The sequence below is a fragment of the Nomascus leucogenys genome, chromosome 21 (assembly GCF_006542625.1).
Source record: "Nomascus leucogenys isolate Asia chromosome 21, Asia_NLE_v1, whole genome shotgun sequence".
NCBI lineage: Eukaryota > Metazoa > Chordata > Mammalia > Primates > Hylobatidae > Nomascus > Nomascus leucogenys.
The window spans coordinates 68,218,709-68,281,758 of NC_044401.1; the positions used below are offsets into that span (position 1 = coordinate 68,218,709).

General features: G+C 46.2%; 1 long non-coding RNA gene across 1 annotated transcript; it reads right to left on the bottom strand.

The window, feature by feature from the left end:
• Positions 1–19,824: 19,824 nt before the first annotated feature.
• LOC101176396 lies at positions 19,825–43,943 on the bottom strand. The gene is made up of 3 exons (XR_180053.2): positions 43,782–43,943; positions 35,691–35,797; positions 19,825–22,243 (listed from the first exon to the last, which is right to left on the bottom strand). It is a non-coding gene; the product is annotated as an uncharacterized LOC101176396 (long non-coding RNA).
• Between the last annotated feature and the right edge of the window lie 19,107 nt (positions 43,944–63,050).

Here is a 63,050-nt window from a genome sequence, read left to right on the forward strand (position 1 = left end):
GGCTTGCGCATGTTGGAGAGAGGGGAAAGCCACAATGTGTTCCGCGCCCCATATCTTTGTATTCCTTAAGACAGCCTCACTGCTAGAACAAAACAACCCCTCATCTCAGGGGCTTACTGTAATCATGGCTTATTTCTCACTAAGGTCACAGCCCAATGCTGGTCAGCATGGTGGGGATCGAAATGGAGATCTGCTCCACTTAGTTACTCAGGGACCAAGGCTCCTTCCGTGTTAGGGTTCTACCATCTTTTAGGGCCACAGATTCCTTCCCGGGACTGTGTTCCAGATGAGGGAAGAAAAAGTGAAGTGTCACACAGGAGTTTTTTCAGGGACCAGGCCCTGAAGGGGTGTCCATCACTGCTGCCCACATTCCACTGGCCACACCTCAGTCACATGGTCCCATCTAACTGTAGGAAATATGGTCTAGCTGTGTCCCCAGGTGGAAAAAGAGTTAAGTTTGGGGAACTTATAGCATTTCTCTGTTTCAACCTCCACCTTAAATGGCCAAGTCCCTATGCTGAGAAAATAAACAAGTCAATGACAATAATAACAACAACAAAAGAGATAGCACCAGCCCAGACATCCATGCTCATCTATTCTTAAGTGTGGCAATTTTCCAACTCTAGAATCTAGGTCCTTGCTTCTTGAAATGAGTACAAAGCTGAAGGATACATAGAACCACCAGGTAAACATAAGACACCATGTAGTTCTGTCAATTTTATCTGAAATTTTAAGGAATTTTAAAATATTGAATTTTAGCTTTCTTGAAAGATTTAGGCACATGTGTATCCAATGAACCCAAGGGAAGTCAGGGGATTCCTGAAAGTCCTAGGCTCATTGTCTTACGTGTTTGTGGCTTCCCTTATGGACATTTAGGAAAATGTCAAGGAGACTGAAACATTTGACTAAAGTTGTCTTTACCATCCTTTCCTCAGATTTAAGTCATGGCCATTCCAAACTAAATGAGGGAAGGTAAGTTGTGAGTCTACGCAAGACCTAATGATATTAACAATTAATTTCCAAACAAACTATGAGTCAGATATTTTGCTAAGGGCTTGCATGTGTTCTGGTTATCTATTGCTAAATAGCAAACTATCCTAAAAGTTAGTGGCTAAAACAACCATTTTATTCTATCTTATGATTTTGTGAGCCAGGAATTCAGGCAGGGCTCAGCAGGGTGATTCTTGTGCTCTACAAGGAATCAACCGAGGTTGTTTGGTGGTGTTAAACTGACAGGCTAGTTTGATGGCTTCACGACGGCTCTACTCAAATATCTGGCACTTTGGCACAGAAGGCCAGAAGACTGGAGTCAGCTGGATCCCCCTCTCCCTTGTGTGGCAGTTCATGGCTCCCAGAACAAGTGTTCTAAGAGGTTCTAAGATGGCTAGACTAAAGCTGCAAGGCTTCTATGACCTAGCCTCAGAAGCCCCAATGCATTACTTCTGCCACATTCTGTTGGTCAAGTGGGTCACTAAAGCCAGCTCAGATTCCAGGTGAGGAGAATTAGACTCACATTCAATGAGAAAAGTGACAAAGAATTGGCAGGCATCTCATTTAATCTTCACAGCATCTTCATATGGCAGACATTACTTTTATTCCCATTTTACAGTCGAGTAAACCTTATTTACTTGGTTACTTATTCACAGAACCTCATAATCCACATGCTATCTACAGTTAGTACTTTCAAAAGCTTAATCTAAATGACTACTGACTAGAACCTACTTATAAAAACTTTCTTATCCCAATTAGTAACTTAGAACTTAAAATGATGGTACTAATATTCATAATAGCTAACTTTTTGAAAACTTACTGTCTTTCCTTTACCTTCAATTCTCATAACAATCCTGTATGCTTGTGTGGTAGATTGTATTATTGTTCAAAACACTGGCATCTTCTCCATGTGAGAGAATTATACTTTCTATCCCATGGCTTTAGTCTTGCTGTGTGACAAGTTTTGGGCTATAAAGCATGGGTAGAGTTGATGTGTGCCACTTCCAAGCAGAAGCTTTAACAATCGTTGTGTGGTTCTGCCAGGATCTCTTTTTCTCTGCCATGAGATTGACAGTATCCCAAATACAGGCTTCTATGTCAATCTGCATTATGGGATGAAGATCACATGGAATTGAGCCACAGCCAACAGTGGACATGTGTCTCTAATAAGCAATGAACTTTTGTTGTTGCCAGCCACTGAGGTTTTAAGGTTGTTTGTTACTGCAGCATAACTTAGTCCAAGCTGACTGGTACTATTAGTTTTTCCATTATATAGATGATGTTGAAACAAGTACAGAATAGTTAAATAATTTGTCCACAGTCTAGCCCTTAACTCTAGACTGTTTGATTCCAGAGCCCTTGATCTTAACTTCCGATCTTCTATATAACTGATGAAAATAAAGACTCAGGCAAAAATGGCCACATGCTTGAATTGTGTATTTAGGTACCTAATGCACAGATTGTCTGATCTTTAGCTCGCTGACAGCGGCTTGTGTGCCAAAGGCACCCCTGACTGTTGAGACAGGGCTACTGAGACATCACAAGGCCTGAGGATGCAGCTCAATAACTTACTTCATCACAAGAGGGGGCAAAACTGTATAAATATTTTTTGAGCATCTTACAGTATTTCATAATATTTATGAGGTTGACATTGCTTGGGATGATTTAGCCTTTCCTGGCCTGACATGTTTCTCTGCTATTTTCTTTCTAAGTAACAAGAAAAGAAGGAGAAAGTGAAATAGAGGCATGGCTGTTCCATGAATTACAAGGTGTCAAAATATTGTCTAGGGATTTCTTCTTTCCCAGGGTTGTGCAAAGAATTGCACACTTCTTACCCTCTGGCTTTACTGGACAACAGTAGTATAAAAAGGAGAGGGAATGTCACAGTGATTAGGATGAGAGGACTGCATCTGGACAAGTGTCACAGTGGTTAGGATGAGGGGACTGTAGCTGGGCATGGTGGCGGGCGCCTGTAATCCCAGCTACTCAGGAGGCTGAGGCAGAAAAATGGCGTGAATCCAGGAGGTGGAGCTTGCAGTGAGCCGAGATTGTGCCACTGCATTCCAGCCTGGGCAACAGAGTGAGACTGCATCTCAAAAAAAAAAAAAAAAAGGATGAGGGGACTGCATCTGGACTTGGAGTACTCTGGCAAGTCATCTAAGTGCTGGATTTTGGGATCTATGCTGTTCTGGGCACCTCCTTGGCTTGAAGTATTTCCCTTTGCCTCCTACTGATATGTAGTATATAATTTAAAACGATTTGGGTTGCAAGCAACGTAAGATTCAACTTAAAAAGGTTTTATGACAAAGAACATCTATTAGCTGGCATAACCATAATCCTAGAAGTAGGGCAGTTCTAGAGTTGGTTAATTTAGTGGCTCAATGACATAATTGAAGACCCAGGTTCTTTCTATCTTTTTGTTCTGTTGTCCTCAGAGCATGGACTTATCTTCTTAGGCTGGTTCCCCTCATGGTCCCAAGATGTCCACTGTAGTTCCATGTGTGGAAAGCAACATCTGCTTGTGAACAAGGGAACTTGCTCCTCATATGTTGTCTTAACAGCAGTTCCTTGAAATGGAAATGTGTGTGCAGGAAGGTTGTTGGAGAATGTTCTCAGGAACAACAACTGTTATGGAGTGAGAGAGGCAAGGCTGGCCAAAAGGAGGAGTTGAGCTATGATGCGGCTGCAGCAGAGGCCTCAGCTGAACTCACAGGGCCCTCTGGAGCTGGAATGGAGCTTCAGAGTTTCCAGAACTGTGGCAAGAGGCTGGACTTTTGTACCTCTGCATCAACTAGTCATTGGATGTGTGCTAACGCTGAGTAGGTGCTGGTGGGGTGACCTCAGATGAAGCACTCCTGGCAGGTATGGGGAAAGTGCTCTTCTTGAAAGAGGATCTGGGTGGTACAGCTAGCATCCACTACTCGTGCCTCTTAGGAGCTCAAGGGTCACAATAAAGAAGCCTCTTTTTAGGTGTTTCCCATATGGCCTCTCATGTCCCCCTGGCCAGCAGTGCATCTCATATCCATTTCTAAACCATGTATTGGCAGAGGCAATGGCATTATCACGGTTGATTTGCACTGAAAAAGAGTCACTCTCTGTGGATAGCTCAGGCTTCTCCTGAAGAATGCAGCTGCTCTGAAGGAGGTGAACAAAATCAAGGTATGTTAAGAAAGAAGATGGTGGGTGGGATGGGTATTCAGTGGCAGCAGGATCTGATCCATGCAGGGACTATGTCATCCTGAGTATTTGTCTGATCTATCGATGCTGAACGCAGTGGAGGAAATCCCAGATAAGAAGTGCCTAGAAATATCTATGTCTTTCAATGCTTATCGGAAGAGCATATAATGAGAAGTATGCCCACAGTAAGCCTCCAGCTGTAGTAGTAGTGGCAATATGAGAAGAAAGCCTTCTCTCTTTCATATACGCTGAATTCAAAATGGTTCTTGTAGAGGTTGGCTGCTGGCCCCATTGTCCTGGCTCCAGTGGGGTCCAGATGGCCCTTAAGCATCAGTAAAATCTCTTTGTGTGCGGGCATGTTTGGCTCCTTATGTCACCCTACATCTTAGTTTGAGCTCCTCCTAGCACAGACTTTGAGACAAGGATTCAAATATAAGCAGTGTAGTTGGAGTCGGAGGTAGGGAAGTGAGGCTATGACCTAGGAAAGGACTGGCTGTAGGGTTGCCAGGTAAAATACGGAAAGCCTGTTAAATTAGAATGTCACACAATGAATAATTTTTTAACATAAGTGTGTCCTATGCAATATTTTTCAGACAAAGAATAAATTTTTTAGTATGTGACCCAAATATTGCCTGGAGCATACTTACACTACAAAAAATATCAATTTTTTCTGAAATTCAAAGTTAACTGGGGATCTTATAATTTTTATTTGTGAAATCTGACAATCCAAGATAACAGCCAATAATGAGTACGTGATCGAGTCAGCTGCTACTGAAGGTGACTAAAGTTTTATCTTACTGTGGCCTCTGGGAACCAGTGTAGAGTACATGCAGAGTTATTGGGCCCAGGAGGCAAGGGAGCTGGGATGTTTCACACTTACTCCGCCAATCTTTGGTTGAAAGTTTGGGTGGGGAGGGGGGTGGTTCTCTGGTGGCAATCTCTCAGCTTTTCTGAATTTCCCTGAGCACAGAGATCACTTCCTTGAGTGACTTCTGAGAAAGCCCTCAAGCAAAGAGACAGAAGTCCTAACAGCCGACAGTCAGCTGATGCGCTCTGCAGTGGTAAGACTCAAGGATATGGGCAAGGCACCTACAGTGCCCTAGGGACTCAGTTACGGGACAGATGTCCCAGTGCTAGAAACTGTTAGAAGCACAGTCTTCGGTGTCAATAGATCTGGGTTGGAATCTTGATTCTACCATTGAATATCTGAGTTTGGACACATTAATTAACTTCTTGGCCCCATTTCCTCATCAGTAAAATGGGTCTAATGATACATACCCCAACAGATTGTTGTGAAGATTAAAAGTAAAAAAGTAAAGGCCGGTTGCAGTGGCTCACGTCTGTAATCCTAGCACTTTGGGAGGCCGCGGCAGGCGGATCATTTGAGGTCACGAGTTTGAGACCAGCCTGGCCAACATGACAAAACCTCATCTCTACTAATAATACAAAAAATAAGCAGCGCCTGGTGGTTCACGCCTGTAATCTCAGCTAATTGGGAGGTTGAGGCATGAGAATTGCTTGAACCTGGGAGGTGGAGGTTGCAGTCAGCAGAGATGGTGTCACTGCCCTCCAGCCTGGGTGACAGAGTGAAACTGTGTCTCAAAAAAAAAAAAAAAAATGATGATGTTAAAACGTACAAGCTTTGAGATCAGACAGACCTGAACTTGAATCCTAACTCTACCATCTACCAGCTGGTGGCCTTGGACAAGCTACATCACCTCTTGGTCTCGGGTTTTCTTATTTGTTAAAGGCAGATGACATTCACCTCCTAGAACTGTTGTGAGATTGGAAAGAAATGAAATATATTAAGTGCTCAGTGCCTGGCACAGTCCAGACAATCGCATCAATGTATGCTTGCACTGTTATTCCTTATAGCGGCATGAGGAAGAGATGCATTTTCCGCTAAGTGGTCCATGCCTAATCTGAGATGCAACTCTGCTCAAGTCTATCCAGATAGTTAATGGAATTCATAGACAGGATGAATTAAGCCTATGGTAGGTTTGGGATTTCTGAGGAGAGGAGATCCAGGTAGTCATTAGGCATTGCCATCCTTCTGGGAATATGTCCCCACCCTCTTGAATTTAGGCACAGCCACATGACTTGCTTTGGCCAATAAAATGTGAGAGAGGTGGGTGGTATTTCCAGGTAGAAGCTCCAGGAGCAAACGCATGCTTGGTCTGTGCACTGCATGTGCTGTGCCTGCTATGTATTTTCCCTCCCTGATGATCAGTGAAGGTTGTGATGGTGGAAGCTGGGACCCTGGGTTCCTGACCAGGGCTGGCATGGTGCAGGGCCCTCAGACAACTCATGATGGACATGCAGTGTGCATGAGAAATAATCTTCACTATTTGGGGGATCGTTTGTTTCCACAAAAGGACTTTGTCCAGGGGTCAGCAAAGTGATGCTGGCCAAATGATGACAGCACAGCCATGTGCATTTGTTTACTTACCATGCAGGGCTGCTGTCACACTACAAAGGCATAGTTGAGTAGTTGCAACAGAGATCATCTGGCCCTCAAGGCCTAAAGTACCTACTATCGCCCTCTACAGGAAGGGTTTACTGACTAGCCTATCCTGATCGACATGGGGGTTATTCATCTTCTGCTCTATCTCAACTTGGGGTTTGGGTGGGGCCTGGGATTCTGCATTTCCAACAAGCTCCCAGGAAATGCCGATGCTGCCGGTCCATGGACTCTTTTTGGAGTAGTGAGGCTCTAGGGCAAGGTTTCTCAGTCTCAGCACTATTGACATTTTGGGCCAGATAATTCTGTGTTGTGGGGGCTTCCCCATGCATTGGAGGTTGCTTATAGCAGCATCCCTGGTTTCCACCCACAAGATACCAAGAGTTCCTCCTAAGATGTGACAACCAAAAGTGTCTCCAGACATTGCCAAGTGTCCCCTGGGGTGCAAATTCCCCTTAGATGGGAACTACTGCTCTAGGGACTCTCCAGTAAGCTCACAGTTCTCTGGGGTGTTGATAAGAAACCCTTGGGCAACAGGCTTGGTGTATCTCCTGTCTGATTCCAAGAAAGATGGAAACAGTGTCAATGATGCAGAACTCCTGAGTCAGGCAGGAAGAGCCAGGGTCGAGGGACATGCAGATGATGCCAGGAAGGAAAACAATGAAGTCAGTTACATTCTTCTGCTCTGCTTGGAGTAATGTGTACATTTTAAACATTTCACTGAAAAACTTGGATAAGATAGGTGGACAAATATCACTGCTTAGAAAGTTTAGAGTCTGGAAAAACAATTCTAATTTGTAGGCTTCTTCACGGATGGCTAAGAGCCTTCCCAGGTGTGTCTGCCAGCCAGACATTTGCAGTGGGGGCAGTCCCAGCCTCTTCTGCCTCACTCTTTCCCATCACAGTGCTGCCCTGCGGGAAGGGGCAGCTGATTGTCGCCTTCACCCTCACTTTAGAGGAGAGAAAGGGAAACGTTATCACACACCACCCTTGCCGTGTCTTCCCAAGGGCATGCCGACTTCCATCTGCTGCATGAACAGACGTCAAACTAGATGAATCAGAGGTGGCGGCTGCCGTGCGGACTGAGGGTGCTTTGAAATCAGGGGAAAAAGAATTGTCAACATGTCTCAGTTTTCACAATTTGCATCTGACCACAGAAAAAATCCTAACAGTCTGTGTATATATTTTTTGTAGACCCTTTGACATGTTATATGGTTTATTATTCTATTTATTTTTCTGGCTTGTCTAAAATTATAACAGCCATAAATAATTGTTATTTTGTAATTTAAAACAGTACAAGAGTGGGTACAGTTAAGAGGGAAGCCCTTCTCTCTTCCCTCCAGTGCCACATCTCAGAATGAAACCCTATGAACAGGTTGGATGTGATCCCTTCAGAGATTTCTATATATTTAATACACATGTGTAGTGTTTACATATGAGATCATACTACACATGTGTAAGATGGTTCTGCTTTACTGTTTTCTTTTCATATCAGGGCCAGGCCAAGGGTGCAGAATTTAAGGAGGCACCCACCCTCAGGCTCATGTTAGCACAGGGACATGGTTTGCACAACCCTGACAGTGAGCACGCCCTTAAATTTTGTGTCCCAGGTGGCTTACTCTTATGGAAGTAATACTTTTCTGTATGTCCTGGTCCTCCCTGCTTAATATATCTTAGATATCTATGTCAGTACAAACAGCCCTACTTCATTTTTTTTTCATAATATGGTTTAAGTTTAAAGGTAACTACTGCCGGGGTGGTGGCTCATGCCTGTAATCCCAGCACTTTGGGAGGCCAAGACAGGAGGGTCGCTTGAGCCCAGGAGTTTGAGACCAACCTGGGCAACATGGTGAAACCCCGTTTCTACTAAAAAATACAAAAAAATTAGCCGGGCTTGGTGGCGGGCACCTGTAGTCCCAGCTACTCGGGAGGCTGAGGCAGGAGAATCACTTGAACCTGGGAGGCGGAGCTTGCAGTGAGCAGAGATGGCGCCACTGCACTCCAGCCTGGGTGACAGAGGGAGACTCTGTCTAAAAAAAAAAATAAAAATTTAGCTGGGCATGGTGGTGCGTGCCTGTGGTCCCAGCTACTTGGACGGCTGGGGTGGGAGGATCGCTTGAGCCTGGGAGGTTGAGGCTGCCATAAGCTGTGATCACATCACTGCACTCCAGCCTGGGTGGCAGACCAAGACTCTATCTCAAAAAAAAAAAAAAAAAAAAAAAAAAACATAAAAATAAAATAAAGGGTAACTTTTCCCTTGGTTTCATTTTTGTCTACACAGTGTGATACCAACAAAGCGAATTGGACATAGCTTTTGGGGCTGTTGCTCCTCCGCTACCTTCTGGACTTCTAGGTCTGTGTTGCTTGGCTCCGTAGCTCCTTCCTTGAGCTGCCCAGGTTAATGGGTGGAGGGGACAGTGGTAAGAAGCTGAGAGAGGCAAAGTAGACTTGAGTTAGGAAAGGCTCAAGCTACCTGGAAAAAAAGAGGTGCACTAGGTGAGAGGAAGGGGCAAGGGGGGGCTCTAGGAAGAGGCAGAGAAAGGAGATTTGGGGGAAGTAGCTGCTTCCACGAGTGAGAATTTGAGAAAAGAAATGTGTGAAGAGGAAATGTAGCCTACATTCCGGGGTGTGATTCGAATGTTCTTGGAGGAGGAGATTTGCATCACTCCTCAAGGTCTTCTGGAGTTTGGTTTATTTAATGGGGTGCATCATGGCCTAGGGCCCAGCGCCAAGGCTAATTGGCCATAATTGGGTTACCTGTGTCTATTTGGTGAAGTTGAAGTGGGATCACAGGAGCCTAGGAGGGTTACTCAGTTTTCAAATAATCAGCTCTCTTACCAATAGGGAGTTACTTTTTTTTTAACTTTTATTTTAGGTTCAGGGGTACATGTGCAGGTTTTGTTATATAGGTAAACTGTGCATGGTAGAGGTTTTGTGTACAGATTATTTCATCACCCAGGTACTAAGCATAGTACCCGATAGATATTTTTTCTGATTCTCTCCTTCTCCTACCCTCCACCTTCTGATAGGCCCCAGTGTGTGTTATTCCCCCCTATGTGACCATGTGTTCTCATGATTTAGCTCCCACTTATAAGTGAGAAGATGTGATATTTGGTTTTTTGTTCCTGCATTAGTTTACTGAGGATAATGGCTTCCAGCTTCATCCATGTAGCTGCAAAGGACATGATCCTGTTCTTTTTTTATAGCTGCATAGTATTCCATGGTGTATATGTACCACATTTTCTTTATCCAGTCCACTGGATCTACAATGATGGGCATTTAGGTTGATTCCATGTCTTTGCTATTGTGCTGCAATGAACATACGTATGCATGTGTCTTCACGGTAGAATGATTTATATTTCTTTGGGTATATACCCAACAATGGGATTGCTGAGTCACATGGTTATTTTGTTTTACTGCTTTCCACAATATCTGAATTAATTTACATTCCCATCAGCAGTGTATAAGGTTCTCCACAATCTCACCAGCATCTATTATTTTTTGACTTTTTAATAATAACCATTCTGACTGATGTGAGGTGGTATCTCATTGTGGTTTTGGTTTGTATTTCTCTAATGATTAGTGATATTGAACATTTTTTCAAATGCTTGTTGGCGGCATGTATGTCTTCTTTTGAAAAGTGTCTGTTCATGTCCTTTGCTCACTTTTTAATGTTTGTTTTTTGCTTGTGAATTTGTGTGAGTTCCTTACAGATTCTAGATATTAGACATTTGTCAGATGCACAGTTTGCAAATAATATGGGGTCCTAGGCCACTTTGAGGAGTTTTGGAAATCTACAAAACTATTCCTCAGAACAATGCAGGTGAGCAAATATACACAACATTTTGCCAACAGTTTTTAGGAGATTTTGAACCCAGAGGCCCAACCTCGGCCCCCCCCCGCCCGTGTCAAGGATTCTGGGGAGGGCTCTGCCTGATGCTGCAGTCCCAGCCACCTGTGAATCAACTCATACTGAAAGTGTGCCCAATCAGTGAGCACATTACAGTCTCCAAGAGTGCCTTGTGGAGGCAGACATAAACTTGAAAACTGCATATTCTAGAGTCTTGGCCTTTCCTGCTTGACAGCAAGAGGAATACGCAGGAGTTTGGTGGAAGTTTCTGACACAGAAATCTTACAATGGGAGTTTGCCTCTGACATCCCAGCGGAGTCCGTTAGTGGAGCGATTTGCAGCTCCTTGCTTTGCTAGGTGTGCCAAGAGCAGTTCTGTTTTTAGAAGGCAGTCATCCAGGACCAGGAAGGGGCAGGCTGGAAGAATCTAAGCCCCAGTGAAGGGTCCCAAGTGGAAGATGAAGAATGATGAGGATGTAAATTCTTGGTGTCTGGGAGAAGCCTGAAAGACTGGAGGCTAAGACCAGCCTTGAAAATGTATAACAGGAGACTAAGTGGCGTTTTCTCCCATCGTCTCAGACTGGCTGATGGTGGCACAGAGCTAGGGAGATTTCCGCACCACCGCTGGGGTGGGGGAGAACAAGGAGGCAGCACATTGTCCTCAGGCCCAATGAGGTTGGCAGAATGGGCCCGATTACTACTAATCATTATTAGCTTTCCACAAGCTGTCAGTTTAAAAGAAAAACATGAGAGGGGAGAATCCTATAGCCATGGAGGGAGTATAATTCTCCTTCTCCTTCATCTCTTTCGTCTTCCTTCAGCTCTTTCTTTTCCTTCTCCTTCTTCCTTTCCTTCTCCTTTTATTCCTGTTTCTCTTCCTCCTCATCCTGCTCCTCCCTCTTTTTTTTTTTTTTTTTTTTTTTAAGCTATTCTAACCTCACTGGGGAAAGGAAGGAGACTGTGCTTTCTGAGGCCAAGCAAAAGGAATTGGAAGACAATCATGGGTTGTCTTAGTTACAGTTCCCTTAGATGCAGGCTCTGAGACAAGGCATTCACTGCCATTAGTTTGTTTAGGAGGGGATTCCAGGAAACATTGATAGGAGAAATGGGGAAGTGAGTCAGGGAAGGGAAGAAGCCACACTCTTCAGAGTGTGTCACAGAGCAAAGTATCGCTGCAGGCAATAGGAGCTTAGTCCTACTGGGGACCTCTGACAGTCAATAGAGACCATGCCTTCTGAGATATTCCTCATAGGGGCTGGGATACTGATTCACCAACTCTGGAGAGCCACTGATTGCCTCCTGGTCTTGAAAGATGGTAATTCCCTGGTTAATTTCAGCCTGCTGCTTGCTCTGGCAGAGTGGGCTCCAATCTTCAGAGGAAGCCCCTAGGCAAAGAGGCAAAGAGACAAAGGTGCTGGCCAATGAAGTTAGGTTGACACATTATTTGATTTCATTCATAGCAAGTTCAGAGAGAAGCAAAACAAATCTGTGGTGTTAGAAGTCAAGACAGCAGGTAGCTTGTGAGGGGATGATTAGAGGAAGGTTTCTAAGATTGTGATCTTGTCTAATTTATCGATCTGAGTTTGCACAGGTATGTTCATTTCATGCAAATTCATTGACCTGTATACTTGTAATCTGTGTACTTTTCTACATGTCTTTTATACTTAAATATATTTACAAAAACACTAAGTCTCATTTCTTGGAATGGGCTTTTTCTAGTAACTCAAAGTGTCTGAAAATTTCCAGAATTGAACCAAGATGTCACCAAGGGAGACATTACCCAAAGGAAAGTGGGAATTCAGCTGAGCAGAGATGAAGGCAGCAACATCCAGACATGACAAATGACCTGTCGCTCCAACAGAAACCGCTAGAATCCAACACAAAGAAAGGAAATGGATGGGAAGAAGGCAATTTTGAGATTACTTCCCAGCCCCAATAAACTGCGATTTCTTGAAAAACCAGTTGCATATGTTTGGCAGCAGCTTTGCCAAGAAGGTCCTCTGAGAAAGGATTCCAGATGGATAGGATGTTTCCCCAATAAGTCTCTTGTCTCCAGGCTCCAGGGAGACCTGGCAGGGGCCAGTGTTGCAGCCCAACACACATAAGGGACCCATTGGCTTCTTCAAACTTCCCACTAAATGTTGTGATTAACCACGCTGTGGCTCCAATTAGATCAAATAAAAGCTACATGTTAAAAGAATAGCAGCAGGAGGTAATGTGCATATCATTAAAGAACAAGTTACAAATATGAGTCCTTTGGTGAGCCTAATAGAGACGTGTCGCGCGAAGCTGAGACAAATGCTGAGTCTGCTGGCTTGAGGTTGCACCCTGAGTTTGCCATGGGTTGGGAGCTGGGTAGATATTAGTAAGAATGTTATTAAGGAATAATAGCTATTTTTTAGGGCTTCCTATGTCCCGGACACTGTGTGAAGTGCTTTGCATGCAATACTAATGAAGTAGGTTTTATTTATTCCATTTTATGCTGAAGAAACTGAGGACCTAAGCAGATGGGAGAACTGATAAAGGTTTAACAGTTAAATAGTGGCTGGGTCTGCCTGAATCCAAAGTCCACCTGATTTTAATTTTTTACTGAAATTGAGGTATAACTTACATATAGGAAGACATGGACATCTTAAGGTGAAAGGAATTGTTACCTATGTGTACACCTATGCAACCACCACCCAGGTCAAGCTATGGAACATCCCTTGCCTTCCAGAAGGTTCTCTTATGCCCCTTTTCCAGTCACTATCACTCCCAAAGAAAGTGCTGCTCAGAGTAGTTTTGCCTGTCCTTGAACTTCACACTGTAGGCAGCCTACAGTGTGTGCTGTTTTGTATCTAGCCTCTTTCACTCAGCTTGTTTTTGAGATTTACCCATGTGTATAGTGCTTGAATTAGTAGCTCATTCATTTTTCATTGCTGGGTAGTATTCCACTGTAGAAATATACTGCACTTGCAGTGAAACCCCGTCTCTACTAAAAATAAAAAAATTAGCCGGGTGTGGTGGCAGGCACCTGTAGTCCCAGCTACTCGGAGAGGCTGAGGCAGGAGGATGGCGTGAACCCGGGAGGTGGAGCTTGCAGTGAGCCGAGATTGCGCCACTGTACTCCAGCCTGGGTGACAGAGTGAGACTCTGTCTCAAAAAAAAAAAAAAAAAAAAAAAAAAAAGAAATATACTGCACTTGATTGATTTGTTCTGCTGATAGAAATTCAGGTTGTTTCCAGTTTTTAAGGTCAAGTGCTTTTAACCACACATATTTCACTGTAGATTGATGAAGGCAGCTGGGTTACTTGTTGTTGTTGTTGTTGTTTGTTTGTTTTTTTGAGACAGAGTCTCAGCCTGTCACCCAGGCTGGAGTGCGTTGGCGTGATCTTGGCTCATTGCAACCTCCGCCTCCTGGGTTCAAGCGATTCTCCTGCCTCAGCCTCCCGAGTAGCTGGGATTACGGGTGCACACCACCATGCCTGGCTCATGTTTGTATTTTTATTAGAGACGGGGTTTCACCATGTTAGTCTGGTCTCGAACTCCTGCCTGCCTCGGTCTCCCAAAGTGCTGGGATTACAGGCGTGAGCCACCACACCCGGCCAGCTGAGTTACTTGTAATAGTCGGGAAGGGGAACTTACATGAAAAAAGAAGGAGGTTTCAGAGGTCACAACTATGAGCAGTAAAGCTAAGAAAAAATGAAAGCTGAAGGGGACCCTCTTACTCTCAGATTTCTGCATGGCTCCTGCCCTTGTGTCTTTCATTCCGGTCTCTGTTCAGATGTCACATTCTGCAGACAATGGCACCTCCTAACAGATGAAATGATGGCACAGGCATGCAATCTGCAAAATCCATACCACAGGATATTCTAGGGGACAAATGACCTGGCCATTTCAATAAAAACCTGTAAGAAACAAAAACGAAGAAAGGAAATGGATAAGAACCTAAAGACTGAAAGAGATTTGTTTGAACCTGAATTTAAGTAAGGTTCATAGCATGCAAAAATATTTGTGACAATGAGGAGGTGTGAACACCGATGGGACATGATCGCATATTAAGGAGTCCTGGTTATTTTTCAAGTGTGATAACAGCATTGAGGTTATGTTTTGTAAAAGTCTCTATCTTTTAGAGTTAAAATAAATGACACCTCTCCACCTTCACACTCTATCTTGCTTACCTTTTGCAGGGGAGGAAAGATTTCTTTTCACAAGAGAAAAGCATAGAAATTTATTTAATATAGTTTTATATGACATGGGACCCTTTAGAAGTGAAAGACCGCAAAAAACAACAATGGGGAAACCTGTGTATTTTTACGCTAAGTTTGATGAAGATGTGGATAGTCCTGGAGCAGTGTGATTGGACAAAGGGGGTGTGATCTACTGATAATAACTTGGGGGCCTGTTTGTTCAGATTCTTTGCTGAGTTCCTGCTTCATGTACTCTCCTTTCCTCTGCTTATGACGTAGGCACTGCCCACATGAGTAGTATTCCACTATATTCCACATGAGGCTCTTATGACTGACTTCAGCAGAAGGTCAGAGGATTCTATGATGTTTGATGGTATGCTTCAGAGGAGAAGGGTGGGGGTCAGAGAGACCTTCCCGCTTCTGCAGGTTTTCACAGATGCCAAGATGCTCTATTTTGGGGTAACATGTCCTAAACCCTATCACCTGCCTAATGTTACTTACTAGCTCTCATTTCCCCCTGACACTTTCCCTTTTTGCTTTCTTGAGTAGAAGCTTCATAAAGGCAAGACCTTCATCTTATTCACAGCAGTTGATTCTATCACCTTGTATGGCCCCTGACACATAGAAGGTGCTCAATAAATATTTGTTGAATGGATGCATGAAGTGTTTGAGAAAGGTCCCCTGCGAGTAAAATGTCAAAGAATTGAAAAACAGAAGGGAACAATGAAGCCTGGGGACATGGTTTCTGAAATCAGGTTTTTATTTTAGTATTATTACTTTTTACAGTGCAAAGAGCTGGCTGTGAAAGGCAGCTTTGTTAGAACTATTTATGAAACTCTCACTTGTGCCTGATTGGGGGGAGATAAAAATCTACCTCCCCAAAGGCCCCCCAGCTTGAGTTGTGGCTGCTGCACTATGGGTTTGTTTATGTTTAGCAGCTGGGGTCCACAGGGAGCCTGTGACCAGGGCAGGGGCTGCAGCAGTTGAAGATGTGCCTGTCATTATTTAATTAAATCATCTTGGGCATGTCCCTTAACTTCTCCGAGCCTCAGTTTCATCTACGGTAAAAGGAGGTTGATTATTCATCTACTCACAGGGGTTCTGAGAGAAGCAAAGGACAGGCTGGTCCCAAGGAACTGCATTTGATAAGCCCCCTCCTCCCCCCACCTCCCCCCACCCTACCGCTTCCCCAGGTGATTCTCAAGCTGGTGTCCCTGCGACCACCCTTGGAGAAACCACACCGATGGAAGTCACTTGAAACACAGGAGAAAAGATTCTAAAGTTGTGTCTAAACCAAAAATTGCTAACAATCAAACTGCCTTTGAAAATTCTCTGGGAAGGGACCTCCCTGGAGAGGACAGCCACCTCTCCATGAGGTCAACACAGACAGCGTTTCCTCCAGTGCTGGAACAGACCACCGTGCTTGAACGGGGTGATGTGAGGCTCACCCCCGTTATGGGAAGACACTCTCACTGAGCGGGGCTCGGAGAAACTGGGACCCAGTGGTTGAGACAGCCAGGTTCTGAACGCGGACCATCTGGCCCCAGAGGCAAGGTCCTAACCCCTGTGCAGTGAGGGTGTCCAAGGGGACCTCCACAGACTGGCAGTGCTTGGGTTAAAGCAGCCTTAGGGCCGTCGGTCTGGACGCGGCACACACGGAGAAGTGAAGAGGGAAGGAGGGGAGGTGTGCAGTGCAGCGGAGTTAACCACAGAAACCACGGTGAGGGGAGGCGTGGGCCTTCGCCCGGCTTCGGTGGTCACCGGTCCCACGGGCGGGACTAGGCAGGTGAGCTGTGATTAAAAATTGGCTCAACCACCAGGGTCCTTGACCCAAGCTGCTCACCCGTCAGAGAGGCTGGCTGCTTTGAGTTTCCTCCGTTTCTTTTCTTTTTCTTCTTGGTTATAGGCATTGCACAGTGTTGGGATAGCTCAGAAGGAGACAAAAAGGCCTGCACGATCCCCAGCCTGACCATCAACAGGGACCTGCCAGGGGTCAGAAGGGACCTGCCCACACACGTCCGCATGTCCTCCGCCGCTGGGGAGGAGGAGGCAGGATTCCTGGCTTCCCTCCAGGCTCTGCAACCACTTGCCCTCCTCCCTCTCTCCTGCTATTAAATTTAGGTCTCTTTCCGGAATGTTCTAAGCCTTTTTAAAGGCAGCAACACACTGTTCCTGTGTTGGCTGTTACCTCTGAGAAACCGGGAATAAGTTGCCGATGGCTTTGAGCCTGGACTCTGGGCTCGGGATCCTCCTAGGCCCACCCCTGGGATGAGTCATCGTTCGTCGGAAGGACCCCTCCCTCCTAAGACCCCTGAGCTGCTCCAGGCGCGGCTGTAAAAGCTGGCCTCGGCATGGCCCCTGTCTCTCCCCATTCCTGACCGCCCTGCTCCTCACCCCACCGTCCTCTCCCTGATGTCAGCTCATTCATTCCAGCCGTCTCTGTCACAGATCCCAACAGGCTCTGCCTGTGGCGGCTGCCCCTCACTCCTGGGCAGGCTGATCCCACCCTAACGGTTTCCAACAACTGCTGGTTTTGCCTGAGGGTCCTCTCTGGCTGCCCCAGCCAGCCCAGCCCCTGGTACAAGCCAGGCCAGAAGTTCCAGGGTGTTACCCCTTCAGTCCCCAGCTGCCCTCAGCCATGCCTGGTGGACACACACCCCAGCTCTTGTGCCCCTCCATGGGGAAAGTTAAGCTGTGTTCCACTCCCCATGCTGCGGACCCCAGCTCCCCAGAGACACACCCTGTAGGGCTTTTTCTCCCTTCCTTGTCTCACTTCCCCTCTCTTACTGGGTCACCTAACCACTTGCACAGACATCTGTGGCAGTGGGAACTCAACCTTGAGAGCGCCTTTCAGAGGCTTAACACATATTCATGGTGAGCCAGGTAACTAACCGCTTGGGCCTGTCTTAGGCAAAAGAGGTGTGACCACAGACAGACAGATCTGACCCCAGACATTGCAGAGGTCAGCCTCAGAGACACAAGGGCTACTGAAGCACTACTACCAAATTTGCAATTCGCTTTTAAAAGATTTGAGTTCCTACCATGGGCCAAGCAGTGTGCCAGGCTCTGGTGATACAGGGTTGGGCAAATTAGACAAGAACTTTCTTTACTGGGGTATACCTGCTGTTGGAACTATCCAGTGACTAAGACAAAAAAAGTCAATTGTTTAAGTGTTTTGCAGAGTGTAATGTGTTACTTTAGGTGCTCAGGGAAAGTCATGTTTAGGCTGAGCTATGAATTATACAAAGGAGGCAAATGGATAAAGGTAAGACAGATGGGCTGGGCGCAGTAGCTCATGCCTGTAATCCCAGCACTTTGGGAGGCTGAGGTGGGTGAATTGCTTGAGCCCAGAAGTTCGAGAGCAGCCTGGACAATATGGTGAGACACCGTCTCTACAAAAAATGTAAAAATGAGCCAGGAATGATGATATGTACCTGTAGTCACTGATACCCAGGAGGCTGAGGTGGGAGGATCATAAGCCCGGGAGGTTGAGGCTACAGTAAGCCATGATTGCGCCACTGCACTCCAGCCTGGGCAACAGAACAAGATACTGTCTCAACAACAACAACAACAACAACGACAAGACAGGAGATCACAGATAGAGGGAGCAAAAGCATGAAAATGGGAAGCTTTCTCAGAGTGCTATGAATGGAGTGGCTTCCTGGAAGCTGGGCAGTGACTAAGGGCAGTGCCTGGTACAGAGTGTAGGTTCAACCTGGTCTTGGGATTAGGGCAGAATTCTCTGCAGAAGTAAGGAGACATAAATCTGAAGAATCTGAAGGAGTAATTGAGGACTAGGAAGAGAAAGAGACTTCCAGGCAGAGAGAACAGCATATGCAAATGTCCTGAGGCTAGAGACTGCCCAGTACATTTTGACTGGCTAAATAGGAATTAAGGGGTAGAGGGCTCAAGATGAGGCTAGAGGGGTAGTGTGATTGATAATCTTACTGTTCAGCAAATGTTCACTCTTCTCCCTGCCCATTTAGGGAAGAGGATACTTCCCCTGCCCCACCAACTTGAGGCTTGTCCTTGTGACTTGCTTGAGTCAATGAATATGAGCAACTACAACATAAGCAGAGGCTTGAAGTGTGCAATTCAACTTGGTCTCTGGCATTCCCACTATTCACCATAAAGAGTATACTCTGGTTAGCAAGTGAAGCAGATTGAGGTCGATCCTCAGCCTGGAGCTAACTGAACCGTACAGTCAGTGGAGAGAATCAATAGTTATTTTAAGCCACCAAATGTTGAGGATGATTGTTACACAGCATTATTTTGGTAATAGCTGACTAATACAAGTGGGTAGGGAACAAATCCTGCAAGGAGGCCACCAAGAAGTTATGTAGGAAGTGCTTGCTACCTGCTCAGTTTGGTCAGCTGGGTTGGGAGGTTACTTCTATGCAGTTGTCCTGCAAAGATGATGTAATGCAGATAAATGAATGATTTATGGGAAGCTGAAAAGTTGCCTTTTGGGCGAGATCAAGGAGCCAGGCTGCTGAGAATAAGCCTTCATATGACACAATTCCTAAGCTTGGCTTTCCTCATCAGTCCGAGGTAAAAGGACTGTCTGTGTGCATGGTCTAGGATGTTTAGAGTGAAGTCAGGTCACACTGTCATTTCCAAGGTGAACTCTTTATGGGCAAAGATTTAACTGTGGACAGAAGTATAGGTAAATATGCTGACAGCAATGAAGAGAAGATGAGTCAAAATGGAGGCATACAAACTCAGGGAATAAAATGTTATACCTTTCAAAGTGACAGTGGAAGGCTGACTACCATTTCGGCTCCTCCCAAAGGGGCTGCTGTCTCTTGACATGCAAACTCTCAGCAGTATCGGTGGTTCTGGAATGGGAGCATCTGTTCTCCAAGGGAATTACAGGACAGAGCAGGAATCTTCAGTGTGGGGAGGAGACAGGGGAAAAGAGGTGGGGTAGTTCAGACATGAGCAGATGGGTCACTGTCTGGGACAAGCCATTTACAAAGACTACATGAGCAAAGTCAACCTTGACCTGGGTTGGCAGCTGGGTGGTGGTGGGGGAGAGAGTGTTATGTACTCAAAAGCCAGGGCTCCTACGAGGACATTTCAGGAAAAGTTACAGTCTTCCCTTGTCAGCTCTTGGAGTAACTAGATTTCCTTCCTCATCTTAGAAAAATGCTTCTAGAGTCAACTGATAGCAATTGAAACAGTAGAAGTATCCAGTTTTTGTTAAAATCCTGCTTTCATTACAGCTGCAAGGGATGGATCTAGAACTGATTTATGGAGCTTAGGGATTCTGTGAAGTCATACTTGGCCTTCACAGCAGGAGAGAGAGAAAGACAGAGAGAGGGGGAAGCAGTCAGAGGATGTAACCTCTGTACTCACTTGGGATGAAAAAGCTCCTTCTCTCTCCAACATACACAGGCACAGACGTCCTCCCAGGGGAGGTATTGTGGCCTGACTCTCACTTTGGGAAGATTCTTCTCCTGCTGCCATTTAGGACCAGAGCATGCTTTATCTCCAAAGGCTGGGCCCCTGTTTTATGCCTCCAGGGCAACGCTCCCTGACTCACCTTGTTAACCTGAGTATCACACCATTCTCTGTCTTGATGGTAGAACTAGAGAGTTCTGAGGCACAGATGCTCAATTGCTCAGGTAAATCAAATGATCTCATATACTCAGCTTGGCAGAGGCTCAGAGAATGAACCAATTACTCCTCCCTTTATTCATGCAACACATATTTATCCATTATCTACTACGTGTTACTCATTGGAGCTGCAGAGGTGAAGGCACAGTCTGACCAGTAAGAACAATGCTTCTCAACATTTTTGATGCCACAGCACATAGTGAAAAGGCTCATTTTATAGGACATAACTCTGAGATGCATGGTAGCATTTCACAGTCTCTGTCTCTTTTCTCTACTTTACCTTCTTCTATTACCCTTGGTTTGCATGGACCACATCCCCAAAGGAGGGGGTGGGGGCTATTAATATGCCAAAATCCATATGTGTGGTAAACATGTTAACGTTGAAAAATTCAAAATAATCGGAGTGCCCATCTTAACAGAAGCAGATCCTGAGACCAAGATTCAAGTGCAGTTGTTACTGGGTTGGGGGTGTAGACAGCCCCAGGAGGGAAAGGAAAAGTGATGTGGAGAAGGACAGGCAGCCAATCAAGGCAGGTTATTAAGCCAAGTACTGCTGTGGGCAACTGGAGCTTGTACCCATGGGGAAAGCTCTGGGATATAGTGTACAGCACACACCTGAGTTGTCCCACCCAATGGGCAAGGGAGCTGGGGTATTTACACACCAATTCCCTCTTAGTCATTGGTCAAGAGCTATTCCTGGCAAGTATTAATTCTATGGCAGTTTCCCCTGCTGAAGTGATAGGCAGCATGGGATCTGAAACAAGACTTTCCACTCAGAAATGCAGAGCTGGCAGTGGAGTTTGGCTGGAGCACACAGAAATGTTAGAGATATGGGCAGGGCATGGACAGATCCTGCTAGATGCATCAATGGGGGCTTAGTAAAATATTTGATAACACATTCTTCAAACCCAGGATAATGTGGAACTATATTCATTGACATAGAAAAGTGCTCAACTACACATTATTGAGTGAATGAAAGCAGCATAGAGAATATCCAGTAGAGTTAGACCATTTTGATTGCTTATTTTTCTCTGTGTGTAAATGTGTCCCACACATTGGAAGGCAAGGCCAGGACCAGGGTGAAACAAGCAAGGCTCTTGCTTTGGGGTAAAGTCTAAGGAAATGTCAAAAAGCTCAGTGATCAAGATAAATATTTCAACCCAACATTTACAAAATATCAACATTAATGCAAAAATTCCATGATGAACAAGGTCAGAATCTGACCTCGTATTTGCACAACTCAGCCTCATTCACTTCATCCTAATCCCAGCCCTGTTGGATTCTGTCTCCTTAAAATTTTGACCATCTGAGGCAGAGAAAGAGAGAGAAGTTGGAGAGAAACTCTGGTTTCTCGCCTCTTCCAGCCCTCCAACCTCTTGCTAGTGCCCCCCTTGGTCAATTCCAACCACAGCTAACATTAGAGCCTTAAAATATCCACCTACAAGGGACGGCCTCCCCTCTCCTCCTTCTCCCCATTCTGTCTCCCCTCTCAACCTCCACGCCCGGCACAGAGCAGAGCAGCTAAAGGGCAAGGACTGGCACAGTTCCCTCAGGAACCTATAATAATTTGCAGGCAAAGGAATCAGTTCCCGAGCAGGCCAACAAAAGCCTTAACAACTGAGACGTTGTCTTCCAGGCGCAGATCAGCAGTGGCCAGTTAACTGCACATGTTATTTCACAGTCCTCTGGGGTGACAACCTTGGGTCAGGCTGACCTGGCCAGAGAGCACAGAGCCAAACGCCAAGTAATCAAAGCCAGTTTGTTGAAACTAAGCCATCTTGACTCCCCTCTGCCAGACAATCGGGCCACAGCCAAGAGCTTTCCTACCCCTGCCTCCTCTGGGAGTCTGCGTTCTGTGGGCTTGTGCAGCCGTCCCCTTCCCAAGCCGGCTGATTCTCAATTAATCAGGGATCAGGACCTGGTTTATGCTTCCTCCCTCTGGTAGCTTCCACTTTCCTCCCTCTGGTAGCTCTTACACCTGTGGAAAGATGGAGAAAAGTGAGTTCTGTCTGGTCTTTGCAAGGCAGCAGTCAGAGAGACCAAAGTAGCTTGGTTGGGAGCAGCAGAAACTGAAAGGCCTGGCCTTCGAAGATTCCACTGATTCCAAGCAGCATTTTTTTTTTTTTTTTTTTTTTGAGATGTTGGCTCACACCAGTGCGAACAAAATCATGTTTCTATCTCGACTGAATCATTTGGCCAAAGCATTAATTTCACAGCCAGCATTCACACTGACACACACGACCTTTAGTTTTCTTCCATGAAGAATTAACACACAATGACTTGTTTTCAGGTCCCAGGCCACCGGCAATGCTGGGCTTTCTTTGTCTTGTTTGTCACAGTGGCTTTCATTCTCTTCCAACTGATGTGCCTGTGACGAACACGTGAGGCTATTGCAGAGGCAGAGAGGTCGAGAAAGGAGGGGGAGTTTTGCAGTATTCCACAATGAACATCACCACCTTGTTAAAAACGAACCAATCAGAGAAATGCATCATTCCCTGGATCTGGTAGTCCAGTGGGGTAGAGGAAGAGGGAGGCTTTGATCTATACACCTTAATCACACTTTGGGCCTGGCACACTGGTGACCATGGGATTCCTGGCTGCACCACCTACCTGTCTGGACATCTTTAGGCAGATGACTTAATCTCTCTGAGACTCAGTTTTTTCAACCACAAAATGAAACATAGTAGGACCTGCCACATAGCATTGTTGTGGCGACTGAATAAGATCATGCCCTTGGTCACAGTATCTGACAAAAAGTAAGAGCCCCATAAATGCTGTCTTTTATTATTATTCATGGAAAGGGCCAGTCCAGAAACTTTGTTTTAAAGGTCTGCTCCAGGGCTTCTTCAGCAAACCCATAATTCTGGGTCTTGGTAAAACACAGTAAATGTTTATAAGGTTGACATACACATTGCATGTCAAAACCCAAGAAGGATGGAAGGCCAGCTGAAGATGAACAATCCTTCATCTGAAATCCCAGCCCACACCTGTAATCCCAGCACTTTGAGAGGCCGAGGCAGACGGATCACTTGAGGTCAGGAGTTTGAGACCAGCCTGGCCAACATGGTGAAACCCCGTCTCTACTAAAAACACAAAAATTAGCTGGGCATGGTGATGCACGCCCATAGTCCCAGCTACTCAGGATGCTGAGGCATGAGAATCGCTTGAACCCAGGAGGTGGAGGTTGCAGTGAGCCAGAAGATCATGCTACTGCACTCTAGCCTGGGCAACAGAGTGAGACTCTGTCTCAAAAAAAAAAAAAAAAAGAAAAGAAAAGAAAAGAAATCCCAGCCTGCTTTGTCACTCTTAGCTTGGCTCATTCTTCTTTCTCTGCACTGACCCTGAGCCACCCCCTTTATGACCTTTCCACAGAGGAAAGCACATAGTAGGTGTTGAATAATTGGCATCTATTGTCTTTAGATGCAGACTCTGAAACCAAGCTGTGAGGGCCCGTACTTTATTTGGGAAGTGAACCAGGAGGTACTAGTAGGGGAGTGGGGAAGTGAGGAAGGGAAGGGAAGGCAGTCCATCAGGGTGTGTCATGAGCAGGTCACTCTTGTGGACAACTGGACTCATCCCACTACTAGGGACCTCTGGGAGACATTGTAGAGCACACCCTTGAGTTGTCTTACCCAAGTTGTGAGGAAGCTGGGGATTTAGCCACCAACTCCCATCAATCATGGGCTGCCAGCTACTCCTGGGGACATGTATCCTGTGCAGAGTTGACGGTGGCCAGAGTGGAAGGCAGCAGTGGCAGAAAGGAAGCCAGCAGGTGTGAGCTGGTCCCCAGGAGACAGGGGCAGGGCACTGGCGGCTTTGGCTACACCGTCCTCAGGTTGCTCAAGTTTAGCTAATCAATTGCATTTGACTCAGGAAATGTATTGGTTCATTGGTGCCAAGTCTGATGGGATTGTGTCACTGTAGTGCTCCAGGACCGTGGGTCTCGGTCTCGGAGGCAGTGTGATTTCCAGGCATCTGGGCACAGCTCCTGCTAACAAATCTGCCTCCAGTGGATTGTCTTTTCTAGAAGGCAGACACAGAGACAGAGTTCCAGTGCTCATTCCTTCTTTGAGAGATCTGTAGAATGAGCCAACATCTGGTGCCTTGGGTTTCTTTTTTTTTTTTTTTTTTTTATTATTATGCTTTAGGTTTTAGGGTACATGTGCACAATGTGCAGGTTTGTTACATATGTATCCATGTGCCATGTTGATTTCCTGCACCCATTAACTCGTCATTTAGCATTAGGTATGTCTCCTAATGCTGTCCCTCCCCCCTCCCCCAACCCCACAACAGTCCCCGGAGTGTGATGTTCCCCTTCCTGTGTCCATGAGTTCTCATTGTTCAATTCCCACCTATGAGTGAGAACATGCGGTGTTTGGTTTTTTGTCCTTGCGATAGTTTACTGAGAATGATGGTTTCCAGTTTCATCCATGTCCCTACAAAGGACATGAACTCATCATTTTTTATGGCTGCATAGTATTCCATGGTGTATATGTGCCACATTTTCTTAATCCAGTCTATCGTTGTTGGACATTTGGGTTGGTTCCAAGTCTTTGCTATTGTGAATAGTGCCGCAATAAACATACGTGTGCATGTGTCTTTATAGCAGCATGATTTATAGTCCTTTGGGTATATACCCAGTAATGGGATGGCTGGGTCAAATGGTATTTCTAGTTCTAGATCCCTGAGGAATCGCCACACTGACTTCCACAATGGTTGAACTAGTTTACAGTCCCACCAACAGTGTAAAAGTGTTCCTATTTCTCCACATCCTCTCCAGCACCTGTTGTTTCCTGACTTTTTAATGATGGCCATTCTAACTGGTGTGAGATGGTATCTCACTGTGGTTTTGATTTGCATTTCTCTGATGGCCAGTGATAATGAGCATTTTTTCATGAGTTTTTTGGCTGCATAAATGTCTTCTTTTGCGAAGTGTCTGTTCATGTCCTTTGCCCACTTTTTGATGGGGTTGTTTGTTTTTTTCTTGTAAATTTGTTTGAGTTCATTGTAGATTCTCGTTATTAGCCCTTTGTCAGATGAGTAGCTTGCAAAAATTTTCTCCCATTCTGTAGGTTGTCTGTTCACTCTGATGGTAGTTTCTTTTGCTGTGCAGAAGCTCTTTAGGTGCCTTGGGTTTCTATGTGATAAGCATTCAGCTGAAACCAGCAATTTCTCCTCTTAACAGGTCACCAGACCACACCTTTTGGTCAAGGTGACCTGACAGGGCTGGGCTGACAACTAAAGAATAAAGCAGTGAGGTGAAGTCTGCTGAGCTGGGGGCACCATGACAGCAGTCTCCAAGACCATATTCCAGACCTTTCTATATGTCTCTTGGTTCTAACATAATAATAGCCAGCATTCATGGAGCTGCTTCTAGACATGAGGCATTAGGACCATATGTATTATGTCAAGAGATGAGTGGTGTTAGCCCTGCTTTATAGATGAAGAAAATATAGGCACAGAGAAATCAAGTGTCTTGCCAAAGTCATAGAATCAATAAATGACAATACAGTTGAACCCAGTTCTCTCTGGCTACAGAACCCATAGTTTTAGCCAATATGCTATATTTTATTTATCGTACAGGTTTTCCTTGTTAAACCTGAAGGGTTATGTCCAGTGGTGTGGAGTAAACTGGCGCCCTGAAGGTAGAGGAGGGATGGGAATAGCTGTGATTTGGAGCATCTGCCAATTTCTGTGGCGTAAATACTCCTACCATGGCCAATTTCAAGCTCCTTAGCATTTAACAAGTGGCTTACGAAATTCCAGAATGTGAAACAATTGGTTCCCACCAGCCAGAAGGAACCAGCTCCAGCCTTCCACTGGTGATACCGCTCTCCCGGAGGTCTTCATTATCAAGGTTTCTGGAGAATATTGTTGGAACAATTTCTTTCTTAGCCATTCCACTCATTAAATCTTGCCCAAGAGTGCTAGGATTATAAATGAGATCCTGGTATCATTCATTCAACAAACATGAAGTGTCTATAAGGCATGAGGGGTGATGCCTCGTAGGGAGACACAGTTCCAAACTGTCTTAAGTCTAGTTTCCCGGAAGCAGACCAGAGGCAAAGATATGCGTGCTGTATGAGGAAGTGTTGCAGGAAAAAACACAGGGTGGTGAAGAAGTCAGATGGGAAGGGGAAGGGAGCAAGCAGGTGTATAGTGGCAAGCGAAGTCCCATGAAGCAACAGTCCCCAACCATTTTCACACCAAGGACCAGTTTCATGGAAGGCAATTTTTTCCACGGACCAGGAGGGTGGGGAGATGGTTTTGGGACAATTCAAGCACATCACATTTATTGTGCACTTTATTTCTATTATTATTACACTGTAATATATAAAGAAATAATTATACAACTCACCATAATATAGAATCAGTGGGAGTCCTGAGCTTGTTTTCTTGCAATTAGACAGTCCCATCTTGGGATGATGAGAGATAGTGACAGATCATCAGGCATTACATTAGATTGTCATAAGGAGCCGGCAACCTGGATTCCTTGCATGTGTAGTTCACAATAGGGTTTGTGCTCCTATGAGGATCTAATGCTGCTGCTGATCCGACAGGAGGCGGAGCTCAGGTGGTAATGCAAGTGTTGGGGAGTGGCTGTAAATACAGGTGAAAATTAACTCTCTCACATGCCTCACCTCCCGCTGTGCGGCCTGGTTCCTAACAAGCCATGGACAGGTACTGGTCCATGGCCGGGGGTTGGAGACCCCTGCCATGAAGAGTACTTTAGATTCCATCTTGCAGGGGAGCTTCGGAAACATGGGGTGCATCTCGGGTGTCCTGATGAGGGGTGATATGACGAAGTATTTCTACTTGCAATTCACACCACCTGTCATTGGTTAAGGGCTGTCCCCAGAGGGGCATACATTTTCAGGCACTGCCAGCACTTGACTGGTGCAGCAAGGCTCTAGCTGCCTGAGGGCAGCCCCTAATGAAGAAGCACAGGGACAGACTGGTAGGAAACAGAGTCCCTCAGGAGCTGGTGTGCACAGAAACAGTGAAGGGGTTAGGTACAGAGCTCTGAAAGTGTCTACTTCACAGTCATTCACTCAACCAGCATTTATGAGAGCTACAGTGTACTGGGCACTGTCCTAGGTTCAGAGGACACAAGGATGAATGCAAACAGCCAGGTTCTCTGTTCTCAAGGAGCAACTAGACCCGACATGATCTAGTCGGGGAGCAGGGGTCTGAGCAATCCAGATGACAAACAGATCATTATCAGTTGGGATACATGGCTACAGGAAAACTATGGGGTCATGAAACAGCAGATAAGAAGACAGAAGGTGGATTGAAGTGGGTTAGAGAAGGCATTCTTCACAGTTTGGCAGGGAAACCCTTGGTATTCACTGAGAGTCTCAAAAGAGTGTGCAGGTGAACAGCTAATCTTCTCTGGTCTTTGAGTTTTTTGGGGGGTGCTAGAAGGCCTGTGCAAAAACACAACAGTATACCAAGACCACAGATTACTTACAGTGAGAAAGATTCATGGCTACATAAATCACCTACCCAAATTTATGTTGCAATGTTTCCTAAGCAAAGCCCTATATACCACTCTAGTCCTTAAAACCTACCCGAGGTGTATTTATTCACAGAGATCTTGGGACTTCCATACTTTTGGTTGCTACTAAACCTGCAGGCTCTAGAGTCAGAGTGTCTGAGTTCAAAACTGGCTGGATCACCTAAGTAGCTGTGTATCCTTGGGCAAGCAGTTTAACCTCTCTGTGCCTTCATCTGCAGATTGGGGTACATGTACCTCCCTCACACAGGTTCTTTTGTAAAGAGTAAATGGAAATGAGTTGATGCTTGCAAACTGCTTAGCACAATCTCTGGGCATACTCTAAGTACTAAAAAGGTAGCACTATTTATATTATTAGATATTATATTTGAACAGATATCCTTGATATGGTTTTAAGTGAAAAAGGGAGATTTTTCCAAGAAATAGTTTGAGTGGATATTCTCAAACTTTGGCCTCAGAACCCTATACCTTTAAAACTACCGGAGCCCAAAGAACGCTCTTAAAAATATGTATTTAAAATATTTATTAACTCATTAGAATAACAATAATAAACCCCTTATATGTTAACATGTATATCATATTTTTATGAAAAATAACTATATTTTCTTAAAAATTAGTAAAATAAAGTTATATTGTTTTTACATTTTTGCCAATCTAATCTTTTCTCTTTTCTTTTCTTTTCTTTTTTCTTCTTTTTGAGACAAGGTCTTGCTCTGTCACCCAGGCTGGAGTACAATGGCATGATCACAGTTTACTGCAGCCTCGATCTCCTGGGCTCAAGCGATCATCCTCCTGCCTCAGCCTCCCAAGTATTTGGGACTACAGGTGCACACCACACTATTTTTTTTTTTTTTTTTTAGCAGAGACAAGGACTCACTATGTTGCCCAGGCTGTTCTTGAACTCCTGAGCTCAAGTAATCCTCCCACCTCAGCCTCCCAAGGTGGTGTTGGGATTACAGGCTTCAGCCACCGTGCCTGGCCTCAGTTTCTGTCTTAATTGAAGACAGCCAGATTCCCATATATGTTCTTCATTCAATCTATTGTGATGCATTGTTTTGGTTGAAGTATATTTAAAAATCAAGCTTCACACAGTTGGAAACGAAAGGACGATTTTAATACCCTCTTCAGATAACTGTGGCTATTCTTTTTTGATACTATACCAAAACTCAACAAGTGGCAGGTTTTGTAATGGTTAGGTGCAACATAAAATCTGAAACCCTATCAGTGAACTTTTCTATTTTATCATATTAAAATCAATCTGTCTATGTTGTGTTTTAAATGGACCTTTTACCCATGTGTGATTCTATAACATTATATCAACTATTTGGAAAATATTGGTTCATAGAGTTCTGCAGATCTACCAAATGTTGACACATTTGGTTATATAATATCAAAAGGTCACATGTGTTAATACCCACACTGATCTTATCAGAAGAGTCTTCAAACGTGGGGAAGCTGTCAAGCGCATAGTGGAGGATATAAGTTTTCCAGAAATTCTATTTTTTGATGGCAAGCTAAAATTTTTCCATTGGCAGCAATGAGAAGGCATGAGATTACTACCTAGCCTTAGTCTCACATAAACTCAAAGCTTCCCTTCCCAACTTCTCTCTTCTTCAGTCTTTGCCATGCACCAGAGGTCCTGTCTTTCAGCAACGCTCTTCTGCAAGTGAGGTAATATTGTATTAGCTTTTGTGTGTCACTGATTTTTTTTTTCTTTTACCATTTTCTATATAGTCTGGATAAGCCTATTGTTTCTGCATCTAACCCCACTAGCTTCAAATTACTTTCTCCTCATCCCTATGGAATGGTGGATTGGTTCCCATGAGCAGTCAAAGACAAGACAGGGAACAGCATGAGGCCACCTACTGAATAGTTCTTGAATCAGTCACCTTCCCCCACTCCTAGCCACCACAACTTAGCCAGACGCCACCATTTTCTTTGGCTGGGATTTTGGCAACAGGCTCATAACAGGTCTGCAGGCCTTCAGTCTGGAGGCCTGGCCTAGTCCATTCCCTTCTGGCCAGCCAGAGAGCAAATCTGCAACCGTCCTGCCCCGACACCTACTGCAACCTGGGAGAAAAGCACAAAGGAGGAGGCAAGGTCCATCTCCAGCCCCACATGTGTGGACCCCACAGAGTGCAAGTCCAAGAGCTGCCCACCCTTCCTGTACACACACAGCTGCCTCGCAGATTGGCCTGCTGGACAAAAGCTGTAGCAGCCTCCCTGGAGAAGGAAGAGGGACAAGAGAAAGAGGTGTGCCCAGACCCTAAAAGTAGGCTCAGGATGTTTGGAGCAGGAGTTCCAGGTATGTAAAGCATGATGCATAAAGAAGTGGGTGTAGGTTCCAGGCGGCGAATCCTTTGGTATCACTGACTCCTCAACCAGGTTGTCAGGGAGGCAGTGGGGTCCAGGGTAGAGCCTTGTAAATCACACCCTAAGCAAGAACCTCGGGTGCCCGTGTCTAAAGGTGTAACAGTGTGCAAATCTAACCTACGCGACCCTGCATCATTCACAGGATCAAGTGCCCACGCCTTGGTCTACCAGGCCTCTCCCAGTCTGGCTCCTGCCTACCTGTCTTTCTTGCCCTGACTGTGTCTGGCTTTGGTCCCTAGGTGCCCCATGCTCTCTCACTGCAGGGATTTTACAGCACGTGACCTCCTCTGCTTAGGGATCATTCTTCCCTGGCACCCCAGTCCCCCAGCTCTAGACTTAAGTCTGGGTTGGCTTCTAGTCTTTGGCCTTCACAGCTTTCATATCCTCTCTGTCCTGCACCAACAATAAAGCATGACAGCTATCATTAGGCAGTGCTCACTATTTACAGCTAAGGGCACTGAGTGCTTCCAGTAACTCTGTGACATGCATGCTGTGTTTATGCCCATTTTACAGGTGAGGGAACTGAGATGAAGCATGATAACTAATTTGGCCACAGGGCCAGCTAATAAGAGAGTCAGGCTCTGAGTTTAGACACCAAGCTTTTAACCACCGTGCTAGTGATTTTCGGTCCTTAAACTTTTGAGTACAACAGAATCACTGGTGTGCACACGATTGATGTGCAGCAGAGAGGAGAGAGTAAATTTATTAAAGTACAGACTCCTGGGCCCCACCAATCCAGAGATTCTGATTCTATAGGTCAAAGTTGGGGCCCAGAATCTGCATTTTTATAAGCTCCCCAGGGGATTCAGATGCAGGCATTAGGGGGAACCACACTTGGAGAATCACACGCTTTCCTGCCTAACCGCAAGTCCTAAACTGCAACCCGCTAAATATAATTAGGTCTTCTGGGCTCAGCAGGGCCCCTGAGAAGGAGGAAGAAGACACTGCGTGCATCTAGCAAGTTCTCCACACCACCTGTGGTGGTGGTTGGAGAGGGGAGGGCCTTTCCCTGGGGGGAAGATAGACACCCTGGTTGCATCATATGGATTCAACACCAGAGCCATAATCTGGGGTGTCCAGAAGCCAGCACACCCTCTGCATTCTGTGCTGAGTTCCGGCTTGGCCACAACTACCTGGAACCTGGTCTGTCTGCCCCCGCCCCACCCCCCTGGCTGCTGCTAGTTAACTGGAAGCTGTGGCCAGAGGGAGTATGGGCTGAGAACATAATTAGGGAGCCCATTCCCAGCCAAACAGCAGGAGGACTTTTGTACCTTGTCCATCTCTTCCCTGAGACTTGTCAAGACACTCAGTGGTTGGTCAGCAGCCCTGACTTGGGCACCATAAAGCAGGGAGGTTGGGGGGCAGCTAAGAGGACTGTGTGGTGACCTCATTGGGTGGTCTCCTTCAAGCCTTTCCAGCTCTGCCAGCAAGAACAAAGTGACAAGGCCTCTCCTTAGGAGGAGGAAAGAGATGTGTCCTCAACTCAGGGGACGCCTGGGGCGATCTGAGACACTGGGCCTTCCTTTCACCTCATTGTTTCCTCTGCCATAATTTTCAATTTTCCCCTGCCTTTCTTTCTTTCTTTTCTTTTTCCTTTTTTTTTCCTTTTTTTTTTTTTTTTTTGTTTGAGATGGAGTGTCGCTCCGTCGCCCAGGCTGGAGTGCAGTAGCGTGATCTTGACTCACTGCAACCTCAGCCTCTCAGGTTCAAACTATTCTCCTGAGTCAGTCTCCCCACTAGCTGGGATTACAGGCATGCACCACCACACCCAGCTAATTTTTGTATTTTTAGTAGAGACGGGGTTTCACCATGCTGGCCAGGCTGGTCTCGAACTTCTGACCTCAAGTGATCTGCCCATCTCACCTCCCAAAGTGCTGGGATTACAGGTGTGAGCCACCGTGCCTGGCCTCCCCTGGATTTCTATTCCTTTCTTACTAATCTTCTCTGTCCCAGTCCACTTTACCTTTTGAGAGAGATTATTCCCAGAGTCCCCAGTGAGTCATCTGTAGCCAGGTTGTGACCCCCTGACCAAGCAGGGCCAATGGGATTTTCCTCGCAGTGACCTGGCCTTAGGGCTCAGACTTACAAATCAAGTCGCTTCATGGACTAAAGCTTTAAGGTGCATAGACTTGGGCTGGAGCTGCCTGTGCTGGGGTGGTTGGGGTGGCCGTGCTGGGGAGGCATTCGGGAGTCACATGTTCTAGTGCACAAGCAGAGAGAGCTGGGGGCTGGTCTACAGCAAAAAGCAGGCAAATGAAGCAAAGAAAGAGAAAAGTGCTCCTTAAGAACCCAAAGAGAGAGGAGGAAGAGCCCATTTGCTTCCTGCCAGCTGTCCAATTCCCAGCACCAGTCTGTTGTGAGGAATTTCTAGTCTTAAACGAGAGGATACCCAGATGAATTCTTGTCCTTGTGACCCGCAAGATAACCTAACTCCTCAGGATTGCTCTCCCTGTGTTGAAGTTAGCTCAAGTGAGTTTATTTTGGTCAAGCAAATCATCCCTGATGAAGACAGCCCTGCCAGGAGAGGTGAGTCCTGGGCTGACACACCCAGTGAGTTACAAACACTGGCTGAGCTTGGGGCTGTGCCACGCATAGGATTTGATGAGCAACGAAAGAGATGCTGTCCCTGCTCTCCGGGAACAGTGAGGGTGGGAGGAGTCAGCGGTGCAGAGAAGCAGGATGGGGCTTCAACCTCAGGGAATGGCGTTGATAGAAGCTCGAGCAACGATCGTTCCTATTATGTATGTTAAACAGAGGGACTGGGGGCAAGGTCAGAATGCCAGGATTCAAACTGGAGATCTGCCAGGGGCTAACCATGTGGCCCTGGGCACATTTCTTAAACTCTAGAGACTTCAGTTTTCTCAGCTGTGACATAGAGATGGTGACCCTCGAAGTGCACTTATACTTACAACAACGCCTCGCACTTGGGAAGTACTCGGTCTTTGTCAGCTATTATTTTTTTCTCTGCGCGTTGGGGAGGGTGCTGGCTAGAGACAAGCATCTTGAATTATATTAGCAGGGCCATATCATTGAAGGTTTTATAGATCCAGCAAAGGAGTTTTGATTTTATCCGGAAAAACTATGAGAAACTTGAAGACTTGTAAGCCAGCAAGGGGCCTGTTCAGATGAATGCAGGGGTTTTCAATCAGCCTCCAATCTGAAGACATTTCTAGTTGTTACAACCTGGCCAGGGGCCAGGGAGGTGCAACTGGCCTCTGGTGGGTAGAGGTCAGGGTTGCCACTAGCCATCTTACAGGGTGTCGGACAATCTTGTAAAACAAAGAATTATTTGGCCCAAAATGTCAATAGTGCCAAGGTGGAGAAAGTCTGGATTAATGTATTATAAAGAAGAGAAATTCTCAAAGAACTTAACACAGAGCTACCATTCAACCCAGCGATCCCATTACTGGGTATATATCCAAAAGAAATTATTCCACTAAAAAGATACATGAACTTGAATGTTCATTGCAGCACTATTCACAATAGCAAAGACATGGAATCAACCTAAATGCCCATCAATGGTGGACTGGATAAAGAAAATGTGGTATATACACATTGTGGAATACTATACAGCCATAAAAAATGAACAAAATTATGTCCTTTGCAGCAACGTGGATGCAGCTGAAGGCCATTATGCTAAGCAAATTAATGCAGGAACAGAAAACCAAGTACCACATGTTCTCACTTATAAGTAGAAGCTAAACATGGGGCACTCATGGACATAAAGATGGCAGCAATAGACACTGGAGAGTACTAGAGCAGGGAGGGAGGAGGACAAGGTTTGAAATATTAACTGTGGGTACTATGCTCAGTATGGGGGTGATGGGATTATTTGGACCTCAAACCTTAGCATCATGCAATATACCCAGGTAACAAACCTGCAGGTGTACCCGCTCCATCTAAAGTTGAAATTATTAAAGAAAAAAAAAAAGAGAGAGAAGAGAAATTAATTAGAAATGAAACTTTCCCACCCCAGGGGCTCAGTTTCCCCATCTATCAAAAGATGCACATAGGAGGATTTAGAAGGCTGAGTGCTGTGTGGCTTCCATGCCTGACCTTCCACGGTCTGCTTATTCTCCTGTTGCGATGGATCCCCTGTCCTGGACCCTTCTGACACCAGCTATGTGGTCCTGACCCTGGGCTTCCTGAGCCTCTCATTACAGATAATCCTGATGGGACCAGAGAGTATATGAAGAAGATAGGGCTCAGGATCTTGTCCAACTGTGGGATTAGATCCTGGCACCACCCCTTGTCAGTTATGAGACCCAGAACAATTTTCTTTGCCTCTCTGCACGTCAGTTTCTCCATCTGTAGAGTAGGACTGATAAGACCTTCCCAAAAGCACAGGTTTGTGGGTTTGCAAAGCTCTAATTCCACATCATCACAGATGATCATCACAGATGCTCCATCAACATCAGCTCCAAGAATGTGACATTGCCAAACACAAGGGGAAGGCGTGAGATATGCAGCCAAGTAGACGTCCATTATCCACAGAGAAGTCATTGCAGACAAGCTCTCTCCAGAAGCCTGTGACAACCCCCACCAGTCAGAAGGAGCTCAGGGAATGTGTGCTCCTTTGAATATTTGCTTGAACTAATCAGGGAAGGAGAGCAGGAAAACAAAAGGGACCTTCAGAGTAAGGCAGGACTTGGCAAACTCAGTGCCACGACGGCCAGGGAGGTGGCCAACTTAGTAATTACTTGAGTGAATGGCACCAGAGACATGGAGATCAGAAGTGCTTCCCTCAGAGGGGCAGGATGGCAGACCCGAGAGGCCGGGTGCTAGGTTCAAATTCCAGCTTGGCCACCCACCAGCTGTGTAAATTTAGGAAAAGTGCTTTGCCTCTCTGTGCCTCAGTTTCTCTATCTGTAGAAACAGAGATATGCAGATAAAAATAATACCTACCTCAAAGGGTTGCTCTGAAAATACACTCTCTATAATATATAAGAGCACAAACATCAGTGTCCGGCACAGGTCGGAACTAGGGATGTCATTGCGGCTGGCTCCCATTTCCATCTTATGACAACAGCACACAATCTGAATTAGCCCCAGTGTCAAGCAGTGGGGTCTGCAGACAAGAGCCATCAGCATCACTTGGGAGCTCATTAGAAATGCAAATACGCAGGCTTCACCTCAGACCTACCCAATCAGAAACTCTGCATTAATTGGCTAGGTAACCTCAGTTAGAAAAATTAACCTCTCTAAGCTGTGAATTTCTTATCTGTAAAATGGAGATTTCTAATATCAGCCACCCCCTCTTCTGTGCTAGGGGCTCTAGGATGGCTCCGGCCTTCTGTCAATTGCTGGGCTCTTTTCTGCCTCAGGGCCTTTGCACTTACGGTTCCATCTGCCTGGAATGCCCTTGGCTCTCCCCACGGCTGAGCTGCTTTTAGGCTTCAGCTTAAATGGCACCTTCTCAGAGAGGCCTTCTTCACCAACCCTGCCCCATCTCCCGTTAATCCTTGTCACTACACTCACTTATTTCCTTCAGGTGCTAATGACAATCTACAACTCCCTTATTTTTGAGTCTACTTACTTGCTTCTTATCCGTCTTCAGCTCATGTCATATAAACTCCAAGAGGGCAGGAACTGGGTCTCTCTGTGCACAATGCCTGGCACAGCATGTGCATTCCATAAACGAGTCTAGAAGGAATGGATAAGTCTATCATAGAAGAACAGAGAGTGCTCATCACAGCACCAGGCACAGGGTGAAGGCCCCATAAGAACAACAGGACTGTAAAGTTATTATCATAAAATAGGCCACCACGTAGCCCTGGGTTTCAAAAACAGCTACGTGGAGCAGCGCAGAGGCTAGCGGTGGCCTTTCTATCCCTGGCATCCACGCTTAGTCTGCACTGTGTGACCCTCTCACCCAATCACATAACAGGGCTGCTCTCAAGAAGCTGCCTCATTAAAATATGGAAATAGTTGTCACGTTGCTATCACCCAGCCCAAGCCATCAAGCGCTCCAAATTGGTTTTTGCCATTTCATACGGCACAACATACATTTGTTAACTTTTCAAACAGTAAACACCACCTGCAAAGTGCCTTTAATATTTAATGTAACTATAAATTGTTTTGAAAATAAATCCAGCCATGTGGAAAAGCAGCAGAAGGAATGGGAAGCGAATCCAGGAACCTGCTCTGCATGGGGGCAGAGCGGGCTGCAGGGCTGAGCCTCCAATTACGGGTCAGGCACTTGGATGCCCCACTTCAGTGCTTTATGGAGCTGATGGGTAATGAATGTTTCCCCTCGATGCTCTGAGGATTGTGACCTCATGATAGTGCCTATTTGGTTCTCCAGAGGAGGTAGGGTAAATCTACAGAGGGGGTGCGGGGGTGTACCTCTACCAAAACCATCTTGGTGGGGAGTGCTGGTTAGTGCCAACATTACCCATGGCCTTGGTGGGGAAAAGCGTGTCAGCCATGAGCTCTTCTGGCCAAACCAACTGGTGACACTGCCCAGTGTCATGGGATGTGTGCTTGGGGCTAGTGACTGGTCTGTGACAAATTAATTTGTCACTGCTCATCACATGCTGTATTTGCTCCTTCCTCTCTCTCTCTCCATCTCATCTCATGCACTATATAGAACTTCAGAAAAGTACCTGTCCTTGTCTTACTTCCCTCATAGGTCAAATTGGAATGCTAATGATACCTACCTCATTGCATTACTGTAGGTTTAAATGGGTGACTGCCTGTAAAGCAGTTAGGACAATCCCCAGCATATGGGGCCATTTTTAAATGTTTGCTGCACTGTCACCATTGCTGCTTCTGCTGCTGTGAACAGATGTCATGCCACCTGCTCCCTGTGGCCCTCTTCATTCCCACTGCAGCTGTGCTGGCCTCCTCTTCATGCCTGGTGTGCTCCATGCTCCCTCTTGCCACCAGGCCTTTGCACGAGCTGTGTCCTCTGCCTGGGGGCACTTTTCCTTTCTTTTTTTGCCTGGTTAATCTCTTAGCTATTGGCTCAATCAGCTATTAGGTTGGTGTAAAAGTAATTGTGGTTTTTGCCTTTGAAGGTTATAGCAAAACCACAATAACTTTTGCACCGACCTACAGAAATGTTGAACTTCAGGGGGAAAGGGTGAGCTCTCTACTCCTGGCATGTCAGTCACTGACTAAATCTCTGGAGCTGGAATGGTGGCATTCTCTGATTAGCCCACACCAGTCATCCGCCCACTTGTGGCCGGGGCCAGAGGACCAGGATCAGCAGCCCCATCAAAAGCCACATGCCATGCAGAAAGGGGCTGATAGAAGAGAGCTGCCCTTCTTGGCAGACAAAACCATCACTGTCCATTACAATGAGATGTGTGTCCTGGCAGTCACCATGGAAACTGGGTGAGGACCAACTGCCATCAATCAGGTGACCAGTTAGGCAGCTATTACTTTGATCCAGGCTAGAAGAGTGAAGGCTGATGATTTGCAAGACATTTCGAAGATGCAACCGAGAGAGAGAGAAAGAACGTAATTCTGAGGCTTCTAACTCAATATGCAGAAGAGTGAATGACACCACTTGTGTCTTATTACTGGCCTCATATGATGCAACTGAAAAAACTGGGTGATTATGAAGGGATCTGAGATAAAGGTATCCAGCTCAGATAGGGAAACAATTTTGGGGGTGAAACGGGAACCTAAAGTCTCTCAATTCATACCCTTTAAGTAGACACATATATATAATGCTGGCACTAATTCAACTAATTAGTAAAGGGATGTTAATGCCACGCTAGCCACTGGTTGGCCCTTCTGGCCAAATTCAAAGCTAGTGCATATTATGTCCCCTGGCTCTCTTGATTCTTCTGAGCTTCACAAGGGCTCTGCTGTGGGTCCATCTTAGTGTCTGTCCCCTTGCTTCCTGACTCTCCCGGGGATCATGTTCTCCTGTGTGAGAAGGCTGGCTCCCTTGTGGAGTAACTTCTGAATAGCCACTGAGTCCTCTGAATGGCATGAGAACCCAGATGTACCCATGTACAGAGAGATGCTCTGTGCTCTGCCTGTCCCTATGCTATCAGGCATCTCCAAATAGCATGCCCAAAAGACTTCTCATTTTTCCTTCCCAAACACGATCTTCTCATGTCAGTAAATGACACCATCATTCACCAAGATCCTCAAGCCAAAAGCCTAAAATTTGAATTCCACCATTCCCTTTCCCCCACACCCAAACTACCAATATATCTGGTTGGCCCAGTCTCTCCCCAGCCAACATACATCCCCATCAACCGTGTTCCCTTCTAGTCCAGAGGCTGGCAAATATTTCTCATAAACAGCCAGATACTACCATGCACTATCCACATGGCAGCTAGAGTGATCTTTAAAAAGTAAGCAGCGGTTGTCTCTCTCTGGCTTAAATTTGTCTGGTAGCTCCCCATTGCCCTTAAATGAAAATTCAGTCTTTCCATACTGTCTGCACCCCTCCATGAACCGGTCCCTGCCTCCTCTCTGACCCCACGTTCTGCCCACTCTTTGTCCACACTGCTCCACACCCCCCCCCGCCCCACCCAGTTTCCTTTCTACTCCCCAAACACTCCGACCTCTTTCCCTTCACCCTTCCCTGGGAACATTCTTCCCCCCAACCTCCCCCACCAGTTCTCTCCACATCTGGGTTCTTTTTCATCGATTAACTCTTGCTGACCGGGCACAGTGGCTCATGCCTATAATCCCAGCACTTTGAGAGGCTTAGGCAGTTGGATCACTTGAGGCCAGGAGTTCAAGACCAGCCTGGCCAACATGGCAAAACCCCGTCTCTACTAAAAATACAAAAATTAGCCGGGTGTGTTGGCACACACCTGTAATCCCAGCTACTCAAGAGGCTGAGGCAGGAGACTCGCTTGAACCCAGAAGGCAGAGGTCGCAGTGAGCCGAGACTGTGCCATTGCACTGCAGCCTGGGCAACAGAGCAGAATCTGTCTCAAAAACAAACAAAACAACAACAACAACAAAACCTCTTGCTTCCCTGAGGAGAACCATCTGACTCTTATCTCATATGGCCCCGTCTCTTCCCCATTGCCCCATCTGAAATTATCTTATTTGTTCAACCGTTTGTTGTCCATCCTTCTGGAACGTAAGCTCTGTGAGAGCACGGACCTCATCTGTCCTCTCAGCACACACATCAGCACGCCGTAAATCCCCAAATAGTTGCTCACTGAACAAACGCAGGCTCCTGGTCTATATTTCCGGGCAATGCCAGATGTCTGTGCACCTTGGATTTCTCCAGCTTTCCCAAGCCCTTCCTGTGCTGGCTCAGAAGAGGGCTGCCAAAGAGTTCATTCCCTGTGCGTGACAAAGCCTGAAAAAACACGCTGCTCGTCTGAGTCACGGTGCTTGTCCAGGGACCTCTGTGCAAACTGATTTGTGATCACAAGGCCAAGCTGATAGAAGGGCTACTCTTCCAACAGCTGGACTCTACACTGGGGCCTCTTTAACAACAGATGTGATGTGGTGGAGAGGCGGTGGGGAGGCCGGGTCCCACGGAAACTCCCATGCAGAAACCCTGCCGTCTGTTCCTGGTACTCCCTGACATGTGGTAGAGCTTACCAGAGCTTAATTTCCTTGTTTCCAAAGTGCCCTCTCCTAGGAGCTCTCATAGCTCTCATTTGCTCGCTCTCATCTCCCAAACCCCCGCACCCCATCTCCCTTTTTCATTAAGGCATTGAAACCAGAGACCACTGGTTGCCACCTAAATGCTTTTTGTCCCTTCTTCCTTGGTCATAGAAGCCTGATTTTATTAAAGATGGTGATGAACCCAGCAAAGAGACAACATTCACCCACCCCTTTTTCAGGTAGTGGTGGCCAGGCGAAGTCTGGCTAATGACGTATAAACAGAAGTGCCGCTGGAACTTCTGGGAAGAATGATGAAAGGAGGCTGACTTCAGCCACTAAGACTTCAGCCACTGTCTTAGTCTGCTAGGGCTGCCATAAAAGAATGCCACAGACTGGGAAGCTTACACAACAGAAATTTAGTTTCTCATGGTTCTGGAGGCTGGAAGTGTAAGATCAGGGTACCAGCATGGTCAGATTCTGGTCAGGGCTTGCTTCTTGCTTCCTGGTTTGCTTTTCTCCATGTCTTCACACAGGGGAAGGGAACAGAGAGAGGGAGAAAGTGGGGCGTGGACAGAAGCGGGAGAGGGAGAGGGAGAGGGGGAGGGAGAGGGAGAGAATGAGAGTGAGAGAGAGAGAGAGAGAGAGAGAGAGGAGGAGAAAGATCCTTTTCCTCTTTTTCTGAGGCCACCAATCCTATCAGATTAGGATCCCACCATTAATGACCTCATTTAGCCTTAATTACCTCTTAAAATCCCTATCTCCAATATAGTGTCCTTGGGGGTTAGGTCTTCAATATATGAATTTAGTGGGGACACAATTCAGGCCATCACAGCTAGGCATTACATCATTTAGTTCTTCTCTTCCTTCTGCCTTCCTCCCACCTGGAATCCAGATGTGATGGCTGGAGCTTCAGCAGCTATACTGGACCATGTGGTAACCTTGAGAATGAATGCCAGGTGCTGAGGGTGAGGGTGGAAGTGCAGAAAGATGGAAAGAACCTGGGTTTGCTTTGTGGCACCATTATATTATCATGGAATCGTTAGGAGTTGCTTTATGTCAGAGCTCTGGTTCTCAGCCACGCTGTATATTGGAATAACCTGGGGATCTTTGAAAAATGCTCATGCCTGGATGTCATTCCCTGAGATCCAGATATAATTGGTCTTTTGGGGCACAGCCTAGGCATCGTGATTTCTTTTAAATTTCTCCTGGTGATTCTAACGTGTTAAGCTCGAGAACACTGCTAAAGAAAAAATCCTGGTGTAAGAGAATTGACTGTTTTAAACAATGGTATTTTAGTTTTGTTATGCAGACTAACTCAACTTCAATAAGAAATCTAATTCTAGAAGATGAATCACTTCTGTCTTCTAAGATTTTCAGAACAAGCACCGCCCAAAGCCATCAGGAGACCTGGTTGCATCCTACCACTTTCAAGAGTAGATATGGGTAGATATCAATTCAAGCTGAATGGTGACAGATCTGTGCAGTATTAAGTACAATTTTCTGTCCTTTCACTCACTTGAATAAAACAGTGTGTGTAACTTAAAATAAACTTCAGGATTAAAATAAGCACTCAAATTCAAAATAGTCAGATGCGGCACTGTTGTCAACAAACCTCTTTTCCAAAAGTGAAATCCATTGGTAAGGATCATTAGAGGCCAATGAACTCTTCTTTCCTGTGACCCAAATGTCCCTCCTTGTCCCCAGCCCAAGTGGGAAGAGCTCAAGGGGAGGAGCTCGGCCAGCTGGTGAGAGAGTTGGCTTAAAATAAACAGGTACCAGGGTTCAACTCTCAGCTTCACCACTTACAGCTGAGTGCTCTTGGCTAAGTCATTTAACCCCTCTGTGCTTCAGCTGCTCCCTGTGCAAAATGCAGTTCATGATTTTGTCCAGGACTTGGGACTGTGGCAAGGACTAAAAAGCAATGTCCGAAAAAGCACTTAGCATTGTGCCTGGCCCATAGTAACTGCTCAGTAAATGTCAGCCATCATTCTTAGGCTATGGCCAGCCACTCTTCCCAAATGATGTGTCCTTCCCTTTCATTTCTGGAAAACAGTGCCAAAACAGGGCTGCTTTTATGAATAGGGTACTAAATGAGCAAACACATGTCTGCAAATAAAGGTAATTCATCCCTGGGGAGATAGCATCTCTCCCAGGTTCAGGGGTTAATGGGCTTGGAGGATTCATAACAAACGGTGCCCGAGACAAACTGGCTGATGGAACTGAGCAGCTATTGTTTCTCGGACAGCTCTTCAGCTGTGGCCCATTTATTAGCATGGCTGCTGGAGAAACAAATTAAAAGGCAAGACCCTCAAAGATAACAGAAATTGAGTGCGAGGGGCAAAACGCCCTGAAAGTTTGAGCCGGCGACAGAGAGGCCATGCTTCTTCATCTGCTGCCAACCTCCAAACACTGAACTCTGGAGGAGGCTGGACGGGAGCCAGCCTCTGACGGCGTGTGCTCTCCTCGGTAAATATGGGAACTGCCAAGAGCCAAGCCCGTGGAAAAGCACTTACAGATTAGAAGCAAACACATGGCAAGCAGGACCCTCTGCAATCGTAAAATGTATCGTAGAGGAAGACGAAAGGCAACAAACCATTCTCTTTGGGACTGTCCATCTGGAAGCGTGGAGCCAGGAGCATTATTACAAATAAATGTATCCAGCCCAGCAATGTCTGGGAGTCACTGGATGTTTTCATCCTCCTGGAACCTTCGGAAGAGCTCTGTCCACAAATACAGGCTTCTGAAGCTGCAACAGAACCCTGGTGTTGGGACACGGGTTCTGCCCTTCACCCCCTGTGGATTGGTTTAGCCCATTTTCTAGGGAAGGCTGGGGAGTGGTGAGGGCTTAATACTCCAGAAGCTTTGTGAGTGGGGGTGTGAGCCTGGGAGGGAAGCCTGGAGGCCTCGCAGGCTGTGGGATACGTGGCCAGATGGAGCATTGGCCTCTGTGGGCAAATGGCTTCTACTAGACTTTTCTAGGTGTGACCCTGGAAACATTTTTATCCTGGGGTGCTGACTAATAGAACAGATTCCTGGGTCCTACTTCAGACCTCCACGATCAGCCTCTCTGCAGGGAAGTGCAGGAATCTTACATTTAATATCGCTTCTTTGGTGATTCCTATGCACACTAAGGGAGTGCTTCTCAAACTGGAGCATGCATGCACCAGCATAACCCTGAGAGCTTACTAAACACAGATTGCTGGGCCCCACACCGACAAGCACCCCTGATTCAACAGGTCCAAAGTGGCACCTGAAGATCTGCATTTCTAACAAGTTTCCCTGATGCTGGTGCTGCTGGTCCAGGGACCACACTTTGAGTAGCACTGCAAGTCTGCAAGCCCGCTGAACTACAGGGTTTGCTCTCAGGCTGAGCAAAGTTCCGTTTGTCAACAAACATGTACACAGCCCCAGTTGAGTGCAAGAGCCCTCTATTCCTGGGCATCGTGGCGTCTGGGAGCCAAAGCTTCACTCTTAGGCCCCCAAAGGAACCTGAAGATGTTTGAGTTAATAATGACTCCAGGACGAGTTTGTGCTAGGACTTTCCTTGTAGAAGAGAAGGGCCTAAACAGTGGCTCTCAACTTTGAGCGAGATTTTAGAAACACTCCAGTGCTAGGGAAAAAATGTTAAACTAACTAATGTAGTCTCTTTGGGTGTGGGAACCGGGCATCATCTGGATTTTTAAAGCTGCTCTGGGGAGTCCAATGTGCAGCCAGGCTAGAAAACCTAGCACAAACGTTAAGTCTGACTACCATCAGTAGCACCCAGGGAGTGGCTACAAAGCATTACATTGGGCCCCACTCCTCCCTTGCAATTCTGTCTTCCATGATTCAGGGTGGAGCTTGGGCACTGGCATTAAAACAAAAGCTCTCCAAATGTTCCACAGTGCACCTAGCGGCAGGTATCCAGACCTGCCGGCCTAGTGGAAAGGGACTGAGGAGCACTAAATCCTGGGAAGGCTTAAGGGGTGGAATGAAACCAGACTGGGGCTGATTCATTTGGATCACCACAGTAAATGACAATGGTAAAGCAAGTCACAATTGTGTAAAGCAGTTTTATGATGTGCAATCAGAACAGATTTCTTGTTTTTACCCCATAAACAACTCAAACTATCTTCCTTGCTGGCCTGAGCAGGAATTCATTGGAAGGGAAGATAGAAGCTTCCTCTGCAGATTTCAGACATGCCTCCTCTGGGATGCACACAGCAAGGGGTGCCCTTGCCAGCCATAAAGCCCTGTGCAACTGGGTTTCTACAGCTCTCCAGCGGCCTAGGAGGAAGGTTTGCTAGAATTACTGCCCCATGTGACTTTCTTTTAAAAATTAACTTGCAGATCCCTGGGTGCTATGTCAGCTTTCTCAACCTGGAAGTTGGACCCTGGAGCCTGCATTTTGAACAGATGTTCTGGGCAATTCCAATGTGCATTGTAGGCAGGGAACCATTTACATGAACGTTCCACCTACCTGAGCAAAGGTGGAAGTTGGGAGAGATAGGGCCAGAGAACAGAGTGTATAATTCTTTGCCATCTTTGGTTTCCCAGAGGTCCCTGCTGGGCAAAGGGTCTCTCAGAAAACCCTTCCTTAAAGATAAGAGCCTATTTACCAAAATTTACATCTAGGTCCAATAAATGGAGCTGACTTTACCCATGCAGGGCTGGGTGTCACACTCAGCTATCCCTGTCATGATGCACTTTTAAGGCCTTTCTAACAGGATGAGCTAGATTACTGGCAAAGAAATGAATTTCTCCTATCTCCAGAGAATTCTAAATCTCCTCACTAGAGAATTGGACTATCTGTCCCATTTCCAACAATGACACATGTTGAATGGCCCAACTTTGGCCAATGGTCCTGGCCTGCCATGTCTTCTCACAACAAATGTTCCCTGGTAATTTGCTCACTCTGGGGTTAGTAAGAATTTCAAATTGGGAGAGAAAGAGAGAGAACTGTTTTAAGTGGGCTGACCTTGGCCTTCCGAAATTACCTCTGAAGTTCCAGGATTTGTGAATGACCCAGCGGTCCATAATCCACAGTCATGCGCCATTTGAATGAAGCATGAATGTGGATGGTGTGCATCTGGAACCATGGAGGGGAACTGGGTCTCGTAGCTGGGGGGCACCAACACCTTAGCTTTGTGGAACTTACCACATGGTGGAAGTTCTGTTTCTCGGCAAAAAATGGTCATGTGGTTGAAGAGAAAGTTTCAGAGGATATAGAAATAACCATCAACTTGTGGTAGGAGAATGGCACTGGGTGCTCATGGAGCTTTACAAGGCATGTGAAGTGGGAGGAAACCAGGAATCTGTGTCAGCATTTCCTGTGCTCCAAATTCAGGATCCCTGGAGGTTTCGGAATCAGTCCTCCCAAATATTTATGGAAAGAATAACAAATGCTTGTATTTATTGAGTGATAATTACACGCCAGGCAAGGTGCCAAGAGCTTAGCACACCTCATCTCCTGTGACCCTCACAGCAATACTCCAAGCGCGGACTTTTATGATCACCAATTTCTAGAGAAGGGAACTGAGCACAGAGTGGTTGCCCAGTTTCAACAAGAACCCACAGCCAGACAGCGGCAGAGCTGGGATTCGAACTGGCAAACACTCTCTCCTCGTCCAAACTTTAGTTCGGCTCCTCTGAGCCCTCTATTCAACTAGGCCTCAAATATGGCCCCAGTCCTGCCCAGCAAAAATCATGCCAAGTCAGTTTAGCAAAAATGTCTTCACCTTTGATCTCTGATCACCCTTGAAATCTGATCAATTTCCTCATCCCCCACCTTTAATGTATAAGTCCTTGACTTGCCTTTAGCAAGAATCCTGTTAGGTCAGTTTAGCAAGAATTCCCCAACCCTGGGTGTCTCCTCTTAGCAAATTTTCATCCACTGACTCTCCTTGCTCTGCTCACTGACTATAATCCCCCACCTGTCCTTTCTGTATTCAGAGTTGATCCCCATCTCCCTCCCCTATTGCAGTACCCCTACTGTGATAGTCTTAAATAAACCCTTCCTTACCTTTTAAATAAGTCTCAGAATCACTCTTTCATGGACAGAACACAGGCAGTTGGACTCTGGTAGCTGCATTCTTAATCGGTACAGTATCCTGCCAGACCAGCGCTGTCCCATACAACTATAATGGAAGCCACATGTGTAATTTTAAATTACCTAATAGCCATATTAAAAAGGGAAAAAGAAACAGGTGAAATATTTTTAAAAATTTTTTTACCTAGTATATTTAAAATGCCATTTCAACATGTCATTGATAGTACAAAATTATTAACGAGTATTTTACATTCTCTTTTCCTTACTAAATATTTGAAATCTGGAGTGTATTTTACACTTTAAGCACATCTTAATTCAGATGAGCCACTAGTGGTAAATGGCTGCAGTCATGGGCAGCATGGGGCTGGATTTCCCGTGGCAGGCAGGATGCTTGATGTAGTTGGGATGTGTGCCCCTGACCAAATCTCATGTTGAAATGTAATCCCCAATGTTGGAGGTGGGGCCTGCTGGGAAGTGATTAAATCATGGGGGTGGATTTCTTATGAGTGGTTTGGAACCATCCCTTAGGTACTGTCCTCGCGATCATGAGTTCTCACGAGATCTGGTCATTTAAAAGTGTGTGGCACATCCCCCCCTCCCTTTCTCTTGCTTCTGCTCTGGCTATGTGACATGCCTGCTCCCCCTTCGCCTTCTGGCCACAACTTTAAGTTTCCTGTGGCTTCCTCAGAAGCCAAGCAGGTGCCAGCATCATGCTTCCTGCACAGCCTGCAGAACCGTGAGCCACTTAAACCTCTTTTTTTCATAAATTGCCCAGTCTCAGACATCTCTTTATAGCAGTGCAAGAAGGGACTAATACAATGCTTGAGTTGGAAAATTTTTTCATGGGGGTGCCTAGGGTAGAGGAAGCACAGAGAAAGGAGGAGAGGAGAATGAAGAGACAAGGAACCTGGCTGGGACACCTGGGGGCATGGCTGCCTGTGCAGCTGGAATGGAGAGATCATTTCAGGAGCAGGGTGGGGGGTGATTAGAACTGAGCAGAGGCTCTGAGGACATCTGTGTGGGTGGAATCCAGGGGACTACATGTGAGAATTACGCTCAATAAAGATAGGGCTTTGGGCCTCCAGTGGTGAAGTGTGCCTGGGATGGAGGAGACTTAGAGTGGATGGAGAGAAGAGTGGGGTAATGAGCAATCCCAGATAAACTGGCTCCAAGTGTGGGCCAGGCAATGTGCTGTCTGATTGGGAAGGGCATGCAGGTGATGAAAGAGGACAGTGTGTCTCCAGCTGTCATGTGCACAGATATCACCTGGGGATCTTGTTCAAATGCAGGTTCTGATGCAGTTGATTTGGGATGAGGCCTAAGATTCTGCATTTTTAAAAAACTCACAGGTCTGGTGAGGCTGCTGGTACATGGACCGCCATGCTCTGAGTAGCAAGGACCAGGACACAGATTCATGCTTTGAAAGGTTAAGTGGCATCGAAGGGGAAGAAGTAGAAACTTAGCTAAGCTCTGGAGAGCCTCCGGCTTGTGCGCTTTCCAAGCTGTGGCAATAATAACTGTGGCTTGCTTCCACCGAGTACCTACTATGTGCCAGGTACTGCGTGTTGGGCTTTATACCAGAGATTAGCAAACTAGGGTTCATGGGCCGAATCTGGCTGCTTCCTGTTTTCGTGAGTAAAGTTTTATTAGAACCCAGCTACACCCATTCATTTATTTACATATAGTCATGGCTGCCTTCATGGTACAGTGGCAGAGTTGAGTAGTTGCAACAGAGATCATTCACGAAGTTTAAAATAGTTACCATCTGGCCCTTTATGGAAATATTCTGCTGATCCCACATTTGCACATTATCATTTAATTCTCATCACAGCCCTGTGAGGTAAGTACTGTTATTGTTCCCTGTTACAGATGAACAAACAGAGGTATAGAGGCATGAAGGCACTTGCCCAGGGTCTCACAGCTAATACAAAAGACAGACAAGGTCCTCATAATCAAGGCTGATGGAGGCCAATGCCGTATTTGATTTTCTGTTCCTGCATTAATTCACTTAGGATAATGGCCTCCAGCTGCATCCATCTTGTTGCAAAAGACATGATTTCCTTCTTTTTTATGGCTGTGTAGTATTCCATGGTGTGTATGGACTACATTTTCTTTATCCAGTCTGCTTTTGATGGGCATTCAGGTTGATTCCATGTCTTTGCGATTGTAAATCATGCTATGATGAACATATGTGTGCATGTGTCTTTGTGTTAGAATGATTTATATTCCTTTGGGTATATACCCAATCATAGGATTTCTGGGTCAAATGGTAATCGACCATTCAATTACCTGTTTTCTGTTTTAAGTTCTTTGAGAAATTGCCAAACTGCCTTCTACAGAGGTTGAATTAATTTACATATCGCATGTTCTCGCTTATAAGTGGGAGCTAAACATTGAATACACATGGACACAAAGAAGGGAACAACAGACACCAAGGCCTGCTTGAGGGTGGAGGAGGGGAGGAGGGTGAGGATAGAAAATCTACCCATTGAGTACCATGCACATTACCTGGGTGATGAAATAATCTGTACTCCAAACCCCTGTGACACACAATTTACCTGTATAACAAACCTGCACATGGACCTTGAACCTAAAGTTTAAAAAGATAAATAAGTTAAATTAATACACTAGTCTCATGGAAACAGGAGTGGCCTCTAGAAAGCAAGCATGTATGTGTGTGAGCAGCAGGAGGCTGAGGGAGACCAAGATGCTGTTTTATGGGAAGGACCCGGTGTTTCCTTCTGTAATGGCTTCTCTCGCACCCCACATCATCTTCCCTTGCCCGCCTCTGAACTTCTCTGCGACAGTGCCTGTCTCTTACCCCAAGCACTGGCCTCTCTTCCTACTATGGGATGGCAGTTGTTAAATCCTCCAATGTCCCCACCCCTCGTGGGACAATCCAGAGGCACATTCTACACAATTCGCCTGGGGTCCACAGTGAGCTTGAGCTCCAGGTGCCCACGGTGGTCACCTGCTCACTATTGGCTTCCCCTATCTGTAGCCCCCGCATCACTCTCCCATTCTCCCACTTTTGGGAATCACCTCCCAAGTAAACTATCTGCACCCAAACCCCATTTGCAGTTCTGTTTTCAGGGAAACACAAACCAAGACACATACTCAGCTGTGTAGGTACCATGGCAGTCATGTAAAATGCCTGTGGGGTTCACCTTTTACAGATAAAGAACTGGGACCCAGAGAGGAGAGCTGCTTGCCTCAGTTACACAAGTTCCTAGCCAGGTCCATCTGACTCATTCATTGATGAGTCCTACAGCTCATTCTTTGAATAATAACCATTGTGGCATCACCATCATCACATGCTTACTGCGAACAGATGAGGGGTCCATGGCTCAGAGGAGTTAAGAACTTGGCCAAGTTTTGCCCATGTGTTAGAATGCGGATTTGCACCCCCAGAAGCCTGGAGTAAGAGGTGAAAACCTCCACAAGCAAGGCTGTGGTGGGCAGGGAGCTGTCTCCTTGGGGCTGGGTGCCCTGGTGTGGCCTGCCCATCCCTCAGCCCTGCCCACTGGGTGGAATAAACATCTTCCTCAATGACTGCTCCCACGGCCGGTTGCCATGGTTACCTCTGGGTACCATCTGAATATTGAAGGTCAGTGATGGTAACCACAGCCACTGTCACTGCCTCTGTTTGACATTCTACCCACCCCCCACACCAATTCCTAGTACAACTGGGGCTGGAGAGTGGGAAGGCGGTAGGCCTGGTTGCCGTGAGAACAAAAGAGAGCAGCTCCTCATGACCTCATCTCTAGAAATCCTGGGAGCTTGGCAGCTGTGGCTGGAAGTTATTACTGCTCTACTGTCTTCCCTCCCCTTCCAAGTTTCCCCAGCCCCAGCATAAGCAGGAGGCTGCCTGCCAGTCCGCATGTGCTGTTCATGCCTGCACCTCTCGTGTACAATGTATTCTAGACCCCCGTCTTGCCTGTCTCTCTCCCTTTCTCCTTCTCTTCCTTCCGCCCCCACAGAAATGCACTGTCTTGTAAAGGATGCAGCCCTTTGCTGGTGTGTTATTATGCTTCAGAGGGAGGCCTGTAGAGTTCTCACCGGCCCCTCCTGAGGCTCTGAGAGTTTCAGTGATGATCCCCATCTTCTCATCTGTAAAATGGGGACGAGGGCTGTTGGAAAGTTTAAGTAAGGGTAATAGCAGAAACATTAAGAGCTTGATCCCTGAACTGGACAGACTTGCATTTAAATCCTGATGTCTCACTGCGCCACCGGCGGCAAGTTAATTTTCTGATCCTCCATTTCTTCTTCAATGAGGATAATAGGTGTATCCACCTCGCCGCGATTTAATTTACTAATGATTAAAGCATGGAGCCTTTCTTTGTCCCAGGGCCCTTGCCTGCTTCATGACCCTCTAAGCCTTTAAGTCTGCAAAGGGCAATGACCTTTGTTCTCCCTTGTTCCCAACCAAGGGCCGTGACATGAGACTCTGCCCTTCACTGAGAAAGAACAGCTCGCCTTCCAGCCGGATACGAGCAAGGCAGATAAGACACCTCCGTTTCCTCTCTTGAATCCTGTGGCTGTCACCAGCCTCTGATAAGATAGCACCAGCTGGGTGGCCCCACAGCTCCAGTGGGAGATTAAGAGCTTGGGCTTGACAGGGATAGGATGCTTTCTAAGCTTGTAGTAGTGGCACCCTCGATCGGTTTGCGGCACAGGGCAAAGGTGGCGGAGCTTGAGGAGGAGGAAAAGGGAAGGATCTGCGAAATTCCTTTTCCCCCAAAATATTGATCCTTCCATCATCCTTCCCACAAGCCCTCAAGGCACTCTCACAGCGCAGGAGGGAATCAGGGAGACACGGGGTCCTCCAAATCCATCATGAGCTTTGGGCTATTTTTAAAGTCTCCAAGAATTTGAGTAAAAATGTGCAAGTATGTGCATTTCACTATGGTGAGAGAGAACAGAGTGTTCATTCAATTCTCAAGGGCAGGGTTCTTCAAGCAGCAGCCCTGTTATGATGTGCTGGCATCTGCCTGTACCAACTTTCAAGAGCCAATTGTTAAGTATTAGGAATTGTGTGAGCCAGTTGTGAAACGCAACATTAAATACTAGATTACAGAAAATTACAATTAAATAAATTATACTAAAAATACTTATCATTTCCTAATTATTCTATTTCTCATTCCTTTTACCTATACTTTTGTATATGTATTACTACATAATGGTGTGTTACGGAACATCTCTTCCCAGCTCGACATTCAGTGACTTCACATGGATAGCTTGAAATTGGCCACGGTGGGAGTATTTACACCCCCGGAAACTGGCAAATGCTACAAACCAGCCAGCCCTCTCCCAGGCCCCAAGTCCTTGTTAAACATTTACCAGTACATCCTAGTCCCTGCACCACCCACAACAGAGGTATCTAGGTGGTCTGTTACAAATACAGACCCAGAGCCGCTCTCTAGACACACTGAATCAAATGTCTGGGTTTGGGGCCCAAGAATCTACATTTAGAGAGCCCCCCCCGAGATTCATAAGCACACTGCGAACTCTGGGAGATTGGAAGGGAATAAGGGAGGGAAGAAGGTGGAAGGGAATGAGAGAGGGAAGGAGGAATGTGGAAGAAAACAGGAGGCAAAAGAAAGGGTTCCCAAAATAACTTTTCTCAGGACTAGCTATAGGACAATTTTAAAGTGGGTGAAGGCTGAATTGTACTATCTACTCATTATTATTGTATTGTATTGTATTATTGTATTGAGAGAGACATCTATTAAGCACTTACTATGGTTCAGGCACAATGCTAAGTGCCTTAAGTGTATGTCTCATTCATATATCACCTTGATGTAAAAGTTATTTATTGTTCCCATTTTACAGGTGAGGAAACTGAAGCTCAGGCTAAAGTGCATTGACCAAGGTCCACACTCAGCAAGAGTTAGAGGCAAAATTCAAACCACAGGAGTGGTGGGCTGAGTCAGCTCTAGTGACTGGACTCCAGAAGTGGTGATCTGAGTCAGCGCTAGTGGCCGGCACATGGAAGGGCCTTGGTAAACATTGGTGGGTGGACTTATCCCAAGGGCGCCACCCTGTCAGAGCCGTGTTTTCTCTGGAATGAGTTTTAAACTCGTGATGATTTCTTGAGTGCCATTAACTGTCTCACATAAGCAAGGATAAATGCAGCTCATCTGAAGATGTGTACAATTCAGACAGAACATGCAGGGGCCAGGCACTGAGAGATGGCCCATGCTGTGGTTCACAGAGCAAAGGGCTCGTCTCACACTGTTCCTCACTGGCTCATCCCTCAGTTCCTTGGCTGGGCCAAATGCCTGCACTCAACCCATGTTGGTCAGAAAGAAAATGTAGATGGCAGTGATCAGGAGCTCCCAACCTGGTCTGGCAGATTAAGACAAAAATCAACCTGAAAAATTAGAAGCATTACAGGAGTCAACCAAGAAACCAAGCCACCATCTCTTATAAGAAATTTAGCTCACGAACATATTAGTTAGGTTCAGGTTGAATGAAAGAAGAATCGTTAAAAAAAAGAAAAACAAAAATATATTTAAAAACATATTTAGTTTGGGAGAGAGTAGGCAACTCTGGTGGGGGTGCAGGAGGCTCAGAATGGAGTTGTGAGAGATGAAAATGGGGAGTTAAGTTGGATCACGTTGGAAAGGTTGGCCAGGATGGCTGACTCTAGAAGTCAGAGAAGGATATTGAGGTCTATAAGAGTAAAAATAAGTTCAAAAGGGCCATGCTTGGGAAGCTCTTGGGGGGCCCTGGAAGAGCCCAGCTCTGTTGGTGTGAGGCTGTGTGTCAGTTCTGTTGGTAGACTACACTGAGCACCTGGGGGCAGGGGTCAAGAGGTGGTGGTGAGCTGGGAATGCCCCTGTAATGCCTGGAGCCCAGTCTGGCTGAGTTCCTTTTGGCTTCCAAAGGACCCCAGGGCGGTGTTCAGCTGAGGCCACGAGAAAGCTTTTTCTGCTCTCCATTCTCCATCATATGGGCCCCTAAGAGCAGGGGTTCCCCAAACTGAGATCTGTAGGCATTCTGGAAAAAAGACAGCCTCATAGTTGAGCTGGGGAGTTGCTACATGTGCTGTCCTTTCCATAGAGATTGCAATGATCACATTAAATGCTCTGAAAAGTTCTCCAGACAAAAAAAAACACTTTCAAATTTGTAATTCATTTAGAATTGCTGGAGGTAGCAGACAATGGCAGGGCTCCACTCAGATAGACACAGATCTCTAGTTTCTGTTTCTGCCCCACCCCTGGTTTCTGCATGCTTTCATAAAAGTGCTCTAAAATTTACTTCCCCTAGGGACAACCCTCCACTAGTGAACAATATGTCATCCTAGGTGGGGCAGCTCTGAGACATCATTTGGAGTTGATAGTTCCCCTGTGGGACGAGCCTCACGCTATCCTCTATGGGACAATGCCCAGGGTCAGTTCTTCCTTTGCACACAAGTCCTCAGCTCAGGGTCAGCCACTGGGAATCAGATCTAAAACACCTGCTTTCTCTAACATTCAGGCTGTTTGTGTCTGAAACATCTTTCAGTATCATTTAGATCTAGTATTCTTTGGCACATCCTTTGAAAAACTCCTCCTTAGAGAAAAATTCATCCCCTGAAATGATTTTCTGGAGAGGAAGAGCCTAAGGGGAAAAAACAAAACAAAAGCCTCCTTTGGAGCCGATCGCTAGCTCAGTCTTCTTTCTCTGGAGCCCTTCTTTGCTGTCCTTAAACACTGCCAGGGTTTCTGCAAGAGACCTGCTATGGTCTGAGTATGGCTTGTCCCCAACAAAACTCACATTGAGGCTTTGTCCCCAACATGATGGTGTTGAGAGGTGGTGGGATCTTTAAGAGGTGTTGGGTCATGAGAAGTACATTCGCATGAAGGGATTAATGCAGTCTCTCTCTGGAGGGATTGAATTAGTTACTGCCAGAGTGGCAGTAAGGCAAGTCAGCAGCAAGGCTGACTCTTGTATTTGCTCTCTTTTGCACACCATTTCCCCTTCAGCTTCCCTGCTGTGTTACAACATACCACAAGGCCCTCACCAAAAGCCAACCAGATGCTGGCACCATGCTTCTTGGACTTCCCAGCCTCCAGAACCATGAGCTAAATAAAACTCTTTTCTTTATAAATCATCCAGTCTCAGGTATTCCATTATAGCAACACAACACAGACTATGACAGGGCTGAAAAGAGATGTCCTTTGTCAGTGTCCAGCTTGCATTTCAGGAGCATGCCTTGGGGAATTCAGTCTATTTGATGACTGGGTTTTTCAGGAAAGCATAACTCATCTTTACCACAGTGCACATTTGTTTTTGGAGAATGTGGTCAGATCCCCCTTTCCTACTGTCTTGAATCCATTTCTGTGCATTATGAGATTTGCCTGGATCAGAAAGTCACACATTCAAATGTCTGCATTGGCCAGACAAGTAGTGCAAATGAGTGAATCAGACCTGATATAAAGCAATTGGGAGCAATGGGGACTGGGACAAAACAGGGAGCACATGCCCCGTCTAAGGAGGCAGCCACCAGCAGCCCCAAGCCAATTGTCACTGGGCAGGGATTAGACCCAGGTGCTAGGATTATTTTTAAAAGAGAAGCCAGAGATACAGATTTTATTTGAGATATCTTGACTTTCTAATATTGGCAAATAGTTCAAAAGTTTTTAAACTATGTGACCAAGCAGTACAGATTCACCAGCTTGATGAGAGATGACAGGTTATGATCTTGATCTTGGTGATCTACAAAAGGTCAAAAGTAGAGTGAGGAGAGACTTAGCCATGGAATACGAGGTCACAAGCTCACCCTCCATCACAGTGCTGTGCTCTCCCTTTGCACATGCTGGCCCATCTGCCTGCAACACACATCCCTCCACTGTTTGCCTGGTTACCTCCTTTTCATCCTTTAGACTGGGGTCCACAAACTCTGACCTGTTAGGTCTGTCGTCTGTTAGGAACTGGGCTGCACAGCAGGAGATGAACCGCAGGCAAGTGAGCGAAGCTTCATCTGTATTTACAGCCACTCCCCATCACTCACATTACCACCTGAGCTCTGCCTCCTGTCTGATCAGTGGCAGCACTAGATTCTCATAGGAGTGTGAACCCTATGGTGAACTATGTTTACAAGGGATCTAGGTTGCATGTTTCTTATAAGAATCTAATGCCTGATGATCTGTCACTGTCTCCCATCACCCTATCACCCTCAGATGGGACCATCTAGTTGCAGGAAACAAACTCCAGGCTCCCACTGATTCTACATTATGGTGAGCTGTATAATTATTTCATTATATATTGCAGTGTAATAATAATATAAATAAAGTACACAATAAATGCACTCTGCTTGAATCATCCCAAACCATCCCTCCCACCTTGGTCTGTGGAAAAAGTGTCTTCCACAAACTGGTACCTGGTGCCAAAAGTGTTGGGGACTACACTTTAGACCACAGCTATCTCCTGACTCCTCAGATGGGCTTAGCTTCCCCACAAGAGCTCCCATAGCCCCTGAGCCTCCCCTTTTGTAAGATTTATTCCATTTGTAATTACTTGTTCAAAGTCTCTCTTCGCCACAATTCTGCACGTTCCATAAAGACCAGAACTGTGTCTGTCTTGTTCTCCATTATATTCCCAGCACTGGGCCCGATGCTTGACACAGAGTACCTGCTCAAAATGACTCTTTTCATGAATGAAAGAGTAGAATGCCCAAAAGATTTCCCGAAGGTGAAAGAAATATTCTAAACTCATCCCAGAGGATTCTACTGCCTCCTTGAAAACACTCCTCCAGGATGGTGTCAGGCACTCATCTGGATTATTCCTGTTTTCCCAGAATCGAGGCCCAAAGAGCACACAGTGCTAAGCAGAGCCACAGTTTAAGACTGTGTGCATTGTGCTTTGTGAATGGAATCCCCTAGAATGAAGGATGGCACACTATAATCCTGGGGCCAAATCTCCTCATTGTCTGTTTCAGTGAATAAAGTTTTATTGAAACACAATTATACTCATCCACTTATGTATTGTGTATAGCTGCTTTCTTGCTAAAACAACACAGTTGTATAATTGAGGCAGATCTTACCTGGTGTGAGAAGCCCAAAATATTTACTGTCTGACCCAGTATGGTAAAAAGTGGCAGACCCCTGCCCTGGGAGTTGGGCAGTGCCCAAACTGCACAAGACATGTTGCAGCCATACTGTTAAGTATTCCTCAATCCAAATTCTGAGAACACCAACTGCCTGGACCAACCACTTCCCTGCAGGGTTTGTGGGTGGTGACATTTTGGCTGAATCCCCAATACCATCAGCCCCCTCTATTCCCACGCATGGATGGAAGAGAAGCTGGGTAGAGAGAGAAGGGCAGTAACCTCATGGGCCCACTGCAGCGTGTGGGGCAGCAACCTCCTCTCCCCTTTGCATATCCCACCTCTTAAAAGATGGTGCACGTGGAGCATGTCAGGGAATGGTGATAGTCTCTTTGGCCCAAAGTTGTCAAACTCCAGTCCAGGAGCTCCTGGGCTTGGAGAGAGGGGCAGGAAGGAGATGAAGGAGATGAGACTGTGACTCTAGCAGGGGTGGGGTTGCCTAAAGGCCCACCTAGGGGCCTAGCAAGGGTACCCCAGTCTTCCTTGGGTCAGCGGATACCAGTGAAGGTAGCTGGGCTGTTCCCACCAGGAGCGGCACCCTCTGGGCACAGGGATCTTGCTACTAACGTCTGCCATGAAGCTGATGGCTCAGAGCAGAAGCTGGGGGTGGGGGAAGAGGAACTTGAACCTGAACTAGATCACCTGTGTCTAGGCTCTGTGCAGTAGGGAGATCCCCAGTGGGTTTTCCAAAGAACCAACCATTTTTGTTGTGGTTATTTAATGCTGGGTACCAAACCATCCCAATACTTGGTAGCTTAACAAAACAACTCATCATTCTGCTCATGAATATGCAGATTGGGCTGTTCTCAGCAAGACAGCTCCTCCCTGATCACTCATTATCAGCTTGAGTGGCTCCAAGGCCAAGAGCTGGGGCCTCTCACTCACACGTCTGGTGGTGAATGCTATCCCTTGGGGGGACCTTGGCTGGAGCTGTTGCCTAAAATACCTACACATGGCCTTTCCGTGCTTGGCTTCTGCACAGCATGGTGGCTGATCCCAAAGGCAAATACTCCAGGAGACAGAGCCAGGTGGAATTTGGATCACATTTTCTAACCTAAGTCAGAAGCCACACTGCATAACTTCTGCCACATTCTGTTTGTTAGAAATGAATCACTAAGCCTGGCTTATGTTCAAGGAGAGGGAAACTGAAGAGTCTATGGGCCTAATTTAAAAGCTCCACAAATATGCCTCACCAAGAATAAGCCTTTGGGAATTGCCCTACAGAGAGCCTGGAAATGATGATAAAGAAAAAGGAGACATCCACGCCAGCCCTGGGCTGCAGAAGAGAAGAGGAAGTCAGTTTTCTGTCTCTCTCCCCATCAGCCGAGGGCTGGGGCTTTGTGGGGAGAACCACCTCTTGGGGCCACCTCCCTGGCAAAAAGTAGGCAAGCTTTCAATCAAATATGAGATTGGAGCTTTAAAATGAATACAGCTGAGCCTTAAGAGCCAAAGTGAGACCATGTTAATGATCACAAGATGTGGAAAGTTACAGAATAGGATTAAAAGTCAGTTAAGGAATCCTTTACCATTTGGAGATGCAGGGACGGGATGAGGGTGGATGTCCACGCTGTACTGATCATAGCAGCAATTGCAAATGTAGAAATGGCTCAGATTTTTATGCCTTAATATGGATAGGTTGAGGCACCTCTCCAAATGGCTTCATTTAGAAGGCCTTCATCAGTAGTCTAATCCTTCTGCAGTTTGCTTTTCAAGCCCTAAATTTGGGGAAAATTGGAAGAATTGGATAAATGATCTCTAGGGGCCCCTCCAGGACTCACAGTCCCTGATTATCTTGGTAACAAGGACTGGGTGCTGACAGCTTACGAAGGAAATGGTCTTTAAGAATGTGTTTATTTAATTAAAGAATCTTTCAGTACAGAAATCATAGTAGTATCTGGAGAAATTAGCTCTGTTCTCTGATTTCACTGAAGTAGAAGTAATCACATATGGTCTTTCCCAACCTCTCTTCTTTCCCTCTCCCTCCCCCTCTGTCTTCCTTCTTCCCTCAGATCCTCTCTCAGCCCTTCTCAATCTCTGTCCCACACATACCCAGAGTGGTGGTTTGAGGAGAGACTTTAACAGGCTTCCAGTGGGGCATCAAACTTCTGCTCCGATGTCTTTACTATTCAAGTCCGTTTTACAGCCCCTGTGTTTAAAGCTTTGCTACTCAAAGTGTGGTCTGTGAACAATGAACATCACCTGGGAACTTATGGGAAATGCTGAATCTCAGGCCCGATCTTGGGCCTACTGAATCAGAATCAACAGCTTAACAAGAGTCCCAGGGGATTCAAATAAACATGAAAGTTTGAGAAGTGCTGTTTAAGGATCGCTGTTTAAGGATCCCAGTTCCTCACCTCTATTATTCTTCCTTGTCTTTTTCAAGACATCTTGAAGTAGATGATCCCCTGTGGTTAACTCCCTGTGTTTCAGACCCCTCTGGGTCGCTGGCAACCCGTTTAGAGCTGGTTCTCCATCCGTAGCCTTAGAGAAACTAGGCATAGCTCACCTTCAGCCAATACCTAACAGGAGTCAAGCCACACTTCCAGCCCTTGGATCTCAAATACTCTTGATCCATATCTGGAGAAATATTGGGCAGAAATCCTTGTGGGAAATGGCTTATATTCAGATGGCATGTTGCGGAACACCATTGTCATTTCTTTTGAATCCAGACCCCGTTGTCATTTACATCCCCCTGTGTGCTTCAGGCTTTAATGTCAAAAGACTTGTCTCATTGCAAAACTCAGAAACATTTTTGTGACAAGGTCGCTTGCCTAAAGCTATTTGTTTACAAGCTAAGTGAGCATTGGAAAGGAACCCTAACCACCCTTTAGTGCCCTGGAAAAATCACACCATTGTATTTGGCTATTGTACAGATTTTTTTGTTCCTTTATCTCTTTGCTTTGAGGACATAGAAACCAATGGTGGGGAGAATGGTTGTAATTTTAGGCACCCACAATTTTATACAGTTGCGAGGGTGAAACGCTTTCATTCAGCTTGAAGAAATACTCCAAACCCTTCCAGGCATTTTCCATTTTGAACAAATTTCAGCTTAGCCAAGTGACATCCATCTACAGGTGGACTCGATCCACTTTCTTTTTTTTTTTTTTTTTTGAGACGGAGTCTGGCTCTGTCCCCCAGGCTGGAGTACAATGGCGCGATCTCGGCTCACTGCAAGCTCCGCCTCCCGGGTTCACGCCATTCTCCTGCCTCAGCCTCTCCGAGTAGCTGGGACTACAGGCGCCCGCCACCATGCGCGGCTAATTTTTTGTGTTTTTAGTAGAGACGGGGGATCCACTTTCTTAGGGTGGTTACTAAAGTGTATTGACAGCCCGTGGGTCCCTGAGATGGCCCACCTTAAAAGCAGGGTTTCCCAGCACCTGTGAACTCTAAACCCCAGACAAATAACCACAATGGGCATTTTTGAAATGGCTGCTTGACATTTGCTAAACCTGGTTATGACTTTTAATTATCCTAAGTTTGGGGTCCCCTAAAGCCTGAGCCTACAACAAGGGCTTGGATACAGGGGATTAACTTGAGGGGTGACTCTAGGAAGCAGGAGTGCGGAGTGGGTGACTGTCAGGCTCATATAAGGGGTCTTCTCAAAATTGCTGCTCCAGACCCCAAAGCCAGCTGCAGTGGAGTCTTGGCGAAGCATAGAGAATGCCTCCAAGAAATGTTCCTGAACGTCACAGAGGTCTGAGCACTCATTCACTGCTTCTAAGCCTAATTGGTAGAAGGTTACACTCGGCGGCATTAACTCCTCTGCTGTCCTGGCCTGTGCTTTCTGCACTGGCCAAGCAAGCTGCCTCAGCACAGAAAGCCCTAAAGCAAACTACAGAAAGATGCTTCCAGGCAAAGCAGGTGAGTCTGAGTTCAGCCAGAACTGCTCACCTCAGGAACATCCAGGGGCTATTGCCATGCCTCTCAACACCTTGACAAGGCAAGTGTTTTTCTTATTATCCCCATCTTCAAGCTAAGGAAACTGAGGCTCAGACCGGTGAATCTTCTGCCCAGAGAGGAGGCAGGGACTGGGGTCCTAGCACAGGCTGTCCGCTCCACAGCCTCTCCTTGGAGACTGCCACCCTGTGGGGCAAAGGACTGGAGGGAGACCAGTCATCTGGTGTGCCCAGGACTATCCAAGTTTTAGCACTGAAAGTTCCAGATCCCAGGAGTCCCTTAGTCCCAGGCAGAACGAGATGGTTGGCAACCCTCGTGGGTCTCTCTGCCTCTTCAGCTCCTGGCTCTCCCAACGGGCTCCCTTGTGAGCGGCAACAGACATGTGGCTTCAGGACGGTCTCTCCTCTCTTCTCTCGCTCCACTTCTGCATTCTGGTAAGGCTGTTTCTAAGTAAGACTCAGATAAAACTGGCTTTCAAATGGTGATTTCCCCTGAGTAAACCTTTTATGTAGAAGGTGAGAGACAAGAAAGTTTTTCATTCTTACTTCCTTTAATGAAGCCCTCTTATTCTAGTTGTGGAGAGGAGGGGTGGGTGGTGATGACTATAAATGAAATCTGGTTGATTTCTTTGCTAAGCATTCATGATCATTTTATTTTTTAGGGACTTTTTTTTAAAAAAATGAAATAATATGTGTGTGTGCATGTGCACCTGTGTATGTGTGTGTGTGCACGTGCAATGCACATAGGCAAATACATAGTGAATCTGTGTATATTAGTTTGCTAGGGCTTCCCTAACAAAGTACCACAAACTGGGTGGCTTAAACAACTGGAAGTTCTTCTCTCACAGTTCTGGAGGTTGGGAGTCTAAGATCAAAGTGTCCACAAGGTTGGGACACAGTTCTGAGGACCGTGAGGGAAGGATCTACTCCAGGCCTCTCTCCTTGGCTTGCAGACGGACTTCTTCACCTTTTCTTCCTTTATGCATGTCTCTGTGTCCAAATTTCCCCTTTTTAGAGGAACACCAGTCATACTGCATTAGGGCACACCTTAAGGACCTAATGTTGACTTGATTACCTCTGTAAAGATTCTATTTTCAAATACAGTCACATTCTGAGATACTGGAGGCTAGGATTTTGATATATGAATTTGGGGGTACACCATTCAACCCATAACACTATGTCATCCCTGTGTGGGAGTAATGAAAATGCCCAGCCCACAGTGTTGCCGTGAGGAATAAGACTCAGCCTAATTTCGTGCCCCTCAGTCTAGCACACAGTAGGCATTTGGTCAATATTTGTCAAATGAATGAAATGTAGGAATTCAAGTTACAGAATTGAAGTGATGATAACTAGTAGCTAATGGTTGAAACAGATAAAGGAAAATACAAAGTGGTAAGTGCGACCCCCGCTGTGGAGGACACAGACACTGTGATTTGGTCTGTTTAGCATGGCTCTTTGGGGATCCCCTCTCCAACACCGTGGGTCCCACTGGAGCTGACCCGAAGTGCCCTGTCTTCTCCATGCAAGGCTGGAACTATGACCCAGAGTGGCCAATGACAGAGAATTTTATCCTCTCTGGACAAAGTGATGTGTTTAGTGATGGGCAGAGGAACAACAGGGCAAATGATTCCTCCTTAGGACTGGCATTTGCGTAAGGGAGAGAGGGCCTTGTTTTCCACTGGGTTTGTAAAACTGGAATTAGGTGCAGATGGCAGTCACTTTCTCAAGCTGCATAGGTGGGCATATGGAAAAGGACAGAGCTAAGGTGTAGGGAGATGTAGAGAGAAGGAGAGAGGAAACTCAGGAAGCCGACATAATTGGCTGGGACCCTGGATCCAGCTATACCTGAAGGATCCACTCCTGAACGTCAGCTGCATAAGTCAGTAGGTTCCTGTTGGGCTTGGGCACTTGCAGCTGCAGGATTTCTGTCTAAAAATGGGTATGAGCAAAGTGACTGGGAGCCCAGAGGGCAGTCATATTAACTCTGACCAGGGGAATCAGCTTAGATTTTCTGAAGGACGTGATATGTGGGCCATCTTCAAAGATAAGTCAATTCTCAGCCAGCAAAGGAGTCCAGGGCACTTAGCGGGAGGTGAGTGTGCATATGCACTGATAAGTGAAAGGGCAAGGTCTGTTCAGGGCTGGTGAGGAGCTGGCTGTGGTTGGAGCTGGGCCATGTTATTGGGAATGGGGGCTGTAGCTGGAAAAGTCAGAGACAACAAAGGGCTGAATGCCACCACTGAAAGCTGCCGTTCACCCATCAGACTCCTCTCAGCTTTCTTCTCCCGCTCAAGGCTTATGACTTTGGGAAAAAGGCATGAGGATGGGAGGAGCTGTTTGAAAATAGAAGCAACCCAGTCTCCAGCCTGTAGAATGGAGGGTGCCCATTTCCCCCACATTCCTCGTGTCCAACCTAAAGAAGATAAATGAATGGCAGAGACCAGTTCACTGGGAGGCAGGGGACCCCACTCTGCCCGGGGCCCATGTTTCCCTGGCCAGAACACTATCTGACAGATATAGGTGGGCAAAGGCCCCAAAAGGATACTCACCACTGCGTGGAGACCTCAAATGCTCTATCAAAATTTCCTCATTAAAGGGAAAGATGGGAACATGCAAGATAAGTTGGGTAAGTGCGGTAGACAGAATGACATTCCCCCAAAGATGTTCACATCGTATCCCCGGGACTTGTGAATATATTTCCTTCCATGGCAAAAGGGACTTTGCAGATGTGACTAAGTTAAGGATGTTGAGATGGGGAGAGGAGCCTGGATTATTCCAGCGGACTCAATGCAGTCACAGCTATCCTCATCCAATGGAGGCAGTAGGGCCAGAGTCAGAGGGGGAGATGTGATGAGGCCAGAGTGACATAATTGTTGGAAGGAATGTGGGCACGCCCTCGAAGCTGAAAAAATACAAGGAATGGATTCCCTCCCGGAGCCTCCAGAAGGGATGCACCTGGTTGATACCTTAATTTTAGCCCATAACAACCACGTTTGGACTTCTGAACTACGGCACTGTAAGATAAGAAATTGGCATTAAGTCACCAAGCTTGTAATAATGTGTTACAGCAGAAAAAGGAAACTGATATGATAGAGAAGCAACAGAGATCATAACTATGAGACAGTAGAATGAAAGTTCAGTGCATGCATTTCAGGGCCAAATTAACCTGGATTTATAAACCGGCTCTGATACTTTCTAGCTTGAAAAGATCTCTGGGCCTCAGTTGTTCCCACTGTAACCTTCATATAGTAATACCCACCTCTTACCATAGCTGGAAAAAAAATCAAATAAGATGATGTACATAATAATAATTACAGTGTCCCATATATGGTAGGTGTTTAA